The sequence below is a fragment of the Erinaceus europaeus genome, chromosome 1 (assembly GCF_950295315.1).
Source record: "Erinaceus europaeus chromosome 1, mEriEur2.1, whole genome shotgun sequence".
In the NCBI taxonomy this organism is placed as follows: domain Eukaryota; kingdom Metazoa; phylum Chordata; class Mammalia; order Eulipotyphla; family Erinaceidae; genus Erinaceus; species Erinaceus europaeus.
Genome location: NC_080162.1, coordinates 109,936,778 through 110,007,366, shown reverse-complemented (window position 1 = coordinate 110,007,366; position 70,589 = coordinate 109,936,778). Strand labels below are relative to the sequence as shown.

Genomic DNA, 70,589 nt, shown 5'->3' with positions numbered 1-70,589 from the left:
TAGGAAGCGTGAACTGGCAGTTGTGGGCTTGTTAGGAACCCCTCCAATGCTGAGGGTGCACATGCCCAGTGTGGACATCACAGTGGCCACTGTCTATCCTGTGGAGCTGTAGTGCCATCCCTGTGCCACAGGGCTCCTCAAATACATGAATTAGAGTGGTGAGTCACCACCCCTCCCTCACACCGAGGCCACTGAGCCCAGAGGAGAATACAATTGGGGGAGTAGGGGAGGGGGTGCTGGCCCCAGGTCCCTCCTGGCTGGGAAAGGGACATCTCATAAGCTCTCAGGAAGAGCCTGGCTGAGGCATAACCTGCCTCACTCCCCCTCCATACTCCCCTTTCCTGGGAGTGGATTGCATTGCCTGATGGAGAGCAACACTTAAGAGCCTGGGGAGAAAAATCAATTCTCTTGCTTCCACTTTCATCCATCAGTTCCATTTCTGATCAATTTTCCCGTGTCCAGGGTCACCATGGAGCAGAGAGTAGCTGCCAGGTCAGGCTGCCCAGGTAGAGGACAGAGATGCAGCTCCTGTACATACAGGCACGGCCCAACTCACTGCAGGACCCACCAGCCAAGCTCAGGTCCATACTCGCTTTGTCTAAGGTGTAAAGATTTGGCCTTGGCTGAGTAGGCAGGGGCACCACACCAGAGCACTCAAGGGTGAGGGTCCTAGGAACAAAGTGAGGTGCTTTCCTTTGCTTGGGTGTTTTAGGGTGACACCCAGGGATGTCTCCAGAACACTGAGCCAAGGCGCTGACTAACAAGGTGGGATATGGCTTCTGCTCCTGTGAGTGGCCAAGAACTAGACTCCATCCAGGTCTCTGTAGACCCAATTCAGACTCCACTCTGCAGAGGAGTCCTCTGGTCCCTTTCCTTTATCCCCAGTGCTAGGGCCCCTTCACTCACCCGGCAATGACCTTCTGTCTGATTCCCAGCACCCAGGCCCTAGGGGCTGGCCTTGCCTCTCCACTGTCAGTCCACCCTATGCTGCTGCAGGGTCCTGATCTAGGGTCTTCCCTGGGTCCCTGTGGTCAGGATGCTCAGCCAGGGGCCTGTTGGTGAGTAGGTGTTGGGAAGGGGCTCTACTGAAGGCCTGCTCACTTCTCATGCCTGGTTGCTGGCCTAATTGGGCACTCACAAATACTGAGCAAAACCAGAATCTAATCTCATGGTCACTTATGGATTGATCAGTGTGTCCCTCCACACCTGTGGAGTTCTGTGGTGGTGGTGGTAGGTTGCTTCGCCCCCACCTGTGCTATTTTATTTTGGTTTCCCCAGTCCCTCCAGGCCAAGCCAGAATCCTTGTCCCTGATCCCTACTTTACTGTGACTCTGCAGAGCTTTATATTTGGTGTCCTGAGTCCTTCTCCAAAAACAGACTTGGAATCAGCCAGGCCCCAGCCCTGGGCTTATGCTGCAACACAGCTGCCTGCCCTGTCCTACACCCACCCAACACACACACACACACACACACACACACACACACACACACACACACACACACACACACACACACACACACACACACACTGCCACCTAAGCATGTCCCGGAGGGCTTCAGGGTGCCCAGATTTGTGGTGCAGGTGAGCATGTCAGTAGCTTCTAGCCCACCATCTACCCACTGCCTCACTGGTCAGCTCAGGGCTTCCCTGGATGGTGCTAGGAGAAGGTCTTAAGCAGCTGATGGGGCTACAGCTGCTACCCTGACATCTTGGGAGCCCCTTTGCCGCTATAGAATAAGGGGGCACCCACCTCCAAATGTTAGCCAGGGGTCTGTGCAAAGGGCCTGGGTGAGAGCCACAGGCAAGATGGGCTTGTGTGAGAGCATGCTAGTACATGTGTGAGGGTGTGTGTGTGAGAGAGCTCAGGCGTGTTGTGTGCAGGTGTGGGTGTCAGGGTGCCAGTGGCGTGCAAAGTGCACGTGGATGTGAGAACGTGTGCTTGAAGTACACGTGTGAGTGTGCAGATGACTCACCCCATGGGGATGACTGTGTGAGGGTGTATGCACATGTGGGTGACTGTGGTCCCAGTTTCACATCCATGTGACTTTGGATTCCTGGGGAAAACAAACAAACTTTTTTTTTTTTTTTGACCAGAGCACCACTCAGCTCTGTGTGTGGCCAGGCTTGGCAGCTGAGTAAACACACCAGTGGCTTCCAGCCCACCACCCACCCTGTCAAATTGTTTACCACACAACCTTTCCCTTCCCTGGTTAGCTCAGGCCCTCTTTAGGTGGTGAATCTGGGACCACTTTGATGCAAGCCTTAGGTGCTTCTGTTATGAGGACTCCTTGGTCCTAGAATACTTTTTGATTTTGTTTTTGTTTTGAATCAGCTTTAATAGTGGGGGTGGCCAAAGCGGGTAAGCAAGTGTTTGGCAGTCTTTTTAAGTACTTTTATTAATTGAACATGGGATTACAGCATTATGGAATGCTAGGACTATAGTTTCGTGTGTGTGTGTGTGTGTGTGTGTGTGTGTGTGTGTGTGTCTGTCTGTCTGTCTGTCTGTCTGTCTGTCTGTCTAAGACTTACTGCAGCCACAACCAATGCTCCAGGGCTTTCACACTGAAAGACCCTCTTCTCGTCGCCCTCTCTCTCCTCACCCTCTGATAACCATCACAGTTTTCACCAAGTCTGAGAGTCAATTTGGCTATTGTGATGACTCTTCTTCCAAGTTCGCTTGTTTTAATTATTTATACTCTCTCTCTATGAGTGAGATCATCTGCTGGTAGCCCTAAAACCAGACTTGCTTGCTTCCTGGCAATGACCAACACACCCACATGACCAGTGCAGTCCAAAGGGGACCCCTCGGCCAGATGATATGAGCAGGGTGATCATTACCAGCCTGGGAGCTGGGTGTGGGCTTGGGGGCTGGAGGGAGCACCTCACCTTCCTTAGCCCCTTGACAGTCAGCAGCCCTGCAGAAGACATGCCAACAGCCCAGACCTGCAGCAGGTGGTATCTGACCACTCCCTCTACCCCTGACCCCCAGAAGGATCCCTTATTTCCCAGCCCACAAAAGACCTAGTGGAACCTGGGTTCTTCAGGGGTGTGCCTGGGCCTGAGGCACCGGACACAACCTCCTCCTCTGGCCAGCATCCACCACCGGCAGAGCAAGCAGGCACTGTGCAATGTTCTCTGTGAAGCTGGGGGTGAGAACAGCTCGCCTGGGTGGGGGCGTTTCACACACACAGAATGGGCTCCTCACACTGGTGGGTGTTTGCAGGCGCTGGTTGAGTTAGCACAAAGATTTCAGGTCCAGGGTGCCAAGCCTGTAGCTGAGCAGTGCCGGGGGGGGTGTGCATCCTGGCCAGGAAAGCGGGGAGACACCAAGTTGGGGCCTGTGCTGTCAGACTGTCTCATCTGGATGCCTGCCACCAACTTTGCCTTTTCTGGGGGTCACAGTCAGTGTCCTGGGCTGGCTCAAGGCCCTGGCTAGCACTCGCCTGGCACTCTTGGGGACTCTCCACACCACACTGACACAGCATCACTAGCCCCTGGCAGTGGGATTTGAGTTGCCCACTTAGCCCTGCTTCTTTGGGCACCAGAGGCTATTCACTTTGGCGTGGCTGCCTCCCCTCCCCATCCCTGGGCAGCACTCCCCTCCACCTTCCTCACAGCTACCTCTAAGCTCCAGAGGGAACAGAAAGCTGGGTGAGGTTGGCTCTGTTGGCATTTTTTTTTCTTTTGAAATACAGCCACTCAAGACAGGGAGGGCCCTGGGCCCATGTTCTTGGAGGGGCTGTGTGACTGGGGGGTCTGCACCTCGTTCCTGAAATCCCTGGGGTTCTCAGCGCTCTTCCCCGGCCGCCGCCCACCCCACCTTGCTTCGGGGTGTGAGATTTCACAGCGGCGTTCTTCTTGCCAGCTTGTATCTCACGTAGGGGATGTTTCCATTTTTACAGCAGCAAGAAGCAGATTCCAAGAGCCTCAGCCACTGCCGGAGCGTGGCCCCCGGGGAGCTGCTGCCATAGCAGGTGCTCTGGGGGAGCGGGAGGCTCTGCCAGCCAAGGCCCTAATTGCTGTCACTCAGGCAGCCACTCCAGCCTGGGGTGGCAAGGAGTGACAGCCACAGCACGGGCAGATAGGACACTCAGAGAGGTTTTTGGGGCAGGTGCACTTGGGCCCCTTGTCCACCCCAGCTCATAGCTCCTCTCAGGTAGTCTGGCCCCAGGTGGCTGTGATTCAGGCTGGTGGCCTGGACCATCCTGCCACCCCATTACTTGACTTTGCTCAAGTGTTGAACTTCACTTATCAGCGTCCCAGGATGTAGGAGGAACCCTGTTTTCTCTATCACCACTTTCTTCTTCTCCTTTTCCTCCTTCTCCTTCTTCTTTTCCTTCTTCTTCTTTCTCCTCCTCCTTCTTAATTGCCACCAGGGGCTTGGTGCTGGCACTATGAATCCACTGTTCCTGGCATCCATTTTTTCTTTATATTTTACTGACAGGATAGAGAGAAATTGAGAGAGAAGAGGAGATAGAGACAAAGATAGACACCTGCAGACCTGCTTCACCGCTTGTGAAGCTTTCCCCCTCAGGTGGGGAGCGAGGGCTCTAACTTAGATCTTTGTGCATGGTGATATGTATGTTAAACTGTCCAGCCCCCTCCCTGTCACCTTCCAGCCTGGCTTGGAGCTGGTCTTCCAGGACGTAGGAGTAGCTGAAGCTATCACAAGGACTGTTAGGAAGTTGTTTTTTTTTTTCTCAGAAAGAAATAATTGCTTCTCCAGTTCTACGGGATGACTCAAGGTGTCCAAGCCACTGTGACCTCCCCTCTGCTCCCCAAACTCAGAGGGGGACAAAGGCTGGAAGGAGCTGACAACACATGGTCTACTAACAGGATAGAAAGACTTTTAAGAAACTGGAAGAAGGGGGCCAGGTGGTGGTGCAGCTGGTTAAGCACAAAAGTTATAATGCATAAGGACCCAGGTTCAAGCCCCTGGTCCCAACCCACAGAGGGAAAGCTTTGTGAGAGGTGAAGCTGTGCTGCAGGTGTCTCTCTATCTCTCTCCTTCTATATCACTCTCTTTCCTCTCGATTTCTAGCTGTCTCTATCCAATAAATAGATAATAAGTTAAAAAATTTAATATTTATTTATTTTCCCTTTTGTTGCCTTTGTTTTTTTTTATTGTTGTTGTAGTTATTTTTGTTATTGTTATTGATGTCGTTGTCATTAGATAGGACAGATAGAAATGGAGAGAGGAGGGGAAGACTGAGGAGATACTACAGTACTAGATTTCATGCCTGAGGCCCTGAGGCCCTGAGGTCCCAGGTTCAATCCCCAGTACCATCATCAGCCAGAGCTGAGCAGGGCTCTACTCTCTTTCTCTCACTAAAGCAAGATAATGGAATATTTGTTTTGTTTATTTATTTATCTATTTATTTATTTGTTTTTAAGAAAAAGAAATCTGTTCCTAAGACACTTTGAAATTATAATGACATAGGACCAGGCAGTGGCACACCTAGTTAAGCATACACACTACAGTGCTCAAGGACCCAGGTTCGAACCTCTGGTCCACCCCTGCAGGGGGGAAGCTTCATGAGTGGGGAAAGCAGGGCTGCAGGTATCTCTGTCTCTCTTTATATCTCTTAATTTATCTCTGTCTCTATCCAATAATAAATAAATAAATATTTAAAAGATTCTAATGACACTAGATCATTAAAGGACCAAAGTCCTTCTAGGGGCTGGTTCTCAGGACAGTCTCCATGATTTGGGCATGTGGAGCTCACATGCATGCGTGCTTACACATACACACACCTGGTGCTGGTGGCAGGCCAGGACTTTGCCATACTCCTACTCCCCAGCACTGTAGGAAGGCACAGGGGGTCTGTGAAGCCAGTATTTGTTGAGTCGGGTTTGAATCCCACCTCTAGCCCTGGGGGTAATAGATAGATCCTTCTGTGGCATGTTAGGGTGCCCACTACTGGGATGCAGGAGCTCAGGACAGACACACTGGGCCCTTGGGTATAGGTGGTGTCCACACTGGACACTGTGAGCAAAGCTGAAGACTGACAGGTGACCCCTAAGCTCAGGAGGGGCAGTGTGGGTGGCTGGGGTTTGCCTATGCAGGGACACAGCCTCACCTAAGTGTTGATTAGAGGCTAAGTGTTGGTGCCTCCCTAGCCCCCAGGGCAGCTGACCACAGGGAGCTCAAGGTCATGGTCTCTGAGGTGCAGAGGGCCTCTGCTCTGTGACTCCAATACTACAATACTTTCTACCCAGTTCCCCTAAGGAGGAAGAAGGCCAGGTGTGTGTGTGTGGGGAGGGTCTTGCCTGTGCCCACCCAGCATGCAAAGCAGCCCTCCAAAGCCCCCCTCCAATAGTCCAAGGAGCCAGGCCCCACCTACATTTGTGGTCTCCCGGCAGCATGCTGGCTGTGGCACCCACTTCCAAGGGCCCCCTACATGGGACTGATGACCAAGACCACATACCTGAGAGGCTCTCAGAAAGGACGTATGCAAGGTTCAGCACAGGACTCTCCCTGTCTGCCATGGCCAACAGGTCACTGTCACCCCAAACCTGCAGTTCCACTGCTCTCCTCATCCTTAATCCCCTTCCCAAAATCCAGCCTCCCAGTCTTCCCTGCTCTTGTCTTTTGTGTTCAGCTCACTGGAGCTCTGGGCCTGAGAGTCATGTGAAGGCTCACCCCAGGACTAGACCTGGGAGCCCACACAACAATCTAGAGTAGGGTCGAGGGGCATATGGCTACATTTCCCTCTTGTGTACTGGAACCTCTCCTGACTCCATCTTCCCCAAGCACTCTGGGCCGTGTGGCCATCCCTCCCTGGGGCTCCATCAGCCCCAAGGTTTCTCTGCTGACATGACTTTCTGGTCGATACCTGCCAGCACTGCAGCTTGCCTGTCATCATCATGGAGACGGATTCTCCTGCCTGCGAAGTCCAAGATGGGGAGCCCCCTAGGGAAATTGGGGGTCTGTGTCACCGTGGTTGCAGTCTGATCTCCCTCCCTAGCCTACCAGTGTCTCAACTACAGAAGCCTCAGCTGTGTCCAACACACAGGCCAGAGCAGAAGGACCTCCCAGTGCAGTTGATGTTGAGATGAGCCAGAGGTCACTGTCCCAGAAGCCCTGGGCCTGCATTCCCTGGACCTCCACCCCCAGTATTGAGCAGATAGTCTTTCACACAGGTTGCTCTGGGCAACCTCACACCACCCCATTTGTCTACTGGTATTTGTGCCATTGGTGTGTCTGACAGTGTGTGTGTGTGTGTGTGAGAGAGTGTATGTATGTGTGTGAGTGTGTATGTATGTTTGAGTATGTGTGAGAGTGTGTGCGTGTGTATGAGTGTATGTGAGTCTATGAGTGTGTGTGTATATGTGTGAGTGTGTGTATGTATAAGTACGTGTGTGTGAGTGAATGTGTGTGCATGAGTGTGTATTTGTATGTGAATGTGTATACATATGTGTATGTATGTGTGCACTTTGTTTCAGTAGCCCAAAGGGGAGGCTGCCCTGCCCTCTGCAGCCTGCCTCTCACCAAGCAAGAAAGTCAGGTGGCTGGGAGTGATGGGGTCACTGTCCTTACCTACCCCTATGTCCTCCATGCCACTGTAAAGTCATCATGGGCTGCCTGCTTGGTGGATTTACTCTTAAAGACCTATTCATTTATTTTCATGAGAGAAGAAAGCCGATCACTGCTGAGTTCCGGCATGTGCAGTGTTGGGGAACCAACCTGGACCTCACACATGCCAGTCCTGCACTCTAATGCTGACCTATCTCTTCAGTCTAGGATACTTGCTTTATTATTTTTGAAGATTTGTTTATGGACCATGCAGTGGCACAACTGGTTAAGCACACACATTACAGTGCGCAAAGACACAGGTTAAAGCCAATGGTCCCCATCTGCAGGGGGCAAGATTTTCAAGTGGCAAAGCAGGTCTGCAGGTGTTTCTCTGTCTTTCTTCATCTTTATCTCTCCCCCATCCTCTCAACTTCTCTCTGTCTCTGTCCAATAGTAAATAAATAAAAATATAAAAGAATGTTTATTCATTATTAACACAGGGATATATGTGTAGAGAGAACCAGAGCATCACTCTGTCACATGCATTGCCAAGGAGTGAACTCGGGATTTCATGTTCAAGCGTTCAATGTTTTTTTTTTTTTTAAGTGATTTAATAATGATTGATAAGGTTGTGGGTTAAGGGGACAAAAGGGGTAGGTTTCCACACTATTCCCACCAGATTTCTGTATCCTATTCCCTCCATTGGACGCTTCTCTATTCTTTATCTCTCTGAAAGTATGGACCAACATTCTTTATGGGGTGCAGAAGATGGGAGTTCTGGCTTCTGTAATTGCTTTTCCGCTGGACATGGGCGTTGACAGGTCGATCCATATCCTCGGCCTCTCCCTTCCTTCCTTCCTTTCTTTCTTTCTTTCTTTCTTTCTTTCTTTCTTTCTTTCTTTCTTTCTTTCTTTTCCAATTTTTATTATATTTTTATTTATTTATTGGATAGACATTCAGAAATTGAGCGGAAGGGAGAGACAGAGAGGGAAAGAAACAGAGAGACACCTGCAACCCTGCTTTACTACTTGCAAAGCTTTCCCCCTGCAGGTGGGGACTGGGGGCTTTAACCTGGGTCCTTGTGCATTGTAACATGTGTGCTCAACCAGGTGTGCCACCACCCGGCCCACCCCGGCCTGTTTCTATCTTTCCCTAGTGGGATAGACCTTTGGGGAGGTGGGGTTCTAGGAAGAGTCCAATGCTTTATCCACCATGATACCTACCTTCTGGGTAACTGGGCTGCCTATCTTCAATGGAAGTTTTTATTACTATTCAAGTGTGGCAGAGTCATCAGATCAGAAGGTGACTGTCATGAGGAAAACTGTTTCCCACAGGTTCCAAGAGCAGGGAGTACACCACACAGCAGAGGCCACTTGAGAAAAACACTTCCAGGGGCTGGAGAGCCCAGGGAAGGATCCCTCCAAGGTCAGCAAGGGCCCACAGTGTCAGAGCTTCGGCATGTAGAAAATAAAATGCCTGATGTCCACATGTACTGTGACTATTGGGAAGACCCTGGACACAGGGCAGGAGGGTCTGCCTAGCAGCTACTTATAGACAAGCTACCTCTATCGGCGTGGGACCCCCACTGCCAGCCAGGGCTGCTTGCTCCTCCACTGAGCCCATCCGGGCTTGAAACTCACTAGAATTGCTCAGGCTACCAGAGTGCCTGGGTGTGGAGGGAGGGCAGAGGCCAAGGGGACTTGACCCCTCCCTAAGGTCCTACTTGTATATCTTTCTTCACATGGTCTCTGATTCTCATGGGATGTTTTGTTTCTGTTTAGAGAAATTAAAAAAAAAGATTTATTTATTTTATTTATTACATGTGAGAGAGTTTCACATGAGATATAGAGACAATCCAGAGCAGCCTTCTGGTACATGTGGTACTGGAGATGGAACTGGGAGCCTTAGGCATGCAAGTCTGCTGTCCTACCAGTTAAGTCATTTCTATGATTTCTGGAGAAATTTTAGTTTAAAGGTTTATTTCATATGAGATACACAGAGTTTCATATGAGAAGGGGGGGGCAAGCTGGCACACTTATGCATACATTATAGTGAGCAAGGACCCAGGTTTGAGCCCCTGTTCCCCACCCGCAGGAGGAAAGCATCACGAGCAGTGAAGCAGGACTGCAGGTGTCTCTCTGTCTCTCTCCCTCCCTTTCTCTCCCTCTCTGGTTGTATCCGATAATAAGTTAGTAAAAATATTTTTTTAAAAAGAAGAATCCCAATTTTCTAGTCCTTTTTCCAATTATGACACCATCTCCCCAGACAATACTTTGAGTCCACCTGCATATTAGATATCAGGCTCAGGCAAAAACTAGTAAAGTCATGGGCCCCCTGGAATATACCTAAAATTGACTTACTAGCTTTTTCAAAATGGAGACTCCAAATCTTCATCTGTAATTTTCTTGCCTTTAAGTTCATGATTAGTCAACAATTTGTTCTGCTTTACATCTTAACTCTTTTTCAGCCACCAGGTTCAGATGATACCATGACACCAACCTGACTTCCCTGGGCAGATGACATCATCAGTGTGTCCTGGAATGCTACCTCTCCAGAGCCCTGCTCCACTAGGGAAAGATAGAAACAGGCTGGGAGTATGGATCCACCTGCCAATGCCCAAGTCCAGCAGAGAAGCAATTACAGAAGCCAGACCTTCTACCTTCTGCACCTCATAATGATCTTGGGTCCATACTCCCAGAAGGATAAAGAATAGGAAAGCTTTCAAGGGACAAGATTGGATACGGAGTTCTGGTGGTGGGAATTGTGTGGAAATGTACCCCCTCTTATCCTATGTCCTTGTCAATATTTCCATCTTATAAATAAAAATTTTAAAAAAAGAAGAAGAGAAAGTTGGGTGTAGCACAACGGGTTAAGTGCATGTGGCATGAAGCACAACAACTAGCATAAGGATCCCGGTTCGAGCCCCTGGCTCCCCACCTGCAGGGGAGTTGCTTCACAGGCGGTGAAGCAGGTCTGCAGGTGTCTATCTTTCTCTCCCCCTCTCTGTCTTTCCCTCCTCTCTCCATTTCTCTCTGTCCTATCCAACGACAACAACAACAACAACAATAACAAGAGCACCAACAAAATGGAAAAAATGGCCTCCAGGAGCAGTGGATTCATAGTGCAGGTACTGAGCCTGAGCTTTACACTCGAGGTAAAGATGGAGGAGAGAAAGATAGAGAAGAGAGAGACAGAGAAAGAAGATATATAAGGCAGAAGCAGATAGCCCCAGATTTACACTGGAGGTAGAAGAAGAAGAAGGAAGAGGACGAGGAAGAGAAGGAGATGAAGAAACCCTAGAAAAGTAACTCTAAAAAAAAAGAAAGAGTTTCATATGAGAGAAAAAGAAAACACTGAGGATTGAACTGGGAGCCTCAGGCATGCAAGTCCTGTGCTTTTCCAGCCAAGCTATTTTCGGGCTACTGGGGAGAGATAACAAAATAGACACCCCAACCCTCTCCTAACACTAAGCCATGCTACCGCTCCTCCCAGGATTCTGCCTCAGCACTCACGAATGACCCTTGGGTGGGCCTAGATTTCATATGTGAGGAGAGCAGCTGTCAAGTCCACTCAAGTCCATTGCACCAACTCTGGGTGGCCTGGGGGTGGGTTGTTGTGGAAAGGAGGAGCCCTCCCTTGGAGCAGCCTTTTGACATGGGCTACTTCCTATACACCAAACCCTACCCCCTTTTAAAAACAGATAATTATTTTAAAATTTTATTTATGATTTAATATTGATTTACAAAATTATAAGATAACAGGGGTACAGCCCTGTTCCCACCACCGGAGTTCTGTGTCCCCATCCCCTCCACTGGAAACTACAGCAGTTCTCCCAAGGCTGCAGAGATGGGTGAACTATTATTTCTACAACTATCTGCCTATATTTGTATAGATTTTCCCACTTCCCCACGCCCAGTGGTCCCCTCTTCTCTTCCTTTCCAAGTCACACATACACCTATTACTCCATCCAAATGTCCCTCCTTTTCCCCTCTTCTTTCTCTGGGTCCTGGTAGAGTTGGAGTTCAGAGCCTTCTGGTCATCTTCCCCTATCAGTTCGACTCCCTCACTGGGAGTATGGACCAACATTCATTTTGGTTTGGAGAAGGTGGGAACTCTGGGTTCTGTAATTACTTCTCCACTGGACATGGACATTGGCAGGTCGATTCATACCCCCAGGCTCTTCCTCCCTTCCTTCCCCCCCCCTTCCTTCCTTCTTCTTTCCTTCCTTCCTTCCTTCCTTCCTTCCTTCCTTCCTTCCTTCCTTCCTTCCTCCCTCTCCCCACTTCTCTCTCTTCCTTCCTTCCTTCCTTCCTTCCTTCCTTCCTTCCTTCCTTCCTTCCTTCCTTTCTTCCTTTCTTCCTCTCTTTCTCTCTTATAAGAGCACTGATCATCTCTGACTCATGAAGGGTTGGGGAGAGGGAAGATTTGGGCCTGGGATTTTGGAGCCTCAGGCATGAGAGTCTTTTTGCATAACCACTAGCTGTCTACCCTTGCCTTACCCCCAGCCTGTTTCTTTTTCTAGTAACTCCACCCCTTAGTGCCTGAGTCCACCTGGAGCCTGCCATGTTAGATATTGTGTCCCCAAGTTAGCATAAGCCTGGAGAAGCTGCCCCATCCCAGGGTGTTAAATCAGAGTTTATCATCCCCACATCCCTCCCCAGTTTCCACCATGGCTTGCAGGAGGCATGTCATTGTCTTGTTTCACGCGAGGGCACTGCCTTCTAGAAGGATGATGTAAAACATTGACAGCATGCACGCCTGGCCGGGTCCTGCTTCACTTGTCAGTTTTATGGGTCCTATTTTATGCTCTTTCCCTCCCTGTCCTACTTTTTTTTTTTCCCCCTAAACTGATCCATTGATTGAGTCAAAGATTGCATATTCAGGCCGTTCCCTCAGTAGATGATGCTGCATAGTAAGTAATCCTAGCGTGAAACAAAGAGACCTATTTTTATAGATTTTTTTAAAAAATCTAATATGGCATATAGACATATGGTGCTGGAGTTTTATGGCAGGGGGATTTTTTTTCCCCTTAATGTGGCAAAATACACACAACAGAGAATTTACTATTGTAACCATTTTAGAGTGTGCACTGCACCAGCATTAAACACACTCACACAGGCAACTAGTAGCACACTTCTGCGGAGTTCTTTTTCTGTCCCCCCTCTGAACTCACCCCCCCCATTAAGTAGCAGCTCTGAGTCCCTTTCCCAATTCCTGCCACCATGCTCCTTTCTTTTTATTTTATATTTGTCTCTTTTTCTTTTAAATTTATTTATGATATAGGAGGAAAATAAGGAGAGAGAGAGAGAGAGAGAGAGAGAGAGAGAGAGACCCAGAGCATCACTTTGGCACATGTGCTGGAGATCAAACTTAGGACCTCATACTTGAGAATTGAATCCTGAACCTGCTGCACCACCTTCTGGGCCACACCCCTTCCCTCTTTATGTCTCTAGGAGTCCGCCCACTTCTGCACCTCACACAGGAGGAATCTTTACTGTTTGTCCTTTTGTAACTGTCCTGTTTTACCTTCTGCCATTCCCCCCCATTTCCCTTTCTTGTCTCAAGGTTTTTTTCCCCTTAGTTCTTGATTCTTGTACTTCTCTTGGTTGGCTACTGATTTTTAAAAATAGATGATGAAAGACACACACAGAGAGAAAGATGGAGAAAAGAGAGACAGAGAAAGAAGAGACACATAGGGCAAAAGCAGATAGCATAATGGTTATGCAAAGAGACTGTCATGCCTGAGGCTCCAAAGTCCCAGGTTCAATCCCCTACACCACCATAAGCCAGAGCTAAGCTGTGCTCTGGTTAAAAAAGAGAGAGAAGAAAGAAAGAAAGAAAGACCATAGTACTGCTCCATTGCTCATGAAGCTCCCCTGCTGTAGGCACTCCACTCTCTCTTATCTGGGGGCCAGGGGTTCAAACCCATGTCCTCATGAATGTTATGTAGGTCCTTGTGCTTTGTACTATGTGAGCTTAATCAAATGCATCACTTCCCAGCCTCCAACTCTCAATTTTTAAATATTATATTTTATTTATTTATTTGATAGAGACAGTCAGAAATCAAGGGGCGAGGGGGTGATAGAGACGGAGAGAGACAGAGAGATACCTGCAACACTGATTCACCACTCACAGAGCTTTCCTTCTGCAGGTGGGGACCCGGGAGCTCAAACTCAGGTTCTTGCAAATTGTAACATGTGTGTTTAATCAGGTGTGCCACCACCCACTGCCCCAGCTTCCAACACTTGACACTTTCTAGCTCCTTTGGTCACTTCTCTCACCATCAACCTTGTCACTGGCTAGTCCTCAAGCTGACTCCTTGGCTCTAGGGCTGGACATGTGCTCTCAGACTCCCTCCATGAGGAAGGGCCTTGCCTCCTGCTCCTATGTGAAAAGTCCCAGGGAAACATCTCCAGGGACCCAAAACCCAGTTCCATGATGCAAGTCCTCCCTGGATGCCTGGGGCATTAGCTCTCCTGCCAGCCAATGGCCCTGTTCTGCAGGGAAGCTGGGGGTGGCCAGCTTGGCCTAGTGACTGACACACAGCCTCACAGGAAGTTAAAACTGATTCCAGAAGAAAGAGAGGTTCAGGGCAGAAACAGACTCACTGGGGTCACATTGTGAGCTGATGGCATGATTACCTGCTACCCCCCCCCACCCCCCACCCCCCCGTATCCCCAGCCTACAGTGTACCACGTCTGGGAAGTCTTCCTGGCTTGGTAGTATGTGGCCTGAGGTGGTTACCCCTCCAATGTCACTATTACACATCTGTCCCCAGTGTCCAGGGTGGGAAAGGTTCTCTGTGCACAGCCGCTGGATTCTGTTGGCATCGCCTGTGCCCAGGGATTTTGTGTAGTTAAAGTCTGCAGTTAACAGTTACGTCCCTCTGGCTTGCTCCCCTGCCAGCCGTGCTCTCACTGGCCCTTACCCAGCCACAAGTTGGCTCTCCTGAGTCTGTGCTGTTCAGTTCTTTGCTCTCCTTCCCAAACCTTTGGGCCACACAGGCAAGAGTCCAGCTGTGTGGGGATCAGCTGTGGGATGGGCCTGTCCTGCCCTTTGCCTCCCTCCCCCAGTGCCAAGCTGGCAGCCCACTGTCAGAGGAACCAGGCCGGGCACTGTGCCTCCTGCTGCCAATGGGCCTTGTGCTGGCTCATTACACCAACACAGCATCTATTCTGTAAATTATGAGCATTTGTGAGTGCTTATGGAGTCCTGGCATGACTTTGGCACATGTGCCTGATGATTTGGGGGGACGTGTAGGAACAAGAAGCCTTATGAATATGAACCTACTGAAAAAGCCCCATTACAGAGATTTATGCCAATCCTTAAATATTGAAGATTAATTTTTGAAAACATCTATAAAATAAGAGATTTATACCTAAAACAATACCGTACCCCACGACAGGAAGGGATTAGAGTCAATTTATTCATGTATTAGTCAGAAACTCCATTTCATATATTGTGCAGAAAAATTAAAACCCTTTCTGCATCTTATTACAAATTAGGCATCCTCCATATATGGAGATAAATAATTGATAGCATTACAAATAGTTAATCTGGAAAATATTTATTAGGGACAGACAACGCATATTTCATGGGTTTTGTTGAGGACAATATTGCACACTTTAAAAAATTAATGATGACTTGTTCTTTTTTTTTTTTTTTGAAAGAAACAACTGGCTACATCTTCATTCTTTTGTTTAGCTCCACATCCTTACTGAGACCCCGCTGCTGGGCAGATGAGCACCCAGGGCCCCTGACGACCTCCCCTGGGTACTGGCTGGGAAGAGCAGGCCAGACATGTTCAGCCTCTCGGTCTGGGAGGGTGCTCTTAGAGATAGGGCATTTGTGTATTGATTTTTCTTCTTCTTCTTCTTCTTCTTCTTCTTCTTCTTCTTCTTCTTCTTCTTCTTCTTCTTCTTCTTCTTCTTCTTCCTCTTCTTCTTCTTCTTCTTCTTCTTCTACCACCCATACTCTCTCCCAAGCTTGTGATTTAAAAATAAGTGCTTCTGACTTATTCTCTGCAAAAGCAGCAAGTAATGGGATTTGAGGACAGGCACTGAGGACCGAGAGAAGGAATGCTGGCTGACTCTTGGCCCAGAGAATCACAGGGTTGATGGAGTGCCCAAGTTCCAGCTGGTTGAGGGGAAGCTCAGCTGGACCTGGCTCATGGCCCACAGTATGAAACTCGCCTGGGGCCACTGGCCTGGCATCCCTAAGCCCGCTCAGGCTTTGCTGGTGGGACAGGTGACCTGCCATGGGTATCTCCAACCCCTCCTGGAGTGCTGCCCAGCCTGTGTAATTTCAGTCTGTCTGGAGTCCCCTTTTCCTCCTCCATTCCATTTTATTCAATAGAACAGAGAGAAATTGAGAAGGGAGAGGGAGATGAACAGGGAAAGAGGATAGATACATGCAGACCTGCTTCACTGCTTATAAAGCATCCCTGCTGCAGGTGGGGAGCTGGGGGCTCAAAGCCAGATCCTTGCATGGGTCCTTCTGCATAGTACGCTTCACCAGGTACACTACATCCTGGCGCCTGAGTCCATCCCTTCTCAAGCCTGTGATGGGTTTGCATCTGTGGGGTGGGTATGGGTGGGAGGAGCCAGTGAGGTACAAGGCCCAGGTGCCCCAAGCTGCAGCCACTCACTGGCTAGCCTCTCCCTACCCTGCCCGCCACTCTGAGCTCTGAACTCCCAGCCGGTGGGAGGCAGTGCTGATGGTGGTGGCTTCCACTCTTTGCCAGTCTGCCCTGGGGAGCCCCAGTGATTGAATAAATAACTGCCATGTTTATTAAGAAAATAAATTTGGTGCCGAGCGGAAGTGCTCTTGCTATACATAGAAGAAAAGGTTTAAAATAAAATAATAATAAAAAAAAACCAAAACAGTTTCAAAGGCGCCGTAGCATTAATTATTCATCTCCTGCTAATAACAACATGCCTCTTCAGACTGCACAGCTTCCCCTCCCCACGGAGCCCCAGGGCTCTCAGACCAAGCCAGCCTAGTGGGTGCAGCCCTGTGGGACTGGGACAGTGTCCTGTGTGTATAAGAAAAGTGACCATGTGCCCTCCTCAGGGCTGTTTAGTGAGCACCTACGCTATACCAGCCGCAGGCTGTGTGCTAAGACTCAGGACTCAGCAGAGGCTGGGATGCTTCTCTTCAGCCAGCTGGTGACGTCCAGGCCTGCTCTGCACCAAGCACCAGAGGTCAGGGGTCAGGCCCCTGCCGTGAGGCAGCAGCACAAGGCTGTTGTCCAGGAGGGAATCTATGCCACTCTTTCCTGCAGCCTCCTGCTTTGTCCCCTGCTCCCTTCCCTGCTGGCTCCCAGGGCTGGCAAACCTATAAAGACCCCCTTAGGATGTGAGGGTGATCTGTACCCCACTGATTGCCAGGGTTAGCTCAGATGATTTGGTTGGCTACAAAGATGTCCCCTTCCTCCCTGTGGCTGTATGTGCACCCCTACTCGGTAGATGAGTCCCCCAAATAACAACAGACCTTTTGGGGCTGGATGGTGGTGCCTCTGGTTGAGAGCACACCTTTTTTTAAAAAAAAAAACCAAACAGAACACTGTTCAGTTCTGGCTTATGGTGATGTGGGGGATTGAACCTGGGATGTTGGAGCCTCAAGCATGAGAGAGAGCACACCTTATAGTACAGGAAGACCTGGGTTCAAGCCCCTGGTCCCCACTTGCAAAGGGAAAGCTTCACGAATGGTAGAACAGGGCTGCAATAGTCTCTCTGTCTCTCTCTCTCTCTGTATCACCCCCTTCCCTCTCAATTTATGACTGTCTCTATGCAATAAATAAAGATAATAAAAAATAAATAAAACAGACAGACTTTTCTTAGGAGGAAGATATACACATGGCAGTGCTCCCTACAGAACCTCCAGACAAGCTCTGAAAGGCCCCTGCAGGGTCCCCCCTGCTGCCCCAGGCACACATCAGCCTCTAGGGAAGACATCTCCTTGAAGATCTCCTGCACCTCATTCCCACCTGGGACTGGTGCAGCTCACACAGACCCCCTGGGTTCCCGGGAACCTTGGCAGAGGTGGGGCTGGAAGAAGCAACTGATAGAATCAGAGCCTCTCTCCTCAGGAGACAAGCTTGCTCCCCTGTGGGCTGTCTGTTTTCACCGGGAGGGAGTGTCTCAGGGGTGTTTGTGAATGAATGAGTGTAAGAGAGTGAGCAAAGGAAGAATGCACCGATGCAGGGTTGCCCCAGGTGATGGCAGGGGCCAAGCACTAGAGGGTCCCAAGGGTAGGTGGGGTTTGTTGTAGATGCCAGTCTTGATGGACTGCCAGCATTTCTTGTAGATACTCCCCTTTTTGGGTGTGGTGGGCAGGGTGCCTCCCCCCACCCTATAGCTGCTGGCACAGTGAGAGCTGGGAGCAGGAGCTCCAGTGCTACTACTCAAAGGTTTCCAGCTGGAGGTCAGGCCTTCAGGTGTGGGGGCTGTGTGTCCAGCTCAGGCCCAGGGGCTGTGGGCAGGAGTGGGACAGGGCATATGCGCATTTGGAGGTGCTATTGTTCTCTCTGTCTGGAATCCAGCAGTGTCCCAGACAGGTGCTGTCCTCCAAGCTGGGTCACTGAATGACTAAGAATAGCAGCACCCCTATCCATACCCTCCTCTGTTGCTTTAAGATTTGGGGATGCTTGTCATGTCAGCTTAGCACACTCATCCCCACTGATACAGGGTGGGAGGGGGGCAGCCACCCTATACACCCCTACACCGAAGCAGCAGTAGCAGCAACAGGATGGGAGGCAGAAGGCCTTGCCACCAAAACCTAGCGGCTCTGTCTGTCTGTATACTCCAAGCCCATGAAAGGGATATGTCTAGGGCAGGACAGCATGCAGCCACTGTCCCCTGGCCTGCAGGGTTGCAAGGAGGCTGGTCTCTTCCCCCTCTAAAAATATTTTACTTACTTGATTATTTTTTGATAGGGACAGAGAGAAAATGAGAGGAAGGAGGAGGAGGAGGGGTGGAGAAAGAGTGACCTGCAGCACTGCTTCGACACTTGTGAAGCTTCCTCGCCTCCATGCTGGTGGGGACTGGGGTCTTTGAGCACTATAAAGCATGTGCTGCACCAGGTGTGCCACTGCCCAGCCCCAAAAGTCTCCCTTGGACTGAAGCAACCTCTGTTCTACCTCCACGAGGGGACTCAATCCCATCCCCACTTCATTTCTCTCCCAGATCAGAAGTCTCCCTGCTCCCTGCACTTGACTGCAGGGTCTGAGGATTGGCGGAGACTGATTCCCAGTGTCACCTGGTGACCAGTACCCCCAGTTTCCTGAAAGGATTCTGAGAGCCCAGAGGGGCCTCTCTGAACTGAACAGAGCATGGGTGGGAGGCAGATGATCTCCAAGGTGATGCCTCCCCCAGGGGCTGGGCTGTGCCTGGGGCAGTGGTAGAGACCCTGCTGGGCCTTTGAAGCTCTGCCAGGCCCTGGATCAGGCAGGGGAGGGGCCTGATTGGGTTCCATCTTGATCACCAAGGCTACGCTTGTTTTTGTGCTGGGGTGGGTAGTGACAAAGCATGTGACCCTCAGTGTAAGAGGACCTGGCCCAGCTGAGTTTACAGAAGGCACGTGGGCTGCTGGCTCTGGCCAGTGGATGCTTCCAGCTGCTAAGATGGGAGTGAGCGGGAGGCCGACTCCTACCCTTCTCTCCCAGCATGCAGGTCTGACCTCGCTGGAGCATCGCTCAGCTCAGTATGGATTTCCTGTCTTCGTGGAGGCTGCCTCGCTCGCTGCTGGCTCAAGAGCTGAGTGGAGGGTGGGTTTGGGGATGCTGCTTTGTTGTGGTGGGGGAGGGGTCCATAACTGGGGCTCCTTGCCCAGCGTGGGTACTGGACCCTGCTCTGTGGTGTGGGCAGCTGCTCAGCCTAGACTCCTCCCCAGGCTGGGACCTCTACCCATTGCCCAAGGCACCACTTAGGGCTCTTTTTTAGAGCTAAAGTCACAGAGCACATATGACCTCACGGGTAGCCCCATTGGCCATGGGTAATACCTGCCATGGAGCCAGACCCCTCGACCTTAATCCCTTCACTGAACTCAATGGGGAACCTGGGATTAGGGTGTCAGCGTGGGGAACCCTGGGTGGGGATGGGGAATAGGCCAGAGACCAAGACCGAGAGCTCTCAAGCAGACACATGTGCACTCTTGTGTATGTTATGTCCACATGTGTCCACATGCACACATGTGATCCAATGGGTAAAACTTGGCTGGGGTCTGCAGAGGTGACAGCAGGGTCCCGGGCAGGGGGGGCAGCTGATCAGTGTCCTTGGCCTCTGGTAGCTGGGCCCTGTCTGTCCCCTTAGCCACACTCAGAGCACGCCATGGCTCCAGGCTCTGGGTGGGGCTTCTGAGGCTCCACTCCACCTTCCAGTGCTCCTGGGAGCTCCCCGGAATATGGGGCTATGTGGTGTGGTCCCTAAGGCCAGGCATATCCAGCCCCCCTCAAACTCCTCTGGCCCCCTTAGAACAGCAGCAGTGTGAAGAAGGAGGAGGTAGGGCCTGTTGACAGGAACCCTGATCTTGGCGACAAGTAGGGAGTGGGACTCTAGGAGGATGCAAGGCCCAGAAGGGTCTCCTTCTGGGGGTGGGGATGGGGGTCTGTCACTCCTGAGCAGGCTGACTCAGAGTCTAGGGTGTGGGGCAGGCATGAGGGCCACTCCATGAAGTTCCCTGGGCCCTTAGCCTCTGGCTGCATGAAGAAGAATAACTGCTTTGCTGTTAAAACAATTTATTTTGCTCTCTAAGAAACTAGCAGCTGTTTGCAGTCAGTGTGTCAGAGCCTCTCCCTGGGGTGGCAGAGCTGCTGGAGGCAGTCTCCCCTCTGAGTCTCAGACAAGGGCCAGGCCAGTCCTGAGGCTGGGTAGGTGGAGGGTCCCACTAGGGGCCAGGCCACGACCCAGCCACACACCCTAGGCTGCTGTCCTGGATGATCACCCACTGGTCTGGGAGCTCCCTTGGGAGCATGTGGCAGACATGGTGAGAGGCTGGGCTTCTGTGGGGCTGGAGGCAGAGGGGACCAGGGGTGCAGCCCATAAACTGGGGGGTGAGAAGGTGGACTGTGAGCACAGGCTCTGGGAGGTGGGGGTGCAGAGCCATAACCTGGCTATTAATTAATTTATTTATTGCCATCAAGGTTATTGCTGGGGCTTGGTGCTGGCACTATGAACCCACTGCTCCTGGCAGCCATTTTTTTCCAATTTAATTGGACAGAGAGAAATTGAGAGAGGAGGGGGAGATAGAGAGGGAGAGAAAGACAGACTCCTGCAGACCTGCTTTACCGCTCATGAAGCTTCCCCTCTGCAGGTGGGGAATAGGAGCTTGAACCTGGGTCCTCACTCATGGCAATGTGTGTATTAAACCAGGTATAACAACAACTGACTCCCGCACATGGCTATTTTGAGGTGCTGCAGTCCCCCAGTGTGTGATGGGGTCTGTGTCCTGGTCAGGAACTACATCCCCAATCTCTTCCTGGCCTAGCTGTGAGGATGGTTTGACCTTCTTGCACTTCTTGGCCTGACCCCTCCTCATTCTGCATCCTTTTTGGAGAGGTCGGGAGCTCTGGGTGTGGCACACTCTCCAGGCGAAGTTGTCTCCCATCACCACAGCTGTTTCCCCTTGGGGGCCAGGCTTTGCTGGAGTTAGCAATAGCATCCGATTTTAATACCAAATTGCACAGCAGGCCACATGGCAACACAGGGCTGGGCTTGAAGTTCTGGAATCTTCTGGGAGCACACCCCTCTAGGCCATCCTCACTTCCAGCTCAGAAGTAGCTCACTGACCAGGGGTGAGGATGGAGGCAACCAGGCTGAAGCCTGTATCAGCTGCACCTGAGGACCCTCCCCTAGGCTTTAGGGGTTCTGTCATAGGTGCCTTCAGGGAAGACTCAGCCCCTGAAGGACATGTCCTGAGACTGTGGTCTTGTAGGCTGCAGCTCTAGATCCTCACCTGGTGCACTGCCACCTCCAGACAGCAGTGCTCTGGAACAGACAGCAGTGGCCAGAAGGGGTCATACGAGACACCAGGGTGCTTGGCAGCCCCAGACTGTCACTCACCCTGCAGTGAGGGGCCTGGACCTAATTTTCAACCAAGCACCAGGGGATCTAGTACTTAGGCAGGGAGGAGGTGGGCAGTGCAGGGTGGGGAGACACCTGAGAGCCTCCCCATCAGGTCCCACATCAGCTCTCCTGGTAGAGCTAGGGGGTCCTGGATCCCAGCTCTCCTCATGCCTGGTAAGGTAGTCCAGGCTGGTCCTTGCCCCAGACTCCCCACTCAGGCTCACTGGAGCCAGGCCTGTGTGCTCCTAGCTGGGTGTGGAGCCTTCCTGAGTGTGTAGGAACCTGGGACCTGGGCCAAGCTGTGGCCTGAGCTGGCAAGTCCAGGCGGTCTCAGAGGCCCCAGGCTGTCCCCACCATACCTGGAATCCAAACCTCTCCTTCTCCTCTGCTGGGCTCCCAGGGGCCTGGAGCTATTTTGGCTGCACTAGTTGCTCCGCTCCACCAGGCTTCAGTGAGCAAAGATTGTGCCGACGTTGACAGAACAGGCAGGTGGCGCCTGCATGTCACTGTCAGGGAGAAGGCCCAGTTATGGGGCCGGGGGGCAGGAGTGTGAGGAGGAAGGCAGGTCAGGCCAGTTGCTGGCAGGCCACTGAGTCCAGCCTAGGGGCAGGGTGGGGTATCTAGTGTAACCTACAACCACCACGTGACTGGCACGATGCTGGTGACACCACTGTGTGCTGAAGATGCCACCTTCCTCCCCAGTGCCTTAGCCAGGGTGTTCAGGTGTGGCGTCATAGGCTTGTAAACCTCAGCTAAGAGCAGGACAGGTGGGTGGGGTAGTGGGCATAGCACTCACGGGCAGGACGTAGGAGGACACAGTTGGGGTCAGGGGTCACCCCCCATACACTCTTGAGCTGTTGGGCACCTCCCTGGGGGCACCATGTTTTGGTGGGCATCATTCTGCCCACATACCAGGCCCTGAGTCCCTGAGTCCCAGTGGGAGGCTCATGGGTGGAGGGAATAAACAGTAGTCTTGGGAACAGAGGCCCACCCACATTCAGAGCTAAGGCAGTGTGTGTGTTTGGGGAGGTTATGGTGAGGGGGAATGGGGTGTGATGGGAAGGGTCTGTGCTGGCCAGGAGGTATGTGTAAGACCTAAGAGCCTAGACACTCCCCCATCCAACATGCACTGGGTCCCCACAGCTCATTTGCTTAAAGCTCTGGGACTGGCAGGCTCAGGGTGTGTGTATGTGTGGCGGAGGTGGGGGGGTGGGAAGGGGGGAAGATGCTGTTTCCCAGTTGAACTTGCCTGCTTGATTATAAGACTACATACTGGGGGTGGGCAGGTGGTAGCACAGTAGGTTCAGCACACATGGCATGAAGCACAAGGACTAGTGAAAGGATCCCGGTTCAAGCCCCCAGCTCCCCACCTGCAGGAGGGTCACTTCATGGGTGGTGAAGCAAGTCTGCAGGTGTCTATCTTTCTCTCCCCCTCTCTATCTTCCCTTCCTCTCTTGATTTCTCTCTGTCCTATCAAGCAACAACAGCAATGGCAATAATAACAACAGCAACAAGGGCAAAATAAGGGCAACAAAATGGGACAAAATGGCCTCCAGGAGCAGTGGATTCATAGTGCAGGCACCAAGCCCCAGCAACAACCCTGGAGGCAAAAGGAAAAAAAAAGGACTTGGGGGTCCCTGAACCTACCTTCTCTATACTCACCCAGTCCAGGCATCCCCCCACCCATGTCGAACTTGCCTTTCCCACTTCCTTTCCCATGTGAGGATGTGTTTTATTTTTTAAAAAATATTTATTTTTCCCTTTTTGTTGTCCTTGTTGTCTTCTGTTGTTATAGTTATTATTGTTGTTGATGTTGTCGTTGTTGGATAGGACAGAGAGAAATGGAGAGAGGAGGGGAAGGCAGAGAGGGGGAGAGCAAGACAGACACCTGCAGACCTGCTTCACCACCTGTGAAGCGACTCCCCTGCAGGTGGGGAACTAGGGGCTTGAACCGGGATCCTTAAGCCAGTCCTTGCACTTTGCACCACATGTGCTTAACCCGTTGCTCTACCGCCGACTTCTGTGAGAATGTGTTCTTAATAGCTTGGCTTCTCACCAATTTTTGCAAGTCAAATCCCGCGTTATTGAGAGCAGCTTCCGTTTCCAGCTCAACCCTCATCAGTTAGAGACCTGGCTGTGGTAGGGGAGGTTCCATGTCATGTGTCAGCAGTTATTTACCCAGGAGGCCTGCCCCCCCCAGCAAAGAAGATGGAGTATACCCAACACCTATCCTTCCACCCCAGCTCTAATCCCTCTCTCTCTCTCTTGCATGGTCTAGCACCCCTTCCTGGGTACCCCTACCCTGCATGAGCCAGAGAGGCGAGCCCTAGCACTCTGTGTCTTGTCCCTGCTTCCCTTCTGTCTTTCCCCAACCCCCCACTGAGCTCAGGGCAAGCCTTTTGTTCTTCTTAGCTCAAGTTCCCTGTCTTGTCTCCTTAGTCTTTTCTTCTCCATAACCCCCAGCTCCCTCGTGTCCATCAATGACAGTGGGATCCAGACCCAGGAGGGGGAGGGGCTGCTGCAGGACCCGTCTGACAGAATAGACCAGTGTGGCCATGGCAGGCAACAGGAATCTCAGGAAACTGGCAAAAGAGTGGGCTCAGGGGCTGAAGATGCCAAGATCCCTTCCTGGCTGTGCCACCTTTTCTTAGTGACCAGCTCAGGCTGGCCTCGTGGTCCCTGGAGTGTGACTACTATTCCAGGCGTCACATTTGCCCTCTCCCAGCTGAGAAAACCTTTCCCAGAGCAGCCAGCTTGCACCCAACTTTTACCCCTAATGGGCAGGAAACCAGATCCATTGCAGGTCACTTGTAGACGGAGAGAGTCAGCATTTAACACAATCAAGGTCTGGTTAGTAGGACAGGCAGAAGAGAGGATTGCTGGCCTAGAACTCAGACTCCAGGACTGAGTGGGTGCAACCATGGATGGCTTCCAGGAAGAGGTCATCCCAGAATAGGATCATTGAGGTGGAGAATGCTGGGTGCCAGACTCTGTGTTTGCTGCTTTGGATGCCCATGCCAGTGGGTGAGGGCCAAGCACCCTCCTCCCTGAGATACTGCCATGGGGATGCTGGATGCCGGCTCCCCCTCACCGCACCTCGTGGTGGTTCACACCACCGCACACGTCCTATTTCTGGAACACAGCACTGGGTGCTTCTGTTTGGTTGTGTTAATTGGGATCATTTTTTTTTTTTTTTAACAGAATGAGCTTAATGGGGTGGGAAAAAATCTTCAGAAGTCTCTGTGCTCCAGATAACCTGTGTGCATGAGTATGTGTGCACACGGTGTATGTGTGTGGGAGCTCCTGTCCCTTGGCCACAGCCTGGCTCCCAGTGAACCCAGCTCCATGCAGTTAACATCCCCTACTCAGCTTCAATAGCATGGGGGCATGGGCCTTCCTGTGGGTGACAGGAACAGGTGAGAGCACCCATGCCCTGGCCTGGGTGGGCACTTAGATACAGTTGGGCCCTGCTTGTCACCTCCTGGCTGCTGTGTCTGTCTGCGGGATGCAGGTGTGAGGGGCCTATGGCTGGAATGTGTTCAGGTGTCTTGGGGGGAGCTGACCCAGGATCAGGGGCACAAAGGTCACTGTCCTCCTCCCCTGGCCCCCATCTGACAGTGAAGGTGGGACAGTTGAAGGAAGGACATCACAAAAGGAGAGAATGGTGGACAAGCAAATAGATGCCCTGGGGTGGGGGGCTCTAACTCTGGGGCTGAGTGAGTGCAATCAAGAGTGACCTTCAGGAAGAGGTGGTCCCAGAATAGGGTCTGAGAGCATGTAGGACTCACTGAAGGTGTGTGAAGAATGCTAGGTGTGGGAGTGCTTGGGTGGTAGCGCAGTGGGTTAAGCTCAGGTGGCACGAAGCGCAAGGACTGGCATAAGGATCCCAGTTTGAGCCCCCGGCTCCCCACCTGCAGGGGAGTTGCTTCACAGGAGGTGAAGCAGGTCTGCAGGTGTCTATCTTTCTCTCCCCCTCTGTCTTCCCCTCCTCTCTCCATTTCTCTCTGACCTATCCAACAACGATGACATCAATAACAACAGCAATAATAACTACAACAACAATAAAAAACAAGGGCAACAAAAGGGAAAAAAAAAAGAATGCTAGGTGCCAGTCACTGGGGCCAGTCAACAAAGGGAAGACAGGGGATTGGACCCCTGGGTGGAGGGGATGGACCTGATCCAGGGAGAGCCACAGTGAGACCCTCAGGTGGCAGGAGGTCTTCAGGACAGATTTGACTTGGAAGTGCTCCTTGATTCTGTGGTGGCCCCCTGCTCCCTCAGCTGTCTCCCTCCTCCTCTTACTATTGTATACCCTGTCTCCTGGAACCCTCGGTCCTTTAGCCCCCCTACCCCCAACATGCACTCACATATTTCTTGCTTTTGAGCTCTCTCTCTGCTTTGTCATTTTTCAGAAATAATTGTGCAGCACAGGGCTGCCTCCGTCTGGTTTCCTGCCAGGCAGCCCCCATCTCCAGGGGTCCCCAGGCCTCCCACGCTGGCTCCCCTGCTCTGTGTGTGCCCCTAAGTTGTTCGTCTTTCTTCCTCCATGCTGGACATCCTCTGGAGCCTTGACTGCATGTCCCCTTTGTGGGCATCAAGATGCAGCTGCAGTGTCTACTGGGAGGGGGCTGCTCTGGCCCACATCCCTCCCCTTACCTCCCCCCCCCCAGCCCAGCCCTCGCTCCTCTGCCTGCCCTGAGATGGATGCTCCTTTATTGCCCATAAATCTCAGAACAGCCTTTTGCAAAGACAGATCCAGAGGCCTCCTGCTCCCTGGTGTCTGCAGGCTGCAGGTTTAATTAGCCTGCCCCACAGAGATGCGGCTGTGCTTTGTCTAGGGTGGCCAGGGTGCAGGGACCTGGCCCTCCATCCAGCACTCCAGACCTGCTCGTGGGCCTCCCTGGTGCACCTGGTGACCCTGACACAAGCCCCAGCAGCAACCCCATGGGGCCTGCAGGAGAGAATCCTCCTACTTCTATCCAGCACACAGAGATCAGGTGCCTAATTAATGTGTGGTGTCTGCTGGAGACCAGCGTGAATGGGCCCACACACCCCAGCAAGGAGGGCAGGACCCCCGGGCTAGGTATCCCTGCAGATCACTGTGGCTGTCCTGGCCCTTCTGCCCTCTGTCCCCCAGCCCTGCCTTGCAATCAGCCTGAGAAGGGACCAAGGGAGATGGTGGGCAACGGAGCATCAGCCAGAGGGGTGTGTGTGTGTGTGTGTGTGTGTGTGTGTGAGAGAGAGAGAGAGAGAGAGAGAGAGAGAGTGTTATATGTGTACATGTGCGACTGTGCATGTGTAGGTGTGTATATGTGTGAGTGTGTCTGTGAGTGTGTTGAGAATGTGTGTATGTGCTTCAGCTCCTGTGAGGGGAAAGTTAGGCTCAGGTAGACAGGCTTCACCACACCACTTGCTAGGTGGGGATCCATTGACCTCTGGGCCCAGAAATCACAGACAGTCTGGGGACTGTGGTCTGAAGGTCCAGGGCCTGAGGGATGACCTTGGCCTTCCTCTGGGTCCTCACTCTCTTACCTTCTTCGTCCTTTTAGAGCTATCCAGCTGGCCTCCCTCGTAGCAGCTTCCTGAGGCGCAGGAAACTCCCCTGCGAGGGTTCATTCTACCTCTGATAAGGCAGAGCAGGTACTGGCAGAGGTGACTGACCTAGGTCAGCACTGGAACCACTCCAAGTCCTGGCTGTGCTGGATCTGGGCCTATGGAGCCATTCAGTGAGCCCTCAGCTCACTGGAGATTAGCCTTAAGGGACCGAGAAGGGTTTCCTAGAGGAGGGGACCTTGCCAGAACTGAGGGTTGAAGCAAAATGAGGACTGCTAAGTGGCTAGGAGCTGAGGTAGTAGCAGGGGGAGATGAGGCAGGGTCCCCAAACTCTGCCAGGACCTCAGCCTGGCCAGGTGGGAGGGACTGAGTCTGAAATACTGGTGGCCAGTCACCTCAGTCTTCTCCCTGGGGCTGCCCAGTTCCTGGGGAGCCCTGTGAAGCCCTTGGATTGTGTTCCAGGCCTGGAAGCTGGTCTCAGCCCAGTGCAGGTGGGAAAAGGACAAGTTGGGGTGCAAGCAGGGCCACCAGAGGGGCCAGGGTACCACAGGACAAAGGGAACCAAAGGCTAAATTTCTTTCTATTTATTTATTTTTATTATCATTGAGGTTATTACTGGGGCTCAGTGCCCACACTATGAAGTCACTGCTTCTGGCAGCCTTTTTTTTCTTTTTTTTGGTCTTTATTTGATAGGACAGAAAGTAATTGAGAGAAGAGGGGGAAACAGAGGAGATAGACATCGGCAGTGCTTGCTTCACTGCTTGTGAAGCCTCCCCCCTCCTAACCCTAGGTGGGGAATGGGGGGGCTCAAACCTCCCCTTTCACATGGTCCTTTCACATGGTAATGTGTGCACTTAACCAGGTGCACCAATGCCCAGCTCCCCCAAGGTTGAACCTCTTTCTTGTGGCTTTAGGTGACAACCTAAAGTCTTCCTGGTCAGACACAAGCAGTCATGATAGTGTGGCTGCCACAGTTCTGAGTGTGTCATGTACCAGGCTGAAAGACAACCCAGGTGAGACAACCCTTGGATCTAGCGACAACCTACCCCCACCTACCCCCCACCCCCACAACTGACTGGTGCAGCAGAAGAAACTGACAACTAGTCGTGTGACATCTGGGCACTGCCAGTCGAACACTGTCTGGGGCACAGCCACATTGGCAGTGGGTGTGTTTGCACACAAGCAAGGCCTCGATTAGGCGCAGCCTATCTAGATGTGTCCCTTCATACCTCTGGGCCTCTGTGTCTTTGTCTCCACACTGGGGGTGTCAGCAGCATCTTCCTTGTCAGGGCACAAGTGAGACAGAGAGTGTGAGGCCCCTTCCCACACAGGACAGTCCAGAGCAGAGCAGGGTTTGGTTTGTGCCCTCTGACTCACCCAGCAAACCAACACTTGCTTCTCTGGGTCTCGCTGGACATCAGTCTATCATCAACTGCTGAATGTTTTGCTGCTTCTATTATTTCTGAGCTAATTTAAGGATTAGAAAATAATTCTTCCAATTATGGTGCAAAACCCCGGGCAGGCAGATAGACAGGGGCAGGTGTTGTCTGAGTAGTTGGGCCAGCAGGAGGAGGATTCAGACACCCCCACCCCTGACTCTCAGAGGACTGCCAGTCCTCTGCCCTCATGTACCTAGGGCTCCAGGAATCAAGGCTGGCAGAGAAGTAAACCTCAGTAGCAGCCCAGCCCTGTACTCCTAGAGGCCACTTGTCTGCCCCAGTTACCAGGGACACTGCAGCCACTGTAAACCCAGCCCAGTTGTCACCAGACCTGACTACACTCAGCTGTGCTGACCAGGTCAGGACCTGGAACAGAAGGGGGCTTCAAGCTGTGAGGGACTCTGCCCCATAGCTGGTGTGGTGTCCTTAGAAGGAGATGCGGCATGTCCGGGGACACTGACAGGCTCAACGCAGCTTCCTTGGCTTTAATTAGCTTCCCATGCAGGTGTCAGGATCCGGGAGACTGAGGCTGGACATAGGCTTCCTCCTACCCCTCTGAGAAGCAGGCTGGTGAGTCAGGGTTGGGGTGGGGGCCGGCGGGCGCTGAGTCCACAGCCCCTCCCGACCATCATCGCCAGTGATCTCATCTCTTCCTGGGCTGTAAATATCACCCAAATGCTCACGACTCCCAAATTGTCCTCCAGCCTGGGCCCTTCTCCTGAGCTCAGCCTGCACAACCCACGCGACACCCCCGCCCAGATGTCTCCCGGGCCTCCACCATGGCAGCCGTTCCTGCCGGCGCCCCCACTTGCAGGATGGGCACGGCTGCTGGTGGCCGGACGGCGTGAACCCGGCCTGCTGCCTCTGCCTCCACCAGGAAATGACATCATGCTGCCCTGCCCTGCCAGCCTCCCCCTCCCCCTCCTCAGTTTGGCCACCCTTCTGCACTAGTTCCCATTGTGCAAACACAGCCAGAGAGGGGGTCCCTCCCAAGAACTCAGAGCCCCCTCTGAGCCCACTTCCTCTCCCAAAACCTGCTGGATCCTCCACTCACCCACTCTGTGTACCAGGCTCTTGTGGGCACACCTATGCCACCCTCAATAGGACCCTCCCAGCACCTTCTGTCCTGGCGTCAGTTTCTCTTTCCCCAGAGGGAGAGTGGAGAGCATAGGATCACTAGGGAGCAGGCTAGGGCTCTCGTGGTGCCTGGGCTGGGGAACCAGTGCCCAGCAAAGGCACTGCAGGCCAAAGGACAGATTAGCACGGAGTTGTGCTGCTTCCCAAGCTTCCTGGGAGGTTATCTGGTCCCAGCTGCAGGGTTAAAGACAGGTGCCCTAGGGGAAGAACAGATTCTTCCAAGGTCCTGGGGTGGGAGGGCACTCTACCTGAGGAGCTCAGCTAGGCCTCATTTCTCTTCGCAAATATGTGTCTGCAGTTCCCTGAGCATTGGGAAGGAGCCCAGGGCCTGCCCTCCCTACCCAGCTTGAATCTTGGCTTGCCCAGCCCCTTCCCCAGATCTGGGAGTATGGCTGCAGTGTCTTGGGTGTGGCAGGGGCTGCACAGGGAAAACTGTATAAAGAAACTCCTGCCCACACTCCCTCTGCCCACCGATGCCCAGGCATAGGCTGGCAGACTCTGGGGTCTGGCTGTACAGTCACAGGGACTGGGTGTCTGGGAGCCTGGATGGTGGGTCTGCAGGCTCAGGGCAAGGCTGCCCAGCACTTCAACACTGCATTTCACAGAGCTACTTCTACAGAGGCCATGGGGGGCGGGGCGGACAGGCAGGGTCTCCTGGGCAGAGCTGGGGGATTGTGGAGCTGGGGGGTTGATTCCTGAGTACATCTCCCCTTGCCCCCCTCCTCTGGCCACCCCTACCACCATCTGGCTGCACCAGAGATGCTCTTCCACTCACTGCATCCTCCTCCCTCTCCCTCTCCCAGGTCCCTGCCTGAAGGGGGGTACAGGGGAGCTCCCCTACCTAGTCCTTAGCCATGTGACCTCTTTCTCTTTGGTGTCTGAGTCCCTGCAGACTCAGACCTGGAGAGAACGTGAGTGTGCATAATTTCTGTCTGTGCTGAGGATGGCCGTGTGTACAAGCACATGTATGCTGAACTGTGCACACATGTAGTCCAGGCCCTGCCCGCATGTGCATGTTATGCTGCGTGTGCACACCTGAGCCCAGTGAGTCTGCGGTGCATGTGGCCATATAGGTGGCTAGTCTGGCCTTGAACCATAGGAAGTGGTGTAAGGAGGCACATGTCCCTGGGTGGCCTGGAAGGAAGAGATTGGCTCCCCCAACACACACACATTATGGCTATGCCAGTCTATCTGCTAAGGGCCCACAACCTCACCCCAGATAGAACTGGGGGGAGAGCAGCCTGGTGAAAGCTGGATTCTCCAGGGACCCAGGTGGCTGCAGGTTAGATGTCTGCATAGACAGCTTTGCCCAGCTTCCATGGGCCAGGGATGTGGTCTTTGCTGGGCAAATATCCTGCTTTGTCAACCCTGATATAATAGAAGCTCCTGAGGCTGGGCAGTGGTGCACTTGGTTAAGTGCACATGTTACCATGCACAAGGACCCAGGTTCAAGCCGCCAGTCTCCACCTGCAGGGGGAAAGCTTCATGAATGGTGAAGCAAGGCTGCGAGTCTCTCTCTCTCTCTCTCCCTCTCTCTCTCTCTCTTTCTCCCTCCCTCTCTATCTCCTCCTTCCCTCTTGATTTCTCCGTCTCTATTAGAAAAAAAAATAAGTTTTTTTTTTAAAGGAGGGGCTCTCATCAGTCCCCTGGGCATGGCTTCTCAGCATCCACTCCAGTGCTGGGCTACCCACAGCCCAACTGGGCCACCAACGTGGCAGGCAAGTCCCTTCCCTCTCCATGCATGCATCCACCACCACTAGGGCCAGGGTTACATCCAGGACCAGTCTCCATCCCCTAGCAGAACACTGACACCCACAACTTAAGAGACCACAGAGTATGAAAAGAGCTCTTTATTCCACGTCGTCCGATATTTTTACACAAGTAAAATAAAATGCATATCTCTATATACCGCGATCCGGGCAGGAGGCGGCGTTCTGGAACAAACGCTGCCACCGCACCCTGTAAACATGATGGGGTGGAGATGGGTTGGGCGGGAGGCCTCTGGAGGGAGAGCCTGCCACCTGGTGCTGGCTGGTGGCGTGGAGGGGACCCAGTATGTACACACACCTGGCTGCTGAGAAAGGCTTTGCGATCTTGGTGACCGGTCAGCAGGGCCCAAGCACCGTCCACAGCACCAGTGTAAGACCCAGTGGGGCGAGGCTGCAGGCGAGGCTGGGCAGGGCCCCGGAACCCTCGGCATCACCCGCCCTTTCGCTCCCTCCGCCTGCCTGGCCCAGACGGCACTGGCTGCGGGTACGGTTCTTCCGGGAACAGCCTGGCCTTCGGCGAGGGCCTGTCGTGGGCGGCCCTGGCGGCTCTGAACCCTCAGGCAACAGTGCGACTAGTGGGGGCTCCACTGAGCCAGACAGGGTCCCGAAAGGGGAGTCGTTGATGTGTCTTGGTCCTGAGCCATTGCCTGGCGGGCTGTCCCCGGAGGGCATCCGTCCCTTGAGCGAGTTGCCGGCGGAGGCCGGGCTCCTGCCCTCCAACACTGAGGCCTTGTCAGCAGCGTCTGGCTGGCAGCACTTGGGTAGTCCTTCGTCCGCAGACCCGCCCGTCCAGATGGGGTGCAAAGGCCTGGTGGCCACGGCACACCCTTCTAGGTCAGGGGCCGCCAGGCGCTTGAGGTCACGGCCAGCCAGGCGAGGGGGCAGGCTGCAGGGAACCTCGGATGAGGAGCCTCCGAACTGCTGCAGCCAGGCCCAGAGGGGGCGTGCGCGGCAGTCACATACCCAGGGGTTGTTGTTGAGCCGCAGGTACTGCAGGGCACGCAGGGGGGCCAGCGCCTCGGAGGGCAGCGCTGAGAGGTTGTTGGCAAACAGGTAGAGCGTCATGAGGCGGCCCAGGTCTCGGAAGGAATGGGGGTGCACGCGGGCCACGCGGTTCTGGTGCAGAAGCAGGCGGTCGAGGCTGTGCAGGCCACGGAAGGCGCGCTCGGGGACACTGGGGATTCGGTTACCGTGCAGAAAGAGGTGGGTGAGGTTGCCCAGGTCACGGAAGGCGTCATCGGGCAGGGCCTGCAGCCCGTTGTCCTGTAGGTAGAGGTACTGCAGGGCAGCCAACCCGTGGAACAGCCCGGGGCCCAGCTCCTGCAGGCCGCAGCGGTCCAGGTGCAGCGTGTGCAGGCGGCCCAGGCCCTGGAACGTGGCAGGGTCCACGGTGCGCAGCTGTGCGTTGTCACTGAGGTCCAGCTGCTCGAGGAGGGTCAGGCCAGTGAAAGCAGTGGCATCAATGCGGGCCAGGGCGTTGGAGTGCAGCCACAGGATGGTGAGGTTGCGGCAGGCCCGGAAGCTGGCGGCCGGCACATGGGTGATACGGTTGCCATGCAGGAAGACCCGCTGGCTGGCGGCTGGGATGTCGACGGGCACAGCCTGGAGGCCTTGCTGTGGGCAGCTTGTTGTCACCTTGGGCTCATTGTAACAAACGCAGGCACCTGGGCACGGTGCTGCCACCTGCCACGCCTGCAGCCACAGCACCCAGGCCAGCAGCTGGCTCCCTGCTAATAGAGAGGAGAGAGTATAATGGTTATACAAAGAGACTCATGCCTGAGGCTTTGAAGTCTCAAGTTCAATACCCTGTATCACCATAACCCAAAGCTGAGCAGTACTCTGAAAAAAAAAAATCAAAACCAGAAAACACCTGCAGTATTATTTCACAGCTCTTAATGCTTTGCAGCTGCAGGTGGAGACCCAGGGCTTAAACCCGTGTAGCTGTGTAAGTTAATGTACCCACTTAGCCAGGTGTGCCAGCACCTGGTCCCTGATCTGTTCAGCTTTTAGCTCAATTTCAAACTTGCAGGCAGAAGTCCTTGGCACCTTCCACTTTCCAGGGCAGTGACAGGCCACCAGCATGTAGCGTGGGGGTGGGGCTGTGAGTTTGGGGGGGTGAGGGTAGGGGCAGGGGTCATGCTAGAATTAGACCAGCCCTGGGATGGGGCCCTGGGGGTACCTAGGGCAGGCTGCCATGTTCCCCACTGTGCCTACCACATGGGAGTAGATGCCACCTAGAACACACACACATACACATAAACATATACACTGACTTCCTGATGCTCTCACCACTTGGGGTAGTTTGGCTTTGGGTCACTGTCTGGCCAAACTCCTGCGATGGACACTTCATGTCTACAGATACCTTCTAAGGACTCCTGTAAACACAGAGTCCCCTGGGCCTGGTTGCTGTCCCTGTGGGTCCTGACACTGTCCCTGTGGGTCCTGACACTGTCCTTAGCCTGTCTCGTGCCCCAGCAGCCCACAGACCAGAGGAAAACACTTGAGGGCCAGCCTGGCTGGGCTAATGCCCAGGCAATCAGCTACTGGGCTCCTAGCACCCCCTCCCAGGCTGCAAGAGGAGAGGCCCCATGGCTCAGACTTGGTGCCCTGCTCTGGATCCTGGCTTGAGGCCCCAGGACTGCCACCTGGCGAGCCCAAATAAGGAAACTGCAGAACCTTTGGAGGTGTGAGAGCTACAGCCCCCCAAAGCCCTTCTACAAGAGGCTGGGGTCTTGCCACAGGAACCCAGGCCCTGGAGTGCCCTGCCATTGCAGGATGGGGAGTCTGAATGGGTGAGGGCAAGGGCAGGCAGGTCTGTGTGCATGGTCCTGCACCATCAGCCCTCCAGGCAGGCACTCTCTCCTCCACACATCCTGCTCCCAGCTGCTCAAGCACTTCCTGACTTGGCACCAAACACCTCCTGCAGCCTCCTCCCCTCGGCCTCATTCTCTCCTTGATCTCCTCCCCAGGCAAGGAGTTCACTCCTTCACAGCCAACCAGTCCCTGTACAAGCCTAGCTGCCCTTGTCGCCTGTCCCAATACACTGGGACAGGGGGCTCCCACCCAGTCGCCCCAGAGCCTCCTCCCTCCTTTCAAGGTACGACACACTCAGATCTCACAGAAGTTCACTGCTGGGTGGGAGACACCCCAACTTCCTCTGGGACGCTGTATTTAGTTCTGTTCTCACTAGCAGGGTCACATGCCCCAACACCAAAGCTCATTGCCTATCATTCCGCCATTAGTGTGCACCCCTCTCTGGATGCCAAAGGTTCTTTCCACCTTCAGGAGTGAGTCTATTAAAATGTGAAGCCCCTTGGGAGGGTTATGGCTTATCAGCTAACACTTGAGTTATCAGCTAGCACCTGTGCTGACAGCTAACACCTGCGTTGACAGCTAACACCTTCCTTGGCAGCTAGCTAAGAGCAGGATTCTGTAGACATGAGGCCGGTTAAGTGCCGGGGCTGGAGCCAGGAGGGACCATGGGCCAGCTCTCCCTACCCAGAACTATACCCAGCCTCCTGCCCCCCAAGCTGGGGTCTCTCCAGTACTGGTCTTCTCTGCCTGGGTTAGTGCAAAAACCTGCTTCAAGTCTGGAGTCCCAGTGAGCTTGCCATATGCCAGAGACAAAACTGTCCTCTGTCCCTCTGTCACTGAGGCTGGGGTCATTCATCGATTTCTGGGGTCATGGGAGTCCCAGGATGAGGGTCTCTCTAGACCAGAAGCCCCCTTCCCCTCCCCACCCTGGGAGGTGGTTCCCAGGCTGGCGTGCGTGGGAGGCTGAGAAGGGGCACCTTGGCCAGCTGTTCTATTTAATGTGCTGACATCTCTCCTGGCTGTCTCCTGTGCAGCCTCCCTGGGAGTTGGGCCTGATTATGCCAGCTCCACCAGCATCTCACCTGCTGTCACGGGGTGGGACAGACTGTGCTGTGAAGACAGCACTTCCTGTCCCAAGACCTCAGGGGCTGGGTGGAGTACCCTGAGGCATTCATCTGGCCTGGCTCTGCACCCCACCAATAGCACCTGTGCCATGGATGACTGGTCACAGCATTGTGCTCCATCACCAGTCACACCATCGTAACCATGCTGACCACATCACTGAATGCCCCCATGTTCCTGCCACCACTTGTCTCATGGTTCCCAGGCCTGAGGATGGGGTCCAGAGTCTGGCTAGCACTGGCTGAGTCACCAGAACCCAATGGCTCCTCCAGCCTCTGGCCTTCTCCATCCTGGGCCCCCAAGGAGCCTAGAAGCTCCAGGCAAGAGGGCAGCCCCCGCCCAGGGTCATGTCTGCTCTAAAGCCATCCCCAGCTGACTCCAGTGTTGAGCCGCAGTGTGTGTATGTGTGTGTGTGGGGGGGAGCAAAGCAGCCTCGTGACTCCGCTTTGCCAGGAAGTGGGCATCGGGCACAGACACGGCTCCCTTCCTGCCGAGTCAACTGCTTTTTGGAAACCAACTTCTGAGAGTTAGTCCCTGGGCCCCAGACTTGCTGTCAGTGCAGCGGCCAGCAGTGGGTTCTCTCTCTTCTAGGCAGCAGCGGTAATTGGCTCCAGCCCAGCTCCCCTTGGGGCCTGCCCACTGGTCTCCATGGCAACCCCTCCGCTGAGCAAGCAGAGGGGGCATCTTTATGAGATAATCAAGCCCAACTTTCCAGCAGTGTGTTCATATATTCACAGCAGGGGCTGTGGGGACATGGGAGTCTCAGTCAGGTGGCCAGCAGGTATCCTCTGACCTATCCCCTCACTCACCTGATTCCTCTCCTCCAGCTGCAGCTCCTCCCAAAGGCCTAAAGGCCTTACCCAATCCTATCCTGCTGAGGACCCACCCCCAACTTCTGCAGCACCCCCTTCCCCCAGCCAGGGTTCTCTACCTCTTGGTTTGCACCCTGGCTGGCCTGGCCCACTTCACCCATCAGAGGTTCCCAGGCAGCAACCTGCCCCCACTTGCTTAGCTTTCTCACTCTCCATCCTGCTTGCCTGCCTCTCCCAGCCCGCATCTGCCACTGGGTCCCAGTTCTCATCAGTACCCAGTGTGAATTTACCTCCAGGCACATGTATGAGGAACTAGCCCCCTCCCCCCAACAAACAAACAAAACCAAAAACCAGCCAGGTTCTCACAGATATCACTGGAGCCCCCCTCACACACACATCGTCCATAAAGCTGCTTGCCCCTGGTTTCTGTGAAGCCTAAGGCCAGGCTTCCCCTTCCTGATCACTAGTGCAGAGCTGGGGAGGAAGGGAGGGAGGAGAGGAGCCAGGAGGAGCTGGAGGCCGCAGGAGTCAGTGGGCAGTGGCTTGCAGCAGGGATGGCCCAGGACAGCAGGTGCAGGGCCCTCAAAGCTGTTTTCCCAAGGCCCACCAGCCTGAGATCCCATGGTGAGGGCCACACAGCACTGGGCTGGTATCCTGGGAGGCCCAGAGTACCGGGTTAGTTCTCGGGGAACCTCAGTGCCACACCCCAACATATGACGAGGTAGCCGAGATGACCATGGAAGTGGCCAGTGCCAGAGCTCACCAGCTGGGATAAAGACATGAGTCCATTTCCCCTGCAGTAGCAGGTGCCCATTTCACAGAGGAGACCGAGGTAGCAAGCTGTGATGCCCGACCTGCTCTCACCCAAAGATTCCCTGGGAAGGAGGGTGGCTCAGGGAAGGACCACAGGCACAGCCAGCCCCAGTCTGAAGAGAGCACTGCTGCATGGATTCTGAAGGAGCAAAGCTTAGGAGGGTGGATAGTAGCATACCTGGTTGAGTGCACATACAACTATGCACAAGGACCTGAGTTCGATCCCCAACCCCAGCTGCAGGGAGGAAGCTTCACGTGTGATGAAGCAGGGGTGCAGGTTCTCTCTCTCTCTCCCCTCTCTCTACATATATAATCCTTATTTATTGGATAGAGACAGACAGCCAGAAATCGAGAGGGAGATACAGAGGGAGAGAGACAGAGAGACATCTGCAGCACTGCTTCACCATTTGTGAAGCTTTCCCCCTGTAGGTGGGGACTGGGGGCTTGAACCCAGGTCCTTGTGCACAGTCATATGTACACTTAACTAGGTGTACCATCATCTGGCCCCTCCTTTCTTCTTCCATTTTATTTTATTTTATATTTTATGGTGGTGCATGGGATTGACCCTGGAACTTTGGAGCCTCAGGCTTGAGTCTCTGCATAACCATTATGCTACCTATCCCATGCCCACTGCAAGGGTCTCCCTTTCTCCTTTCTATCTCTCTATCTCCACCTCCTCCTCCCCCCAGCCCCACACACATGTAGTTTCTCTCTGGTGCATGGCTTAGGCTTCAGGTCCATTGACAGGTGTGTGTGGTGGTGGAGGGGTGCAGGCAGGCATATGGGGCATCCAGTCTCCATCATTGCAGGTTAGGGAGTGTTTCAGGAGACTCCCAACTGCTGCCCCTCCCACCACCACCAGAGGCTGGGTCAGTAGGCAGCCAGGACCCCATTGGACACTGAGAACATCTCTTGTGAAGAAGGGGCACTTCCCAGGCCGCAGGTACAAGGTAGGCCAGGCCACAACGAAGCACACCCAGCCCAGAAATAGCTCTGGGAAGGGATGGAGCCGGTGGCATCTGCACGCAGGGAGGGTCAGGGCATACCCCCCCCCCCCAGCAGTGCTGCTCTTACACCCCTTCCCTGTGCCTGCTCACCACCCTGCTGGCCTGCCTTGGGTGACTGGCTCACCCGCACACCCCCACTCCCCATCTGGTCTTGGCTGTATCTGCACACTGGCCACACCCCTTCCGCCCGTCCTCCCCCACTCATGCACGGGGGCGATATGTGTGCCCTGGTATTTCCTGGGCCCCTTCCTTGGCTCTGGGTGCTGGGGGAAGAGGGTGCCAGCAGCTCATCCTGGGCGGGGGTGGGGGGGGCTGAATCTCCTAGAGACATGGCTTCTATGCCCCCAAAGGCTCCCCTCCTCCCTATTGATCTTCTTGGAGCCCTGGCTACAGGGCGAGGGCCAAGTGCCATGGTGGGTGAACCAGGACTCAGCACAGAGGCATCAGCTGAGTCTAAGGTGGCACCAAGACCCCAGTAGATCCTTGACTGCACTTATTGTACAGGGCATCATTGTGTATCAGTAGGTCAGGGGGATGCATTGGATCGACCTTCTCGTGGTGCATCCCGTGAGTACCCATTCATTGGGGAAACTGACGATCCTTCCTAGCCGACTGAATCCACATGGATCCCAGTCACTTTCAAAGCCAGCAACAAGCAGCTCCTGACAGCTTTCAACCTGACGCTGTTGACTGGCTATGGAAGAAGGGCAAACGCTAGAAGAAGAAGTAGGTCAGGCCTGGCACTGAGTCCTCTGTCTGTTGAACTTCTGGGGATCTTATTTACCCATTTTACAGGAGAGGATGATGAGGCTTGGAGGGGAGGCACCTGCTTATAGCCCCAGGGCCAATAAGATGCCCAACCCCATATCACTGGGTTACTAGGCAGGAAAAGGTTACGGATTTCTTATCCCTACCTTCCCCCACATCCCCATCTCTGAATCCATGCTTCATCATCACCCCCTCAGCCCCTCAAATCCCCAGCTCCCCACAGCACCTGAGCAGGCAGCCTTGTCACCCCTTTCAAGGCACAGAAAGCAGGACTGTCAGGGAAGGGCCTGCCCACTTGAATGGGAGACCAGACATTGGTGACCCTGCCACACATTCACCCAGCACAGGGGCCCCGTGCCAGACAACATGCTGGGCTCAGTGGGCACAGGACCAGATGCAGATCCTGAATAGTGACACTGGTGCTGGAGTAGGACAGTCACCAGCCACTGGCATGTGCCTTTCAGGGGAGTTTAGAGGATGGGGGGGGCGCATAATATCAGAGTGTTCAATATCCAGGGGAGGCTGAGAGTGCACACAGATAATCTGTTGGGCAGGCTGGCTTTAAGAACTGATCCACAATCAAGGCTGAGCTGTCTGCCCAGAGGGCTATAGAACCTTCCCCTGGCCAGTGCCCTATTCAACACCCAAATCAGGGAGCCTATAACTGGGGGATTCTGTCCAGCTGAGGCTCCATGCAGCCCCAGGAAAGTGCCAGTACACACTGCCCTCCTCCCACCCTTCAGGGACTCATCCATTGCCCCTCCCCACCTGACCGCTCTCCATCAAGCCACCAACAAATCCTCGGTGCCTAATTACCTGGAGAATTTTGTCTCCATAGCCAGCCCATCAGAGTCCCAAGGCTAATTCAATCTGGCAGCCAGCTCGAACTCAAGTCCTCAGAGGACACTAATGAGGAAATGGCCAATGGCCCACCTGCCCCTGCCCTGGGGGAGAGCACAAGAAGGGGGCTTTCTGGGGATGGATGCTGGGACCTGCTCCATATCCACCTGGATTTGACCCTTCCCACCACCTGCTTTTGTCCAGGAGAGGAAGCTCAGCTGGGTAGAGCCCACAGTGCTGGAACTGATTCACCCCAGACTCATCCTATGAGGCCCAGAGCTTCAGGAAGCAGACCCAGAGCAGGAAGGCACACTTACAGGATGGTGGACTCTATAGGAACACCTGCTGGGGAAGACCAGGGATGTGCAACAGAAGTGCATTCTTGAACATTAATTGCCAGGGGTCTAGGAGCAACAGAAAGAACCCCACCTGCTCTTGAGCTCTTGCCAGACAGGGCAGGCAGGTGGGAAACCTCTGCCTAGGTAGGCTTTATTTTATCATCAAAAGATAAAAGATTGTGACCTGGGAGGTGGTTCAGTGGCTAAAGCAAATGTCTTATTATTACTTATTTATTTGTTTATTTATTATTTTTATTGGATTGAGACAGAAGTTGGTAGGGGGTGCAAAAGATAGAGAGACAGACACCTGCAGCCCTGCTTTATCACTTGTGAAGCTTTCCCCCATGCAGGTGGAGACTAGGGGCTTGAACCCAGGTCCTTGTGCACTGTAATGTGTGTGCCACTGCCTGGCCCTTGCCTTTTAAATTAATTAATTAATTGATTTGACAGAACAGAGATAAATTAAGAGAGGAAGAGGAGACACACACACATACACACACACACCTATAGCACTGCTTTACCACTAGGGAAGCTTCCCCTCTGCAGGTAGGGACTGAGGGTTTGAACTCGGGACCTTGTTAATTGCAATGTGTGCACTCAACTAGGTGTGTCACTCACTGCCCAGCCCCTAAAGCACTGGACTTTCAAGCATGAAGTTCAGAGTTCAATCCCTGGCATTAAATGTAATAGAGTAATGCTCTGGTTCTCTCTCTCTCTCTCTCTCTGTGTGTCTCTCTCTCCCCCTCCCCTCCCCCTCCCCCTCTCCCTCTCCCTCTCCCTCTCCCTCTTCCTCTTCCTCTCCCTCTCCCTCACCCTCTCCTTTTCCTTCTCCCTCTCATTAATAAACAAAGAAATCATGGGAGCTAGGAGGTGGCACACCCAGTTAAGTGCAAATAGTCTGAAGTGCAAGGATCCACAAAAGGATCTGGGTTTGAACCCACAGCTCCCCACCTACAGGGGGGACACATCACAAGCAGTGAAGCAGGTCTACCGGTGTCTCTCTTTCTCTCTCCCTGTCTATCTTCTCTCCCCCTCTCAATTTCTCTGTCCTATCCAATTAAATGGAAAAAATGGCCACCAGGAGCGGTGGATTCATACTGCTGGCACTGAGCCCCAGTAATAACCCTGGAAGGAAAATACATAAATATAAACCAATCTTTAGAGAGAGAACACAAACAATCATGGGCTTTTGAGGCCCTTGAACACTTGCTAGCCCTTTGAGATCAGTCCATCCAGTCTCTCAACTGCCTCAGGTCCAGCCCAGTCAGGAAGTAGACCTGAGAACCCAGACAGGGGGTGGCCACCACACACAAATGGGCAGCATCTGCCTAGATTTTCAGGAAGCCCAGTTCCCAGCATAGCCAGGAACTCCATGGCTAGACAAGTGAGGATGGCCCCAGGCCCCAGGCTTTAGCAGACAGCCCAACACACTCCCATTGGAGTCAATCCCCCCCACCAAGCACTACTGCACCCGGATGATTGGTGTGAAACCATCATCCAGGCTAGTGGGCTCTAGCACCCAAGCGTCTGCAATCTGACAAACTGTAGTGGGCCCCTGCCTGAGCTGGTCAGTTCGTGTTACCAGCAGACCTGTGTCTAACACGACTTCCGTGGGGCTCAGGCAGCAGTCACTGTGCACATGGCTCACAGAGCTAATGCTATCTGCTGGCCGGCCCTACAGACGGTCTGTGACCTGGTTTATGCCGGAGCACAGCAAACAGCTGCTGTATGTGGGTGTTGCTGCCTTACCCTTGAGGGAGGGGTTGACTTGAACCCCTGCCCAGTGAAAAGGAAACTGAGGGTCAGAGAAAACCATTGTTCTGCTGAGGCCACCCCGTCTCACAAAGCTGAGGGGGTGGAGCGGAGAAAAGAAGTCTTAAAATGTGCGCAGGTCAGAGGGAGAATGATCATTTTGCTAATGAGACTTCCAGGAGCCTTGCAATCAAACATGCAAGAAAGAGGGCAGTTTGATCAACAAAATGAAGAGCAGGGAGTGTAAGGAGCAGGCACCCCAGGCATGAGGAGGAGGAGCTGACCCCACACTGTCTGCATTAGAGAGGACCACAGGCTTCAGGGAGACAGACTGGGGAGGGGGTGGGTAGTGCCAGGGTGGGTGAGCCTCTAGGGCCACAGTCCCTTACTTCCTTGCTGGTACCTTGCAGGGACTGTAGATGCTTCCTATGTCCTCAAGGAGCTCTGTGGTAATGTCACCTCACAGTCACTTGATGACCCCTTGGCATCACACTTACCAACTTGAGCTAGGGACTGGGCACACAGTAGGCTAGTTCTGATGTTCTTCCCAGGATATCCTGGAGGGCATTTAAGAATAATCTTTTTAAAGATTTTATTTATTCATTCATTCTTTCATTCATTCATGAGGAGAGAGAGGGGGAGAAAGAACTGGACAACACTCTGGTACATGTGCTGCCAGGGACTGAACTCAGGACCTCACACTTGAGAGTCCGATACTTTATCGACCATGCCATCTCCCAGACCATAAGAATAAGGATTAATGGCGGGGTGACTTAGTCCTGAGAAAGCAAGTGACAGTGAGTGCAGATTGGGGGTTTTTGGGATTTTTGTTGTTGTTTGTTTGTTTGCCTCCAGGGTAATTGCTGGGGCTTGGTGCCTGCACTATGAATCCACTGCTCCTGACAGCCTTTTTTCCCCATTTATTGGATTGGACAGAGAGAAATTGAGAGAGAAAGGGAAGACAGAAAGGGAGAGAAAGACACCTGCAGACCTGCTTTGCCACTTGTGAAGCTTCCCCCCTGCAGGTGGGAAGTGGGGGCTCAAACCAGGATCCTTGCATGGGTTCTTGTGCTTAGCACTATGTGTGCTTAATCAGGAGCTCCACTGCCTAGTCCCCTGTTTGGTTTCTACCAGAGCACTGCTCAGCTCTGGCTTATGTGGTGTTGGGGATTAAACCTGGGACTTTGGAGGCTCAGGCATGAGAGTGTTTCTGAATAACCATTATGTTATCTCCCCAACCCTATTAATTTATTTATTTGTTTGAAAGAGAGAACCAGAGCATCACTGGCACATGTGATGCTGGAATTCAAACTCTGGGCCTCATGCTTGAAAGCCCAGTGAACTCTCTAGTCATTGTGCCAATTTCTGGGCCCAAAGGCAGGTGGGTCTCCTTGTAAACAAGTTGTGCTGGGCCATCTGTGGCCCCCAAAATAGGATCTGGCATGGGAAGTTGGATGTGGCAGCCCATTGTCCTTGTCATATCACAGCAGTCATGTGCAAGCCCCCCTGAGACACAAGTAGCTAAGGGGTGGGGAGCTGGAGCCCATGTGGTGTCCACCTGGAGCCCACCTGAGGCCCACTTGGAGTCTACTTGGTTCCACCTGGAGGCCATTTAGGGTCCACCTAGGGCCCACCTGAGGGCCACCTGGAGTCTACCTGGTTCCACCTGGAGGCCATTTAGGGTCCACCTAGGGCCCACCTGAGGGCCACCTGGAGTCTACCTGGTTCCACCTGGAGGCCATTTAGGGTCCACCTAGGGCCCACCTGAGGCCCACCTGGAGTCTACCTGGTTCCACCTGGAGGCCATTTAGGGTCCACCTAGGGCCCACCTGAGGCCCACCTGGAGTCTACCTGGTTCCACCTGGAGGCCATTTAGGGTCCACCTAGGGCCCACCTGAGGCCCACCTGGAGTCTACCTGGTTCCACCTGGAGGCCATTTAGGGTCCACCTAGGGCCCACCTGAGGCCTACCTGGAGTCTACTTGGGTTCCACCTGGAGCATACCTGCAGCCTGACCAGCCTCAAGTTAGAGCAGAGACCCCCCACAGGCAAGTGGGCATAGGCCAGCCTCAATATCCCTTGAGTATCCTCTGGTCTATAGACATTCTCTCACAGCATCAGTACCCCAGGAAGCACGGAGGCTCCATGGACCAGCTTGGCTGCAGGGAGACCCTATCCGTCCACCTTTAAAACCCCAGCCTCTCACAGAACTTCAAGGGTGGAGGGAGAGGTGAGAGAGATGCTTCCAGCCTGAAACCCTACACAGCATTCCCAGCAGGGCCCCAACTCTGGGGTCAGCATGTGGCCTCTGTCAGCCTGACCTTGCTCATAGCCCTGTATCAGAGAGGAGCTGCCAGAGGTGAGGACCTGTTCTCTGCTGGGCCTAACAGCCCCCATCCCCCAGTAGAGGAAGGCATGTCCTGTGACCACATCTAGAGTCAACTCCTCTTCTTCTGTGGGGTGTAGGCACAGGAGGCTTGCTGGCAGGCTATGGGCTCCGCACCACCCTGAACCACTGCTGCTTCTCCTGCCACCCTGCCACACTCAGTGATCACCTGCCACCTAAGTTAGAGACACATGAACACCCACCACCTCCACCGAGCCTCACAGTGATGGGGCTGGAGTAGCCGGAACAGCACTGAGGCCGCTCCCTCACAGCAACACCCAGAGAAAGGGTCTCTCCTCCACAAGCTTTCTGGGGGCACCCCAAACCTGTCAGTCAATGAACCCTTCTCTGATCAGAGCATTCAACCACCTTTTACTACTTCTCTAGTCAATATAGCCAGAAAACCAGGCACCTGGAAGAATTGCCGATGGAGAAGATTCTAGAAGAAGCAGAGGCAGTGCAAGCAGATAAAATATAGGGGGAAAATCGAATCAGTGTCCTCATAGAAAGAAGAGGATTTCAAACAAGAACAGGGTGCTACGAAAGAAGCCATCAGAAATCAAGAAAACTACTCGGAAGCAAAAAATAGAATTGCTAAAATTACCAAAAAAAAAAAAAAAATCAATAGAAAGGTTGGAAAACAAGGTCAATGAAATCTCCCCAGAAAGAAAAAAGAAGTGCAGGTGGGGGTGGGAAAGAGACACTGAGATTCTGAAGACAAATAGAGGTTCCACACCCATCTTAGGGGGAGTTCCCAACAGAGAAAATAGAGACGGGGAAAAAAAGTTGTCAAAGAATAATACCAGAAAATTTCCTGGAGCTGAAGACCCAGTCTCCACTGAACAAGTCCCAAACACAACAGAGGATGCTCAAGGTGTGAGTGCAGGCATTTAGTGGTTAAGAGACACCCGGTATTAGACTTTGTAGCACACCGGATGCTAAAAGACAAAATAAAAACAAACAACTGCAATGGCCTCATAGCCCAGAAGAGAAATTATTTTCCTGATGGAATTTGGAATTCTAGATCAGACAAATCCAGCTGACTCACACTGGAGGGCTCCGGGTCGTTCTTTATAATTCCTCATTTCTTTTAGAGTGAGGCATGTGCTTCAGACAAAATAAGGGCATAAATTCAGAGAGAGGAAAATGTGGGGCCTAGGAAATCCTGGATGGTGAAAGGAAGGTCTAGGCAGCTGTGAGGGGACCATAGCACAGCTGGCTCAGGTAGGGACAGTGAGACAAACACCTGGGGTGAGGCTTCCCAAGTTATTTATTGGGGGTGGGAGACAGTTTTTTACTTGTACCTAAAGAATTATTACTGGTGGGTGGGGGAGACAGCATAATGGTGATGCAAAGAAGACTCTCATGCCTGAGGTTCTAAGGTCCCAGGTTCAATCCCTCATACCACCAATAGCCACAGCTGAACAGTGCTCTGGTATTAAAAAGCAAGCAAACAAAAACAAAAAACAGCTATTATTTGCTCCACTTTTTTTCTGTACATAACTATCAGCCTTATTAACAAGTACTATTACAGAAATCAACTCTATCTTTTAAAGTCATAGATTACAGCATCTGTAGATACAAAAAGCCTTCACTGCAGTGACTTTCTTGTTTAAATGAGAGACTCAGTAGAATGTCTGCGGTGACCAGTAAGCAAGCACATGACTGTGGTGCAAATGGGACAAGAGGAGGAGAGGAAAAAAGAAGTCAAATATAAACTCCAGGGGGAATAAAAATCAAAAGGCTATAGAAGAGCAGAAGGTCCCTACAGGACCTCCCCGACGCCCCGTGATGAGGTGGCACAGAGCATTTATTTCATCTGGGTCGGGAAACACTGGCTGTGAATTTAACTGAAGGGACCAATAGCCATGCTGGGCCATGTGCTGGGGAAGGCAGTGGGGCAGGAGTCTCAGGAATGTGAAGGTGCCCGCTTGGAACAGGGAGGAAAGGGAACAGGGAACAGGGAACAGGGAACAGGGAACAGGGAACAGGGAACAGGGCCATGTGCTTGGGAACTGCAAACCCACGCTCCTGAACAAGATGTGGTTGACCACACTGCAACCTTTAGGTGACTGCAGGCTTGGCACTGAGGCCTCAGATGGTGACAAAAAAAGAAAGAAAAAAAGCATCTCAAATAGTAGGTAGAGGGCATGCATAGCGGAGTGAGAAGCAGGCAGCTCTAAGGTGCGAGGAAAAAGAGATCCGGAGAGCTCTTGAGCCCTGGTGGTTCTCAGCCTGGGGTCTGGCATGGGGATGGGGCTCCAAGCACTACTCTTCAGGCACAGCTGAGTTGAGGGGGGGGGTAAAGGTGCCCTGAGGCCTCCAGAGACTCTGGTTGCAGAGTCCACTTGAAGATCCATCTGTGTGCTTGGGCCTTCCATGGTTCTTCTTTCTTCCTTTTTTTTCCCCCACTCTTTTTATTTATTTAGTTTGACAGCACAGAGGGAAAGAGTAGATAGGGAGATGAGAGACAGAGCGATGGACCAGGTGGTGAAGCACCTGGTTAAATGTTACAGTATGCAAGGACCCGGGTTCAAGCCCCTGGTCCCCACCTGTAGGGGGAAAACTTCAGGGCTGCACGTGTCTCTGTCTCTCTCTCTACCTTCCCCCCCCTCAGTTTCTGTCTCTATCCGATAGTATTTTAAAGAGAGAGATACCTGCAGCCCTGTTTTATCACTCATGAACCTTCCCCCTGCAAGTGGGAGCTGGGGCCTGAACCCAGATCCTTGCACATGGTTTTTCTTCTAGCGTTTGCCCTTCTTCCGTAGCCAGTCAACAGCGTCAGGTTGAGCCAGATGTAAAGTTTCGAGACCTCCTTTGAATCTGGAGAGGTGGCAGTCATTGACTATGTGGGTCATGGTAACATGTGTACTCAACCAGGTGCACCACTACCCCTCAGTTCTGACCTTCCACAGTCCAGTCTTGTGGCAGTTGCCACCACTGCTGCCACCACCACTCCAAAAAAATGAGTCCCTCCTCACCCCTGCCCCATACTCCCTGCTCTCAGATCACAGCCCCACCCAAGACTATGAACTCTCAGGAGCAGAGGTGTGGCAGGTAAGCTTGCAGCAGGGGGCTGTTGACATTTGGAGCCTCCCCCCCAAACCTGGCAGAGCACTGACGGGCATCTACGAGAGCCTCGACCTTGTTACAGCAACCAAACCCACTGTCTGCAGGCAGGGGGCAACGTGCATAAGTAATAGCTCTTTTATTAACGAGTGATAAATTATTCCCATATTATTGTGTGTGATAACTTTTCCTTATTTGAAATCAATTTGGGATGGAAATTGTCGGCGGCTTCTCACCAGTGCGGGTGGGAGGACCAGGCGCCGCTGCCGCCTGCAAAAGCAGGTCAGTGTATTTCGGCTACTTCCTGAGCTGATGCTCTTTGGGTGCTCCTAAAAAGGGGGGAGGGGGACCAGCACCCTGGGGACAGCTTTCTGCCTGGCACCTGCCCAGGGATGGGATGGGGGGGCAGAGAGATGGAGGGAGGGTCAGTGTGGTGCCCCTGCATGCCTCACCCTGTTGTGGGCTCCAATTAGGCCAGGTTGCCCCATCCCTGTACCACGTGGTGCCCCTGGAACAGAGTGGGGGTCAGGTTGAAAGGAGGAGGCCTCGAAAGCCCAAGGTCAAGCTGGGGACCATGACAGACACCAAAAGTCATAGCTGGAGTTCAGGGTGCACTAGCCCCACCCCCCACTCAGTAGCCCGTGAAGACAGTGGCAGCCTGGCTTTGTCCTCTACAGATGGGAAAGACAAGTCACATACAGATTGTCAGAAGTCATGACTCATTTTCTCTGTTGTTCGATACAGAATTGTGTCATGATTTTTCTGACAACCCAATAAATTCCGGCACCCACACTGCTACCTGTCAAAGACTTAAGTTTATCAAGTCTTAGAAAGGGCACTTTGCGGGGGCCAGGTGATGGCGCACTCAGTTAAGTGCTCATAGTACAAAGTACAAAGACTCGAGCAAGGATCTGGGTTTGAGCCCCCAACTTCCCACCTGTGGGGGAGGGGGATGACACTTCACAAGTGATGAAGCATGTCTGTAGGTGTCTCTCTTTCTCCTTCTCTTTTTCTCCCTCCTTTCTCAATTTCTCTCTGTCCTATCCAATAAAATGGAAAAAATAGGGAGTCGGGCAGTAGTGCAACAGGTTAAGCGCACGTGGCATGCACAAGGACTGGCGTAAGGATCCTGGTTCGAGCCTCTGGCTCCCCACCTGCAGGGGGGTCGCTTCACAGGTGGTGAAACAGGTCTGCAGGTGTCTTTCTTTCTCTCCCCCTCTCTGTCTTCCCCTCCTCTCTCCATTTCTCTCTGTCCTATCTAACAACGATGACATCAATAACAACAATAAAAAACAAGTGCAACAAAAGGGAAAATAAATAAATATATATTTTTAAAAATGGAAAAAAATGGCCACCAGGAGCATTGGATTCATAGTGCCAGCACTGAGCACCAATGAGAAGCCTGGAGACAAAAAAAAAAAACCTTTGCCTTTTCCCTAAAAACATTCTTAATAATTCCCTGACACACAAAGCGAAAGGACTGGCGTAACAATCCCAGTTTGAGCCTCCAGCTCCCTACCTGCAGGGGAGTCGCTTCACAGGCGGTGAAGCAGGTCTGCAGGTGTCTATCTTTCTCTCCCCCTCTCTGTCTTCCTCTACTTTCTCCATTTCTCTCTGTCCTATCCAACAATGGCGACAACAATAATAACTACAACAATAAAACAAGGGCAACAAAAGGGAATAAATAATTTTAAAAAATAATTCCCTGACATCCCTGCTCACCTGTCCTCCCCTCTCCAGCCCAACATGCTCCCCAAGCCCAGCACAGCCCAGGCCTGCTTCAAACAGACATGCCGCCCACTCAGAGCCCCTGGCAGGCCCCCAACTCCCAGAATTTCAGTGTTCTTATCTGAAGACCTGTGTGAGGGCTGCACCAACAGGCCCCCAATAACCTCTGAGCACAGGAGACATGGGCTGAGCCTCACGCATACATAAAGCTGCAGGGCTAAGGGAGCCCCTGCAGAGGAGGAAGCAATCAGGAAAAAGGGTGCCCTTGCTGCACGCCCCACCCTGCAGTCCCATTCTTGCTCAGGGTGCTCATACAGCCCAATTTCAGCACCCCTGTCCCTGCTGCCCACCCAGCCAGGCTCACCCACCTGTTTCTCTTGGGCTGCCTGCTTATCTCCAGCAAGTGGATCCCTAGCCCACCAGCCCAGCCCAGCCCAGCCCCAGCACTACCAGCGACCTTGGCTTCCAGGCCTGGGCTATCAGCTTTGAAGTGGGGTGGTGGGGTCTGAATCTGAAATATCCCTAGAGGTGGGGGCACTGTGTTGAAGTGGCTCCCAGGATCCCCCTGACATACTCTCTCGGCAAAAAACAATATATTTTTAAAATATCTTTACTTATTGGATAGAGACAGCCTGAAATTAAGAGGGAAGGGAGAGACAGAGAGAGAAAGAAAGACACCTGCAGCCTTGTTCCACCACTCGTGAGCTTTCCCCCTGCAGGTGGAGACTGGGAGCTTGAACCCAGTTCCTTGTGCATTGTAACATGTACGTTCAACCAGGTGTGCCACCACCTGACTGCCCCCCCCCACATACACTCTCCACCTCTATCCACCACTGGGGCCACCATGTCACCACACACCCTCACTGGACAGCTTGGCAGACTTGGGAGTCACTTACTGCCATCAGTCACTCCCCCAGCTCTGGGTCCTAGCAGGGGGAGGGGGCAAGGAGAGAGGTGGAGGCCAGCACCCAGTAGGTGACTCCCTGAGTGTCTGCTGCCACCTTGGGCAAGTCTCAGGCATGGCTGTGGAGATAGGTTCAAGGGTGTCCAGGCCTGAGAGAGCTGGTGGGGGACAAGGCCAACACCCTGAATGCCACAGGCCACTTCTGTCACAGGCCAAATGTGAATACCCCCATCCCTGACTCCAAGTTGACGTCATGAACCAATGATGTGATGTCCCCATGATGAACCTATGAAGAGACTCCCAAGAAGTCCTTCTCATTCTCTCCACATGAGGACACAGAATAGCTGTGTGCAGGCTGAGAAGTGAGCTCTTCCCATAACCCAGCCCTGCTGGCAACCCAATCTCAGACTCCAGCCCCCAGAACTGTAAGAGCATGAGCTCCTGTTGTCTACGCTGCTCCATGCATGACATTTTGCTATGGCATTGCAAGCCGCCAAGGAACACTTCTCTCTTAAAACACTGCCATATATTTTCCTACAATACACATGGGCTGGTAACATCACAGGTATTTTTTTTTTTTTGTATGTTCAGTTTGTGCCAACCCTGAACTGGGCAGTCCTGTCTCTGGGAGGGTGGGTGAAGCAGCAGGAGTCCCTATCAGAGGACCGGGCTGTGGGGTTCAAGGTGGCCTGGGAGCAGGCCAGGACTTTGGGTGTTGTCTCTGCTTTGCTGGAGCCTTAGACATTTTTTAATGCAAAATTTTATTGTATTTTTAGACAGAAACAGAGAAGCAAAGAGATAAAAAGAGAGGGAGGGAGCCCAGGCGGTGGGGCACCTTGTTGGGAGCACGTTACAATGCACAAGGACCTGGGTTTGAGCCCTCCATCCCCACCTGCAAGGGGAAAGCTTTGCTAGCAGTGAAGAAGCTACCGCAGGTGTCTCTCTGTCTCTCTCCTCTATCACCTTCTCTCTCTTTTTCTGGCTGTATCTATCCAATTAATAAAGATAAAAAATAAATGAGAGAGAGAAAGAGAGAGAAACAGACCATAGCACTAAAGCTTTTTTCAACCGGTGGGGGCTGGCCTTGAACCTGGATTGTGCACACGACAAAGCAGAGCACTATCTAAGTGAGCTATTTTGCTGGCTTATTTAGGTGGGATTTTTTACCTTAGGGAGCCTGTGTCTATCTGGAAAGGGGGAGACAAGACCCACATTATGTGGTGCACAGGTGGGCACTTATTGCTGCAAAAGAAATGCAGGGGCAGGGGGTGGTGGGGGTAGACAGCATAATAGTTATGCAAAGTGACTCTCATACTTAGGTTCAATTCTCCTGCACCACCATAAGCCACAGCTGAGCAGTGCTCTGGAAAAAGAAGAAAGAGAGAGAAAGAAGGGAGGGAGGGGGGAAAGCAAGAAAGAAAGAATGGCAGGTAGGCACAGCTCACCCATCTGGATGTGCAGTTGTACCCAGGCCTCTCCCTAGGGGAGTACCCCAGTGCCCCTCATGTTGCCACCCACCTGACAGATGAGAATCCTGCCTCCAGAGGTCAAGTCACAGTGAGAAGGGGCACACTGGCTCCTGACCTAGGGCTGCAGCTCTGAGAACCTTTGCCCCCCCTCCCCCTTACACTACCAAACCTACTTCTAAGACCCCCCCATCATCTCCCCAAAGCCCCACTCCCAACCCACCCCTTTTCTTGGAGTCTGGAGCTTTTCCAATTACACCACAGCCTCACTGGGCTTGATGGGGCCCAGGGAATAGGTGCACATGCAGAGACGAGCTTGGGAGGACCATGCCATGGGCCTTCCATTTGGCTGGAGGCGTCCTATGTGAGTAGTGGGTGGGCCCCGGGTGCTGCAGAGCTCATGCACACACAGGTGTCCCCGTCAGGAGACAGCACCGCAGCTCAGCCCAGAGGCAGCAGCCTCTCCATCACTAATTCTCACTGCCCACCAGGTTTCTTGTTACTGCCAAGGGCCGTCAGGCCCACATCACACTCTCTGTGATCTGGGAGTGGGTGAGCAGCAGCCATGGAATCAGGGAGATCCCCCCTCCCCGCCTCAGGCCACCCTGGGGGACAGGTTGCAGCTCTGGCAGCAGGTGAAGAATAGAGTCCATTAGGGCCACCATCTGTCTTGGCCCTGACGGGTCCTCTTGGTGACATCCAGGAGGGATGTGGATGGAATATCTTTATGGGGAAGAGTTTTTCTTTTGCCAATTTTCGAACAGGAAGCCAGACACTTGTCACACCTGTCCCCATGTCAGCCTCTGCCTGACACAAATTGGGGCTGAGGCAGCGAGATGAAAGGCAGCCTGGACATGGCCCTGTTGCCAGGGCCACTTACCACATGGGCTGGGGGCCACACAGAGCAGCACTGGCCTCCCACAGGGCCCGGGAAGGGGGGTGTCACTGTCTGAACCTTGGCTGAGCCTGTGTGTCTGTCTGGGTTCCCCCAGTCCCTCCTGGCTCCCTGCAAGTGTCTTGCCTGAACTCCATCTCTCTCATGTTTCTCTCCACCCTACCCCAGCAGTTCCAGCACCTGGGACCAGTGTACCCTTGGTGGGGGCTCAGTGAAGAAATCCAGTCCCCAGGATTCCCGCCATCCCATGGGGCCCACAATACCACTTCTTTCCCTTGGTACCTCATGCAAGGATTGTGGGGTGACTGGGTTGGTGGAGACCTTGAGGGTGACCTATGTCACAGGAATCTAAGGATTCTTGCTGCCCAGATTAGGGCTGACCTGACAATAGTGCTTAAAAAAAAAAAAAAGCAGTTGCTGAGGGGATGGAAGGAGAAGTGAGTGACCCTGGGGGGCCTTGTGCAGGGTTCCCCCAACCTTCACCCTAAATAGGCATCTTGGTGCCTAGCTGACCCCCGCCAAGAGTGGGAAGAACCAGGCTGACAGCACTCCTCCCCTCATCAGACCTCAGCATGGGGGACTGCCGCCTGGGAGGGGGGATCCAGCTGCTGTAGGAGGTGGGAGGCATAGTGACAGTTCTGCTGTTTCCTCAGCAAGGGGTGGGGGTTTCACAGTGACTCCAAAGATACCTAGCAGCCTGGTCCCCATGGTACTTACCAGCTACAGCCTCATCTCAGGAGCTTGAGCTGGGGGGCAGGGCTTGATGGAGGTGAGGGGTAGCTCTAAACTCTTAGGATAGCGAGGAATGGTGTGGGAGAGAGGGCAGGGGGTAAGGCACTTAGTGTGCTTGCTGTGTCATGGGAACCACCCAGGTTCAAGCCTGGCCTCACTACACTGAAGGAAGCTTTGGTGCTCTGTTGTCTCTTCCTTCCTTCCTTCCTTCCTTCCTTCCTTCCTTCCTTCCTTCCTTCCTTCTTTCCTTCCTTCCTTCTTTCCTCCCGTCTCTTTCTTTTCCTCTCTCTTATTTTTATTATTTTTTAAAATTATCTTTACTGGATAGAGACAGAAATCAAGAGGGAAGGGGAGAGATCGAAAGGGACGGAGATAGGGAGACACCTGGAGCCCTGCTTCACCACTAGCAAAGCTTTCCCCCTGCAGGTGGAGACCAGAGGCTCAAACCTGGGTCCTTGTGCACTGCAACATATGTGCTCAACCAGGTGTACCACCTGGTCCCTCTTTCCCTCCCCCCCTTTCTTTTTTCACCACCAGGGTTATCACTGGGCCTCGAACCTGCACTACGAATCCACCATTCCTGGTAGCCACTGTCACCCCCCTTTTTTTTCCTTCCTATTTATTTGATATGACAGAGAAGTATATATAGAGAGAGACAGGGATAGGGAGAGGGGAAGAGAAAGATAAGTCACCTGCAGCCCTGCTTCACAACTCTTGCAGCTTCCCCTCTGTAGGTGGAGAGTGGGGAGTTGAACCCAGATCCTTGTGCATGGTAATATGTGTGCTCAGTCAGGTATGCTACTGCCTGGCCCCTCTGTCTCTGTCCTTCTATCTGAAACAATCGGCTTGGAGCTATGAAGCTTCAGCGATGACCAAAAATTAGATAGATAGATAGAGAGACAGACAGATAGATAGATAGACAGACAGACACAGACAGACAGACAGAGGAAGTTTTGGGGGCCGGCAGGAGGCTCTTCCAGTAGAACACACATGAGGTTCTGAGTTTAGCTCCGAGGCCACCACGTGGGATCTTCTGCAGAGGATAAGCTTCATGGGAGGTGGAGCAGTACTATGGTGCCACTTCTCTTTCTCTTTCTGTCTGTCTGTCTTTCTCTGTCTCTTACTCTCTAGAGGAAAGAAACAAAAAGGGGAGAGTGGAATGAATGGGGGGGGCTGCTTGTATCCTGGGTGGTCAGAGAGCCTTCAGCTTATGGACAGCATGTGTGAGGGGTCCTTGGCGGGACTGTGAGAAGGTGGGGGGTCAGGCAGGGCACGTGGCCCAGGGTCCCAGCCAAGTGGTATATGAAGAGATCTGAAGCCAGGGGGCCTGCAAGCAGAGCATCCTCTGTGACCTTGTGAAGCTATGTCCAGACACATCCTGGTGGCCAGAACTGGCCTTTCCCTGGACTCCTGGATTCCAGTCACGTCACTGCACCCAGAGAAGCTTCGGGTGTGGAGGTCACAGCAGGCGGAAGGTGCCCTCCTGTAGCCTGGACTCCCGTCTGTCTGAAGGCCTGCAGGAACACAGGCCAGCCCTCCCACTGCACCCCCAAGCTGCTTCAAAGTCAGCCATGCCACAGAAACCTCTGCATGGTGATGACAGAGAGGCTATAAATTTCTTTCTCAGTTAGCCCAGAGAAGCTCCTGGGTCCAGATCAGTGCGCCTCCCCCTCCCCCACCCCCTACCTCTACCCAGGACCCAAGAAGGGGAGGTTCTCATGTGACATGAACCCCTACTCTTGGTCTGCCTGGAGCCTACACATCCCACCCACACCCTGCCCCAGCCTCAGTCCCATTGCATACTCGACTCCCCACTGCAAGAAGTCAGATGTCACAGACTCGGTGTTACAGAAGAGTCGACGGGGAGGAGGGTCCAGGCAGGGCTGTGAGAGGCTGTGTTCTGCATCCCCGGAGCCCAGCTGTAGCCTCTGTGCAGGAATCCCTGTACAGCTCACCGGCCCCCTACCTGTCCACCTGGCTCCCACCAGTGGCCTCTCAGGACAGGCTTGCTGAGATTTCTGAGATGGTGGGGACCCCATTACCCTTCAAGTAAATGGAATAGCTCATTTGGATTGTGCGCTGTTTTTTCATGTGTGGGACCCAGGTTCAAGCCTGGTCCCTAGCACATTGAAGGAAGCTTTGTTGCTGTGGTTTCTTTCACTCTCTGCGCCTCTCTACCTCTATCTAAACCAAAAACAAAAACAATACCCAGAGAGTTTCACTGCCAGGCATATATTGAGGGCTTGGAGATCTCATCACCAGGTCATGTATCCATAGCAAGTTCTAGCCCAGGGCAGGGAGGGTCCCACCTGGATGGAATAGGTCTTAGGAGCTGACAAAGTGCTGGACCCCATGGGCAGTATTCATAAGTGATCCTCCCCCATGTTCCATGTGATGAACTCCCCCAAAGTATATTTCATGTGATTAGAAGGAAATGACCCATGCAAGGACATACTGGGAGCTGGACTAAAGCTGAGAGAGGGGCGAGAAAAATAGCTCACTTGGATAATGTGCTGCTTTGCCACGTGTGTGACCCTGGTTCAAGCCTGACCCCCACCTCACTGAAAGATGTTTTGGTGCTGTGGTCTCTTTCACTCTCTCTACCTCTACCTAGAAAAAAACAATAAAGCCCAGAGCGTCCCATTTCTAGGCACTGCCTGGGAAGCCTCCCCACCACATCCACACTCTTATTCCTGACCCAATTCCTGGACTGGGGCAGACCTCTGCATTGCCTCAGGCAACTGGCTCTACCTGGCAGCTGGTGGCACCAGTACCTCATGAGAGCTGACTTGAGCACAGCCTCTGAAGCGGCACCATCTGTGCCCCCAGCCACGATCAGACTGGACTTGGGGACGTGAAAATGAAAAGTCAAACACAAATGTGGCAGGCCAGGTTTTGGGACCAGGGAGCCTCACCCAGAGAAGGCAGAGAGCAAGTGCCCAAATGGACCCCTCCTGGCCAGACCACCCAAAACCAAGAGATTAAAGCCTCCTTCCTGGATAACATGGCGGGGGGGGGGGGGGGGGAGGTGAGAATTAGGCAGGAAGGCGTGGCTGGTGGCATTTGTAGGACACAGTTCAGTGCTTGAATGGAGATGGGGAGTCTGAAGAGGTGTAGACGGGTGAGGAGGGGCCCATGGTTACAGCATGGAAGGGAGGGGTCTGGCTCACTGAAGTGAGGGGCAAGAGGGGGGTCCCCAGGGAGAGGGCCAGCTTGCACAATATACTTACCTTTGGGGTGGGTTGTAGAGGGATGATGAGACTAGAACCCTAAGCATTGGGGTTGCCACCCCTTGATGGACTGAATCTGGGCAGTCAGAACCCTCCAATGGAACAGAGCTGCACTTGCTGGGAAAAGCAGTGAGGAGATGGGGCTGGGTGGTGGTGTACCCAAAAGAGCACATGTACACATTAATAAGAATCTGCACAAGAGCCCAGATTCAAGCCCCTATCCCCACCTGCAAAGAGGGGTGGGGAAGCTTCACAAGTGACACAGCAGTTCTGCAGATGTCTCTGTCTCTCTCCCTCTCTCTCAATTTCTCTTAGGAAATGAAAGAGAGAAAAAAAGAAAAACAAATATGGTCTCTAGAAATGGTGGATTTGTCGTGCAGGCACTGAGCTCCAGTGATCAACCTGGTGGCCATAAAAACATAAATAAAGAAATAGAGCTGCTAGTGAGGGGCAGGAGGTAGCCAAGGGGACTGAGTCCCACTGGGCCAGCACACAGCGGGGAGGCAGTAAATGTTTGCTGACCAGCCAGCGTGACCCCAGACACAGAGCAGACTCAGTGACAAGCTGGGCCAAGGGCTCAGAGCTCATCTTGCTGTAGGTTGGGGGAGGGTGAGGCGGGGGGGGGGGGGGGGGGCGGGGGGGATGCTGCTGGTTCCCTGCTGGCCTTCAGTCCTCCCCTGATTTCCTGTCTACTTTGTCCCCTCCATTCATTTCCTTTCCTTCTTTAAAATAAAACCTGATGGTTTACTTATTTATTGCTAGGGCTTTATCACTCCAGGACAACTTTTTCAGATTGAGATAGAAACAGATAGAAACAGAGACAGGGGCCATCTGGTTGAGCATTCGCATTACAGTGCATAAGGACCCAGGTTCAAGCCCCTGGTCCCCACCTACAGGAGGAAAGGTTCAAGAGTGGTAAAGCAGGGCTGCAGATGTCTCTCTTCCTTTCTATCTCTCCCCTCTAAATTTCTCTATCTCTATCCAATAATAAATAAATAAAAAGAAAGAAATAGAGACACAGGAGGAGAAAAGGAGAGACACCATAGAAGCCCCCCCACAGTGTACTGGGGATTGGAGGCTCTATGCATGGCAAAGGAGGCTCCCCCCCCAATCCTCACTCTTTTTCCATTGCCACCAAGGTTATCACTGGGGCTCGGTGGCTGCATCACGAATTAATCCACTGCTCCCAGCGGCCTTTTTAAAACTTTTCTCTGCCCCCCACTTTTATTTGATAGGACAGAGAGAAACTGAGAGGGAAGAGGGAGATAAAGGAAGAGGAAGGGGTTTGGAGGTGGTATACCAGGCTAAGCACACATAGTACTAAGCACAAGGACCTGGGTTCGAGCCCCCAGCTCCCCACCTGCAGGGGGGGATGCTTCATAAGTGGTGAAGCAGGTCTGCAGGTGTCTATCTTTTTATCTCCCTCTCTATCTCCCCCTCCTCTTTCAATTTCTCTGTCCTGTCCAATAAAATGGAAAAAATGGCTGCCAGGAGCAGTGGATTTGTAGTGCAGGCACTGAGCCCCAGCAATAACCCTAAAAGCAAAGAGAGAGAGGGAGAGGGGAAGGGAGAGGGAGAGGGAGAGAGAGACTTGCAGCCCTGCTTCACCCCTCATGAAACTTCCCCCTGCAGGTGAGGACTGGGTGCCACTACCCAGCCTCCCTGTTCCTCACTGTTTCCTGAGCATCTATTGTGTGCTGGAGCTGCCTTAGGCCGCTGTGAGCCAGCTGCCCTGTCTCTCTCCACTGGTCTTGCACACACTCTCCACCCACCTGGCCCAGAGTCCAACACCCCCACACTGAGGACTCAAAGCATTTTTCAGACCCACTAGGGTGCTGAGCCAGGAACACCACCTCTGGTCAACAGCCCTTGTTTACAGATGAGGACTCTGGTGACCAAGGAAGAGCAGGCACTATCCAAGGTCACACAGCAAACCGGCACTGCACAGGCTGCCTGGGCTTGGGGGCGGGGTGGGGAATGGTGGTGGTAGTGTGTGTGGGGGGGATTTTTGGCAGGTCCCTGAGCCTACCCCATCTGGGCCCTGGCAGGAGACAAAAGCGATATCTCAACAAGGTCACAATGGCTGGTACAGACAGAGAATATGGTACTGAGTCCAGGCAAGCCAGCGGGGCAATCCAGGAAGGCTCCTTGGAGGAGGTGAGGGGGCCCAGAGCCCCACCCAGGCCTGAGCCCCTCAGCACTCCATCCTCTTCTCTGATGGGCTCCTTACCAGCTTCAGCCTCAGTCTGACATTTCCCGTGACATTTGCCGCAAAGAAATAGAGTCATAAACCCAAAGGTTAAATTTGCACATTGCCTCACACTGCCAGGAGAAGCGTGGTCTCTCCACCCACCAGGTGCCATGGGTGCAGGGTGTTTGTATGGGGAACACACCCTTCCTTGGGGGCCCCCACTGGGAGCCCCAAGATCCTCCTCCCAGGTCCTCCAAGGAACCATAGTCACTGTTTCCTAAAACATGCCCAGGAACGGTTCATACAAGAGGATCCATCAGAGGAGCCCTGCATTCTCCCTCTCTCTCTCTCTCTCTCTCTCTCTCTCTCTCTCTCTCACACACACACACACACACACACACACACACACACACACACACACACACACAAATATGAGGTTGAAGTAAAAGAGCCCCCATCACATTACTCAGCCCAGCCCAGCCCAGCCCACACCTATCAGGCCATGAAACTGCCCCCCTCTTCCCTACCACCACCCTGTGGGGCTTCCATCTCACAGTGTCATCTGTGGCAGTCACCAGGAACGCCGGTACTAGCCCCAGCACCGTGCATAGCACTAGCTTCCGACACCCAGGCCCCTGCATCTAGGCTCCCTGTCTCACCACTGGCCAGTTCCATGTGCCAGGCAAGGCCCAGGATAGGGCTCACAGCCTGCCAGGGTCTTTGCCCATGAAGATGGCCCATGAAGATGGCCCAGCCTTCCCAGCCCTGTTGCTCTTCCTGAGAGGGGTGGGGGGCATGGCTGCAGGACTGAGCAGAGCAAGGCCAGGAGACAGTGTCACAGGTACTGGCCACAGGGTAGAGGCTACAGGAGGGGGCTGGGCTGGGGGAGGGTGGGGGTGGCCATCCTGGAAACTGGGGCCCACTCAACCCGAAACCGCTAGGCCCACAGATCCCCGTCACAAAAGGCTGGGAGGGCTTGGGATCAGGCCCCACCTTTGCACTGGGGGACTGGACAGTGGGGTACACAGGGTGGGGGAAGTGCTCAGCAAGCCCCCCAGTGACACCTTGGAGGGTCATGTGAGAGGCTGAGACAGGACTGGAGAAGCCATGATGGTGCCGCCTCTATGAAGGACTCCACACGCCTCAGTGAACAGTTTCTGGTGTGCCAAGTATTTAAAGTACAGTGACAAAAGCAGAAATGAGAGCACAGTGCACCCCAGGAGGTGGGACCCTGCTGGGCCACATGCTTGGGTGGTTGTGCAGGAGACACCATGAAGAGGGTGAATGTGGTCACCGTCAGCGCCTGTCTGGCCTTGAAAGCATAGAGTCCTGAAAGCTCTGGAGAGCAAACGTCACTTCCCCTCTGTCTGCTCAGAGAAGTGTCTGGCAAACCAAGAATAAATGAACCAGTGAATGAAAGAATGAATGAATGAATATGAGAATGGTGTCTGAGTGAAAGAAACTCCATGAGCAAGTCATCCAGGCCACAGGTCAGGGGACACTAAGAGCGCAGAGGCTGCGTGCTGACAGCCCTTACACATGCCATGGAAGAAGCAGTGAGGCAGCTGGAGGTCATAGGTCAGGGCCCACTAGGCAGGGGCTGGAGTAGCCTGAATGCCACTGATGGGGTACTGCCAAGAGCCAGGAGGCAGAGCCTAGAGGGGGCAGGTCACTCACACACACACACACACCCTCCCCAAGACACACAAGTTCATCCCCTCACACACTCACTCACTGAACTCCTGCCGTGTGCTTGGACCCCCAGCCCCTTTGCTGGTCCACAGACCGAGGCCTAGTGGAGACCGGCTGGGCCCAGGCCCAGGAGAGCAGGCAGTGCAGCCCCAGGGGTGGGCTCCTTCTGTCTCCAAGCCAGGACCCGCCCTGAGAGCTTCCAACTGCAGAGGCCTGAAAGCCTCACATTAAGTACTGGCTTGAGCACCAGGGAGCTAGGTGGGTCCTCTGGCCTGAGGGGGGTGTGTGGCTAAGCTGGGGTCCAAGCATTGCAGGAAAGGCCTCTTGCAGTCTGTTCCTTACAGCTGCCAGCCTGGACCTGCCCAGGCCTCTCTGGACAGCAAGGACTTCCTTCCTCCTGCCTTCCAGAGTCCCGGCTCAGAGCCTGGCTCAGAGTGTCTGCCACCTGGTGAGCCCCACTGGGGCAGACTGTCCTCTAAGCCCTCTCTCCCCACCACTCCCACTCCCTGATTCAGGAGAAGGGCTGGCTCCAACAAAGGCTGCCGGGCTAGCGGTGAATCCTCACACGGGGCTCTGCAGGCTCCTCCATGTCGAGGGACAGAGCAAGGAGGCTGCTCTGCTTTGGAAACAAATCATCAGCCACTCCTTGCAGTAGTGTCTCTCCCATCCTTTCCTTCCTGGCCCCCCCCCACCCCATGGCCTTTATTTCTCCATCTGCAAATGGGTAGGAGGGTCTGGCTGGCAGTGTAAAGGGTCCAGTGGAGCTGCCAATGAGGAGGTATGGGGGTGGGTATTTTAAAAGGCAGAAGCACTGGAGTCAGGACTCTGTGGATGCCTCAGATTTGGGAGTCTAATTACTGGCCCAGGTCACAGATGAGGCACAGAGAGGTGAGCTCTCCCATTCAAGGTCACACTGCTACAGCTGAGCCAAGATACACATCCGATACCCCATTGTTTTCCTGCCCCTTTATACCCAGGGGTAGGGACCAGGTGGAGGTGGGTACCTGCATCTTCCACACCTGGACTGGAGAAGTTGAGTGGATGGTCCCCTCTTGATGGATGAACAGAGGCTTGGAAAAGTGGAGTGAGTGCCACCTGGCCTGGCATGGAATCAAGCTCTATCCTCTACCAGTCTCAAACCCCCCACCCCTCCAAACACCCTTATACAGATACCCCATGTGTTCCCTTCTGCAAACACTGATAGCAGTGTGGGCCCAGCTTCCAGGAGACCCAGCCCATCTTCCCCACCACCATGCAAATGGGTCCCAGTTCCCTTGGTTCCACATCCCCCAGAGTACCTGAAGCAGGTAACACACAGTAGAACTGTCACCAAGAAGGTGCCCACTGAGTTTGAGAAACTGGGGCTTGATGGGCAGGACCTTTGGAGGTCACCCTGGTTGGCCTCAGGCTGACACATACCTGTCCCCACGGGGGCTGAACATCAGCAGCTGCCCAGCAATTGCCAGGGGGACCGGCCCATTTCCACGGGGATGAGCTAGAGGTTTCCAACGGACTTTCTCTGCCCAGATGGGTCCTGGGCTCCATGGGCCACCATCATCCCAGCATGGGGAGGGAGAGTGAGTGGGAAGCATGGAACTAGCTCACCAATATGCATTCCCAGGGCTTCTGCCATAGATTCCAGCAGAATCCATCCCAGCTTGCAGCATGGGGCACCCACACCCGAAGGCAGACACATGCCGTTGTGCCCACAGTGCAGGTGTCTCCTAAGACACACACACACACACACACACACACACACACACACACACAGGTCTGGGGTGGGGCAGTGGAGGGTAGAATCCTGGGGGTTTGGGGGCAGTGGTGGTAGGCAGGCAGAGGTGGGGCCAGACTCCCTTTTGGGCTTCTCGCCCCTGTCTCCATAAGCTCAGGCTGCCCAGAGCCTCCCCCTCAACACATGTGCATGTAGGCAAGGGAGTGGGCCCCGCCAAGAGCCCCCAACATGTGCCAAGTGTGGAGACCACAGCATGAATGCTATGTGCAGGCATGTGTGGCTGTGGGTGCCAGGCTGGGCGAGGGCACTGATGTGCACTCAGGGCGTAGGGTGTGTGTGTGTGTGTGTGTGTGTGTGTGTGTGTGTGTATGCAGGCACGACGGGGCAGCTAGGCATGTGCACACACCCTGTGCAAGTGTGCAGGCCTTGTAGACACGTGCACGTGCAAAGAAACGTGTAGCAAGCCTGCGGCAAGGTGGACGCGGCTGGCAGGGCAGCTCTGGTGGGCACCTGGGGTGCACCTTCTAGGCTGGACATTCCCAACTCCACCCCCCCAAGAGCCCCCCCAATCGCAAGACCACACCAAGTAGGGGGAAGGGTCCCATGAGGACTGTCTGGGAGGGGTGCTGCCATGGGCATGGTCTCTCCAGCCCTTAAGCCTAGCACGGCAGCAAGGAGCCCTTAGGTTGCAGACAGGGGACCTCCTGCCTGAGTGAGAGGGTGTCGCGATGGACCAGCCCCGCCCCCCCACTGCTGCCAGAGCCCCCATTCTTCCCTCTGTGGCCTGACCCCAGAGAAGTCAGAGCCCGGCAGGGCAAGGGTGGAGGCGGCGGATTCCCCAGCCCCGCTCGCTAGATCCACGTTCCTGCAAACCTGTTCATTAACCCCTTGGTGGCCGGGGCGCCCGGAGGCTGGACCCCGCCCTGCCCGGCCCGCAGCCCCCGCCCAGGCCGCGACCCTGCGGCAGGTGCATCCCGCCGGCAGGTGCAGCCCCCCCGGCCCCGCCGCCGCCGCCAACTTTCCCGGGAAGCAGCAACTTTTCCGGCCGCCGCGGGCTCCGCCCTCCCGGGGCCGAGAAGCCCCGCGGCCCCCGCCGGCGCGCACTGCGGTGGCCCTCGCGGCCTCCCGGGGACCCTCGGCACGGCCGGGGCGGGACGTCCCCTTGGAGGGAGGAAGCAAGGGCGCGGCCCCGGCCGCCCAGCCCGCCGAGCCGGTAGGGGCGCGGCACTCACCTCCGGAGGACGCCCTCTTCATCGTCGGGGTCGGGAGGGGCGCGTCGGGAAGCCAAAGTCACCGGGGGGCCGGCGCCCGTCTCCCCGCGGCCGGGTCCGCATCCAGGCGCCGCCGCTCCGGCCGGCCCGGCCGCGGGACGAGGCTGTGCGCTCCGCTGCGCCGCGCTGCGCTCGCGGGGTCGCCGGCCGGGGGCCGCGGGCGCGGAGGACGAGGGCGGCGGCGCGGACTGGCGGGGCGCTCGGCACGGCCCGGGAGCCGATGAATGTTTTATGGGATCATGTGGTTCTCAGCGCGCTAGGGATCCACCGGGTCCCCCTGCCGGCCGGGCGGGGCGGGGCGGGGCGGGGCGGGGCCTCGCGGCGGGCGGGGCGCTCACCTGGACGCGGGCGGGACGCGGTGCGCGCGGGGCAGCGGGACTGGGAGGGCGGTGGGCGGCGCGGGCTGCGGGCCGCGCGGGCCGCGCTGCAGAAAGGGGGCTCGGCCCGCCCGGAGCGCCAGCCCCGTGCGGCCCCTAGACAAAGGCGGCGCGTTTCTGAAGAGGGGGAGACCCCTGCAGGCCGCGGCGCGCACTGCAGCCCGGTCCAAGCGGGCTGGGGGCGCGGACCCCGAGGGCGTGGCCTCAGGGGCTGGCCAGGGTGTGGCTCGCCCCCCACCGCCAAGACCCACAAGCTGCCACTTTTGAGGGCTTTATTCTGAGCCCAGGGATGAGAGCAGTGCAGCTGATGCAGAACCCATTCTTTCCTTTTTCTTTAAAATTTTTTTAAAAAATATTTATTTATGACTGGATAGAGACAAGGAGAAACTGAGAGGGGAGATTGAGGAGAGAGAGAGAAATACCTACAGTCCTGCTTCACCACTCGTGAAGCTTTCTCCCTGCAGGTGGGGACCAGGGACTTGAACCTGGGTCCTTGAACTCTGTAATGTGTGCACATACCCAGGTGTGCCACCACGTGCCACCCCCACACCCCTGCTGAGGGTTTTTTAATTTTATTTTTATTGTCTTTATTTATTTATTGGATAGAGACAGCCAGAAATTGAGAGGGAAGAGAATGATAGGGAAAGGTGAGAGACAGACATCTGCCACACTGCTTCACCACTCGCAAAGCTTTCCCCATACAGGTGGGGACCGGGGGCTCGAACCCGGTCCTTACCCATTGCAACATGTGTGCTCAACCAGGTGGGCCACCACCTGCCACTCCCCCACACATCCTCACTGTGGGCTTTATCCTGAACCCTGGGATGAGAGCAGTAATGCAGTCCCTGTGGACCCCATTCTCTTTCAAAATTTTATTTTTTTAAATTTTTTAAAAATTTATTTCTTTATTGGGGAATTAATGTTTTACATTCAGCAGTAAATACAATAGTTTGTACATGCATAACATTCCCCAGTTTCCCATTTAACAATACAACCCCCACTATGTCATTTATCATCCTTCATGGACCTGTATTCTCCCCACCCACCCACCCACTCCAGAGTCCCAGAGTCTTTTACTTTGGTGCAGTATGCCAATTCAAAAATTTATTTTAATTTATTTATTCATTATTGGATAGAGAAAGAGAGAAACCAAGGGGAAAGGGGAAGATAGAGAGAGACACACACACACAACTGCAGCCCTGCTTCACCACTCGTGAAGCTTTCCCCTTGAAGGTGGGGATCAGGGGCTTGAACCAGGGTCCTTGTGCACTGTGATATGTATGCTTAACCAGGTACACCACCACCTGCTACCCCCATTCTCTTTCTAGCCTTACTAAATCCTAGAGACACTGCTCCCCCTCCTCCCAGTCCTTTCCTACAGTCAGATTGCCCTATGATTCAGTTAGAAAGCATAGTCAAAGCTCAAGAGCCTTCTGAGACATCCCACCACCTGAGACCTCTACAGCAGACAGGAAATGGATACTTTTATCCCCAGGTACACTCCCCCAACACACACACACCACCACCACCACCAAGAAGTTCCCTCCTGTGGGGTGGTATCTTCAAACTCAGACTCACTCAGAACTCAGTATTCCTGTATCCTCCCCCCAACCCTCCCCAAAGCCAGTGAAGGCTCTAAGCCAGAGGACCAGATAACCTTGCCCCTTACCCTTCCTCCCTTAACCCCCCCAAAATAGGACAGCATAGTGGTCAAGCTCCTGAGTGTTTCCTGGAGCTGACCCTATACCCTCACTCAAACTGAAGCACACCACCCCGCCCAGGGCTTCTCAGCCCAGGATGCAGGTGAGAGGGCCACATGGATGAATTCCTGGACCCCTCCCTGCAGCTGGAGTAATCTGGAAACATGTTGTCTATAGTGTTTGTTGGGGCACCCAGTCTCTCAACACCCCATTCAGGAGGGAAGTGGCAGATAAACACCCTTCTGAATGTAGTATGGGCCAGCTCAGAGAAGTCCAAGGAAAGGCTGAGAAGCGTGAAGGCAGATCTGGGTCTGTTTCCCAAACACTGCACCAATGTGACCCTTCCTGGCACTCCCCATTCCTGGCACTCTGAGTGGGCAGCTGGGAGTGTGGTCCCAATGCCAGGGATCCAGGGGGTACCCGTCCACCATCTGCTGTCACCACAGAGGGCGGCTTCTTGCCAAGGCCTGTGAGGACTCTGCACCAGGCCTACTGAAGACATCATATTCCATCCTACAATGTGGATAACACCGCTACTGTCCATGTCACAGATAAGAAAAAAAAAATGGAGTGGGCAAAATAGCATAATTGTTATGCAAAGATATTCTCATGCCTGAAGCTCCAAAATCCCAGGTTCAATCCCCAGCACCACATAAAACAGAGCTGAGCAGTGCTCTGGTAAAAAGTGGAGTTGTGGGCACTTGAGTAGACCTACAGCTTGGCAGCCTCTCCCAGAACCACCTTGACCTACAGCCACTGCCTTCTCCAGAATTGCCACCCCATCTCTAACCTCAGGGTTGCAGAAGGCAGCCTAGACCCTCTGCAGTCAACACCACACTCCCCATGCCCTTCTGCCCAACTTTAGTGGGTGTGAAGGCAGAATTAATCTCTGTTGTCATCTCTTATTCATTAAAGTCACCCACAGTGGTAACTGGAGCCAGCACAAGGACCAGCACAGGGAAAGGGCAGAGGGCTGACCCCTCGCAGTGCATGTAGTCAGGGGCCTGGGTGGCAGCTGACCCTAAACTCTGGTGGGGTTGAGCTCCACTGGGATGTTTCTGGCCACCAAAGTCTGATTCAGGGGCAGAGTTGCCAGAAATGGGGTCTTTAGGCTGTGCCCCAGTTGTCAGCCCTTGACTCATTACCCCCCCCCCCCCCATGAATAAGGATCCTTTCAAAGCCACCCACCCAGCAGTGGCAGCTAAATCAAGAACTGATATTCACACCAAGAGTCCGACAGACTCCAAATTGGGTCAGGGGGGCACCCAGTGGAAGGACCTGTGGGAGTGGAGCTAGGAAGCTGGGATATGGCCAGGTGGAGAGTGTAAGTATGGAGGGCAGGTTGGGCATTTCAGACCCAGCCTGGGGCCACAATGGGGCTCCTGGTGAGCCATTTCTGGCTCACTGACCAGCCTTGTTCCTCCCAGGATTCCTATGAGCTCAGAGCTTCTTTCTGGGCTGCTGTGACCCACATTCACACTCACCCCATTTTCCAGATGGAGAGTTTGGGGACAGAGAAGGGCCAGCCCAGCTCAGCGTTCACTAATCCCACCTAAGGGGCTCCATGGAGGTATGAATCCCCCCAGCTTTCACCCCTCTCTGCCATCATATCTTCCAATATTCAGTTATCTAGTCATCAGCAAACACTCTGGGAGACCAATTCCTTGATGTATGTATATATGTATGCTCAGTTCTGGTTTATGGTGGTGTTGGGGATTGAACCTGGGACCTTGGAGCCTCAGACATGAAAATCATTTGCATAACCACTATGCTGTTTCCCTTGTCCTCTATTCCAAATCATCTCACACCTCTGCTAGACACTCACCCTATCAGAGTATAGATGAGAAAACTGAGCCCAGGGAAGGGGACTTAATCCTAGGTCACTCAAGTGATAATAACTAAGCTTAGAACTAAGAGTGTGCCCATGTCCCTGGGTCACCCAGAAGCCCTTGGGACTGAAACACTAGTAGGACAGGCAACTGAATTCCAGGCACTTGGCTTTCCCTTGCTGTCCCATATTCTGCTAGGGTAGCTCAAATCAAGTCTTTGGGGAATTGTCCCCAAGAATGTGGCATTACACCCCTAAGACAAAGGACCTGAGAACCATGCAAGGGAGGGTCTGGCAGGGCCTCACCCCTGAATCTACTGCTACTCATCCTGAGCCCTGTGAGCCAGATTCATAGGCATGGAGCAGAGCAGGGGCCAGAGCCAACATTGAAATGAGAGAAAGATCTTTGTGGCCAGCTAGAAGGCAGAGGCCTTGCTCTGGGTGGGACTCACTGGCCTGAGGTTTTCATCTTCCCAGAGGGTACTGTTGCTAGTCTCTTGTCCAGGGTGAAGAGGCATGTTCACAGCCTTTAGTGTGAGGAGGGGGTTCTGAGGTGGCTGCAGTAGTAGGCAGGCCTCTGAGACTTGGGTATTTTTAGCCAGGATTCCTGCTGACAGTCCAGGTTGGCTGTGGTTTGCTGCCAGACTCAAAGGCATTTCTCCCAGCCTGCGGTCTATGCAGTGCCCCTGTCCCACCAGACCATCAAGCTGTAGCCCTTCCCAGTAAGGTGGCTGCTTTCTCACAAGTGAGCCTCTCCCAGGAAGCTAGTCATGGTGGCAGCCAGGCCTGGTCCTGGGACACAGTAGAGAACAGGCCAGGAGATCAGAGCTCAGAATTATAGGCTACCCATGTTCTGGATTCTGGACTCCCAGCTGCCACTTTCTTGCATATGTGTGGCTGCATTCAGATAGACAAAGATAGAGACATGGATAGATGGCACCAAAGCTTCCTCTGATGCCATGGCATTTCCCATGTGGTGCAGGGGCTCAGCCCTTGGCCTCGTAGGCACGTATATGGCTATCTCTCCAGACACCAGTTCTCCTCTCTCCCCCCTCTATATATGTGTGTGTGTGTGTGTGTGTGTGTGTGTGTGTGTAATTTATTTGAGCAGAGACAGAAAGAAATCGAGAACGGTGTGGGGAGATAGGGAGAGAAACAGAGAGACACCTGCAGCATTGCTTCATTACTTATGAAGCTTCCCCCTGCAGGTGGGGTCCAGGGACTTGAACCAGGGTCCTTGTACATTGCAGCATGTACACTCAACCAGGTGCACCACCACCTGGCCCCAGTTCTGCTCTTTACTAACTAGTCAGAGAGTGGGGGTTTCTGGAATGCTCTGATCTATACTTCAGGCTCTAGTCTGATCATGTGCAGGCTTATCCTGAAGGCTGACTGGCTGCTGCAGGCCCTAGTCAAACTTTCCTTAGGATAGGGGACATAACCATCCCTTTTGGCTCAGAGCATCTCCAGACACCCATGCGCAGTGCTTTCCACTGGCTCTGTCCACTGAGCAACTCCAGTCAGTTTTAGAGGGAGAGGCCAGCTCCGCCCAGTTGCTTGTGGGCAGAACAATCCACACTTGGACCTGTTAAGCTCCACTTTAGCCAGGACAACCTCCTTCCTATAAGACAGTGAGGACCTGGACAGATGACCTCACCAATATGTCCTGGAACCTCACCTCTCCAAAGCTCTACCCCACTAAGGAAAGATAGAAACAGGCTGCAAGTGTGAATCCACTTTCCAATGCCCATGTCCAGAGGAGAAGAAATAACAGAAGCCAGACCTTCCACCTTCTGCACCCCAAAAGGAATTTTGATCCATATTCCTAGAGGAATAAAGAATAGGGAAACTTCCAGATGAAGAAATGGGACATGGAACTCTGGTGATGAGAATTGTGTGGAATTATTATCCCTGTTATCTTACTGTTGTAAGATTTGTTAATCATTATTATATCACTAATAAAAGGGTCCAGGTGGTGGTGCAGTTTGTTGAGTGTACATGTTACAGTGCAAATGGACCCAAGTTTAAGCCCTTGTGCCCCACCTGCAGGGGGAAAGCTTTGCGAGCGGTGAAACAATGCTGCAGGTGTCTCTCTCTCTCTTCCTCTCTATCTCCTCCTTCCCTCTTGATTTTTGACTGTCTCTACCCAGTAAAATAAATTAAGATGATTTTTAAAAAGAATTATATGGTGATAAGCTCAAACACCACCATCCCCTCCAGTCTTCCATCACTGATAGAGCAGCAGACAGGGGATCTGCTAGCTGTCCTTCTTGCAGGAAGTGAGGTGGAGGGCTGAGCACTCCCTCTTTGTCTTCATTAGTGCAGTGTTAGCAGAGGCCTGCTTTAATTAGTCTCCTGTCCTGCTACTCAGGAGCAGTGCCAGATTCAGCAAGGGAAGGGGAGTTTCTGCCAGGCCCCTAGGCTCTGATCCAGGGCTCCCCTGCCCCTCCTCATGGAATCCCCTTAGCATAATCCACATTGTTTTACCACACCCCAGCTGTCCCTATCTGTCACAGGCAACCAACAAATCCCAGGGCTCCTGAAAACTGAACATGTGTCCCTGGGATGGTCCTTAACCCCCACCTCCCATGCCTTTGTCTAGGACTGAACACAGAAATACCCCTTGAAGGCCTGGAGAGCTAAGAGGGGGCCAGGATGTCTTGGGGAAGTAGCAATAGGAGACCTGGAGAGCCAGCCACACACTGTGTCCACTAGTCTTGGGGACTTACAATAACTAAAAGCCAGGAATATCCCAGCGAAGGAAAAAAGGATATCAGGTAAAAAATAATGAAATAAGAAAAAAATATGAGCTTTCTTGATAATAACCTGTTAATATTGACTCATCAATTATAACATACTGTTAACAATAGTGGAGACTGGGTGAGAGGTATGTGGGAATTCTCTTAACTGTCTTTTCAATTTTTCTTGTGCATATAAAAAGACTGTACCCAAAAAAGTGTATTTTTAAAAAGGTTTTTGTTTTTTTTATAGCAAAAATCTGGGTCACATGGAACTAAGTGGCCAATTGACCTCCTTCTGGTGATGACCTGGGCCATCACTCAGGCCTTCTGTATGCCACCATTTTTTGTCCTGTCACCCTCAGTCTTGTACTGCTTACCTCTCAGACACACGCCGTTGTTAGGTACATTTTCTAAAAGGCATTTTCTGGTAGCAGAAGCTTGGTAGGTTCCATCCACCCATCTGACTGTCCAACCACCTACCCATGTCCATCCATCCATCCACCCATCCATTTGACTGTCCAGCTACCAATCCATTTATCCAAATATCTGACTGTCCAAAAACCCATCCATTCATCCATCTGACAGTCCAGTCCATTTATCCATCTATCCATCCACCCACCCTACTAGACTGTCAAGCAGGTTCAGAATTACATTGGTATCCAGCAATTAAGACCCAGTTCACCCCTATACCACACCACGCTCCCAGGATCATCCCGTGTACAAACAGTAGGTGGCCTCTGAGCTTTCCGGATGTGGAGCAGTGTGCTCAGGGCAGGAGGCCACAGACCCAGCTGGCCCTCTCCTCCAAAGCCTTCCTGGAGTCTTCCAGCCTTAAGTCTTCCATTTCTTCTGCAGAAAGCAGAGTCTGCAAAGGATGCTAAGGCTGACAGTTAGTCAAACTAGG

At 53.4% G+C, this 70,589-nt stretch overlaps 1 protein-coding gene across 2 annotated transcripts; it reads right to left on the bottom strand.

Annotated features, from left to right (window-relative positions):
* Positions 1-31,541: 31,541 nt before the first annotated feature.
* RTN4R (reticulon 4 receptor) lies at positions 31,542-63,220 on the bottom strand. 2 transcript variants are annotated; one of them, XM_060193190.1, is made up of 2 exons: positions 63,001-63,220; positions 31,542-33,205 (listed from the first exon to the last, which is right to left on the bottom strand). In XM_060193190.1, the coding sequence occupies exons 1-2, from the start codon at positions 63,020-63,022 to the stop codon at positions 31,815-31,817; spliced, it is 1,413 nt and encodes a 470-aa protein (XP_060049173.1). In that variant the 5' UTR covers positions 63,023-63,220; the 3' UTR covers positions 31,542-31,814. The 2 variants fall into 2 exon arrangements, with proteins under 2 accessions (XP_060049173.1, XP_060049166.1); XM_060193183.1 differs by having other exon boundaries at positions 31,542-33,208; positions 63,001-63,216.
* Positions 63,221-70,589: the final 7,369 nt, after the last annotated feature.

What these genes read in the sequence shown, in the direction of transcription:
- RTN4R (XM_060193183.1), bottom strand. Translation starts at nt 63,022, where the DNA reads ATGAAGAGGGCGTCCTCCGGAG. An exon ending in GAAGAGGGCGTCCTCCGGAG is followed by an intron (nt 33,209 to 63,000) that starts GTGAGTGCCGCG and finishes CCTCTCTATTAG; the next exon opens with CAGGGAGCCAGCTGCTGGCC.